The 72,089-nt window shown below is 44.5% G+C and overlaps 1 protein-coding gene across 1 annotated transcript; it reads right to left on the bottom strand.

The window, feature by feature from the left end:
• Positions 1-39,332: 39,332 nt before the first annotated feature.
• On the bottom strand, positions 39,333-70,247 carry LOC120040861 (phospholipid phosphatase 3-like). Its single transcript, XM_038985862.1, has 6 exons — positions 69,442-70,247; positions 44,237-44,394; positions 43,659-43,945; positions 43,142-43,199; positions 41,318-41,494; positions 39,333-39,760 (listed from the first exon to the last, which is right to left on the bottom strand). The coding sequence occupies exons 1-6, from the start codon at positions 69,644-69,646 to the stop codon at positions 39,659-39,661; spliced, it is 987 nt and encodes a 328-aa protein (XP_038841790.1). The 5' UTR covers positions 69,647-70,247; the 3' UTR covers positions 39,333-39,658.
• Positions 70,248-72,089: the final 1,842 nt, after the last annotated feature.

The raw sequence follows: 72,089 nt of genomic DNA, 5'->3' as shown, positions 1-72,089 counted from the left end.
CTAAAGGGGAGATTATTACATTGATGAGGATTTAAGGATCTCGACTGGGAAGGATACAAATGTTCTCCATAGTCTACATTACAGAGGACTGACAGGTGATTAGTCATGTGGTACAGTTTACCTGGCATCTCCATTCAGCAGAGGGTTGTCAGCGCCTGTCTCTTCATTGTCCATGGGCTGCCTGCTCTCCTCTCCTGGCTCACCTCCTTGGTCACTAAAAGTGAGATTATGATGAGCATGACTGAAAGGATAAGCAAGTCAAACTGATCCAGGACAGAGTAGAGTATAAATATGTAATAGAGGTATTGTAACTAACCTGGGAACAACCACAGCTTCAACAGTCTCACCGTCATCAGGCTTTCTGATGTCTCTGTGATAAAACATGTACCAAAGGTTCAGTCAGATACCCACAGGTACAAGTGGAATCATCTACGATACATTACACCAGTCAAAAATACACCAGTTGCCCTTCTGACTTGAATATGTTATGTCTTGCCTGGAAAGGGCTCTAAAAGGCAGGGTCTTTGCTGAAAGACATTACTGGTATTAAGAAATGCCATGCAGATCTATTGAGTAATTCTTCCTTCGCTTTCTATAGCAGGACTTTCCAACCCTGTTCCTGGAGCGCTACCCTCCTGTAGGTTCTCTCTCCAATCCCAGTTGTAACTAACCTGATGCAGCTTTACACTCACACATGCAGTCAGAGCCGGCCCTAAGCAACATTTTGCCATGGGGAGTAGAGAACATTTTGCAGATTTAAAGCAAGTTTGCTGCAAACCTATTGATTTTGCCATGGGGTGGAGAGAAATGTTTGCATGTCAATATGACATCTAAGTGAGAGTGACTTACAAAATCAACGGGGCCCCCCCATTCAGCAATTTGACGATGATTACTACAAGTTTAAGTAGCTGGTTAAATAAATTTACCAATCTAAAAAATGGTTAGCTGACATGGGCTAATTGAGTGATTTTCAGTGACTGACATGACAAGAGGAAAACTGCTGATGCAAAACCAAATGTTGAAATTGCACCTTGTGTATTCTACTATTCTAGCTGTCAACAGTAAAACGGGGGTCCGCGGGCCTCCAGTTGCCCATCCCTGAGATAATTATTAGAATCAGGTGTGCTAGATAAGGGTTGGAGGGAAATCCTACAGGACAGTAGCTCTCCAGGATCAGGGTTGGAGAGCCCTGTTCTATAGAGACAGAAACTAATATGACCCTTAGCAACAGCTGAAGACAGTGAGACTATCATACAGATCATCAAAGTGATGTATAAAGGTTTACCTGGCATCACGTCGCTCATTCTGCATCAGAGGAATGGAGTTTGGTTCTGGAATGCCCTGACCCTCTTCCATGTCTCTGTGGCCTTGGTTGCTAAAGATGAGATTATTACATTAATAAGACATTATGATAATGTTTGATAAACAACAGTAACTTTACAAAATGTCCGACAAGACTGTAGTTTGTAAGTGTCCTGCAAGTTCCAGGCTGTTCTCATCCTGTTTGTGACCTGCAAGGACCCCATTGGTCTGACTTTAAACCCTAGTAGTAAGACAGAGAGAACTAGTCTCATAACTATCATATACCCTCTGCAACAATTCTAATTGACTTAAAGAGCTCCATCCACAAACACAAAAACAGTTATATAGGATACTCACCGCTGTTTGTCTCTCTGAGGTTTATACACACAGAGCAGACCAGCAATGACCAACACGAGAGCAACAACAATACCAACTGAAAAACAAAATGTAGTCATCAGATGTTGACATCATATTCACACAAACATGAAAAGGTTTTAAAATAACCTTCTAACAGTAGTTGTTCTTGGTAGCATTGTTTTGTTTCATTTGCTCATACAGAGGAAGCTGTGGTGAGATTTGCGTAAACACTCACCAATGATTTTCCAGATCAAATCAGTGTCACCACGGTTTGTATCAGGATTGTCTCCATCTATAATGGATGATTAGAGAGAATAAAGTAATTTCCATGACATAATCAATAACAATACTGAACAACACAGAATAATGTGTTATGCAGTCTTTCCCTTAGTTTAATTTCCAGGCAGGCGTCCAGAATATAAAACATAAAAAAACTAATTCTCAAGGCACTTGTCATTGGCATGTCTCCATTCAATACGATTGCATTTAATGTTATCCTTCATGCAAATAAGTACCCCATCTGTCCTCTCCCCTGTATCTCCTGACTATGGGGTATCCAGGGACATTAAAGGCAAAAATAGGAGAACATTTCTTTAGCCATGTCTCAGAGAAAAATATGAAATCAAGATTAGTCAGTCAATAAATGTTCCATCTATTCCCTCTTAGAAATAATTCTAGGAATATTCAGATGACTTAATACTGTCTTTCTGTAGGCTTAGAACGAGGGTGCCAGAGCACTTTAACCTGATGAACGGTTTGAAAACGGTTCACGGTACGATGTTTTCTAATCACTGGATTAAGGGAACTGAGTTTCTGTCTTGAAGGAGGGTTTTGTTTGTGACATGTATCAAGAGTTTGCATTAAGGTGAGATTATCTGCAGATTGCACATTCTCTTGAAAAGCCATGTCAGTGACAGAGGTTATACTCACATTCACAGAATGTCCTTCTCTGAACCCGGTAATATAAGCTACTCACACCTAGATGATTTCATTCATTCATGTTTCACCATTTATCAATGATTATTGAGGCTCATTAGGGGGACTTTTCTCCACCTCTCCCTGAATGACATCCTCCATATCAGCCTTCTTTTCTGCAGGTGTCCTACCTCCAGTCTGATGGGGAGCCTGGTACTCTGGGCCACTTGGGTGTTTGTTGGTTCCGGATTGTTTGATCGAAGGCCAACATTGATGTTTGGCTGTCTGCAATTGCATTCCCCAGAGAGTTGCACTTCCTTCAGGGACCCTTATTATCCTCCGTTTTGTTTTATTTGGTTCCGATTGCTGTCTCTGCATTGCCAGTTCCCCTCTCTCCACTGGGATTCTCTGCATCTGACCCTATTACGGGGGCTGGCTATTGGTCACAAAAACAGCACTTACAGTTCACCCTATTACGGGAGTCACTGGCTTACTAGTACTCTTCCATGCCGTCCCTAGGAGGGACGCACCGTCACTTGAGTGGGTTGAGTCACTGACGTGATCTTCCTGTCCTGGTTGGCGCCCCCTCGGGTTCGTATCGTGGAAGAGATCTTCGTGGGCAATACTCAGCCTTGTCTCAGGGTAGTAAGTTGGTGGTTTGAAGATATCACTCTAGTGGTGTGGGGGCTGTAATATGGCAAAGTGGGTGGGGTTAAAACCTGCCTGGTTGGCCCTGTCTGGGGGTATCGTCGGATGGGGCCACAGTGTTTCCCGACCCCTCCTGTCTCAGCCTCCAGTATTTATGCTGCAATAGTTTGTGTCGGGGGGCTAGAGTCAGTCTATCTGCAGTATTTCTCCTGTCTTATCCAGTGTCCTGTGTGAATTTAAGTATGCTCCTTCTAATTCTCTCTCTCTCCCTCCCCTCCCGGAGGACCTGAGCCTTAGGACCATGCCTCAGGACTACCTGGCCTGATGACTCCTTGCTGTCCCCAGTCCACCTGGTCGTGCTGCTGCTCCAGTTTCAACTGTTCTGCCTGCGGCTATGGAACCCTGACCTGTTCACTGGACGTGCAACCTTGTCCCAGACCTGCTGTTTTCGACTCTCTCTCTACCGCACCTGCTGTCTCTAACTCTGAATGCTCAGCTATGAAAAGCCAACTGACATTTACCCCTGAGGTGCTGACCTGTTGCACCCTCTACAACTACTGTGACTATTATTATTTGACCCTGCTGGTCATCTATGAAAGTTTGAACATCTTGGCCACTGTTATAATCTCCACCTGGCACAGACAGAAGAGGACTGTCCACTCCTCAGAGCCTGGTTCCTCTCTAGGTTTCTTCCTAGGTTCCTGCCTTTCTAGGGAGTTTTTCCTAGCCACAGTGCTTCCACATCTGCATTGCTTGCTGTTTGGGGTTTTAGGCTGGGTTTCTGTATAGCACTTGCTGACATCTGCTGATGTAAAAATTGCTTTATAAAATAAAGTTGACTGATTGATTGACTCGGCTTAGTAGCCACTTTCCTAGCTTCATTTTTATCATTTTTCCTATTCTTATTTTTCTTATACTGAGAGGTCATTGTTGAAGACTCTGGCTCACCAGGTAACAACTCCAATGTTTTATTCACACCAACTTTGTCATTTGGAGCCAAGAGATTATCCTGTTCAACCTCACTCTCATTTTCAGTCATTCCAGATGTGGTATGTCTGCCCTTCTCATGGGGACAGGATTGTTGTCCTGCACATAGTGTGAGAAAGTTTCCTCTATGCACCTTGTGTTTTTCTGTGTAGTAGAACTGTACTCAACCATCTCCTGACCCCCTCTACAGTGGGACTGTACTCAACCATCTCCTGACCCCCTCTACAGTCGGACTGTACTCAACCATCTCCTGACCCCCTCTACAGTGGGACTGTACTCAACCATCTCCTGACCCCCTCTACAGTAGGACTGTCCTCTACCATCTCCTGACCCCCTCTACAGTAGGACTGTCCTCTACCATCTCCTGACCCCCTCTACAGTAGGACTGTCCTCTACCATCTCCTGACCCCCTCTACAGTAGGACTGTCCTCTACCATCTCCTGACCCCCTCTACAGTGGGACTGTACTCAACCATCTCCTGACCCCCTCTACAGTGGGACTGTACTCAACCATCTCCTGACCCCCTCTACAGTGGGTTTGTGTCAGCCAGTTCTGTCTACTAGCAGGGCTTTGTTCATCATAAAATACTTTGATCCAGTGTGGGCCAATCTTTACAGGCCGTGTTATGGGAGTGATGGGTGCTGCTTCAACATTAACAAAACTTGATGTATTGTGTTCATGTGTAAAGTCATTTGTTTATCTTTGAAATGTATCAATAAGAATGTTCAGCATTATACAGTGAAAGTACTTCTTACTCAATAATTGATGGATGGTTGATCAAATAGATACACTACATGACCAGAAGGATGTGGACACTTCTGGGAAGGCTTTCCACTAGATGTTGGAACAATGCTGTGGGGACTTACTTCCATTCAGCCACAAGAGAATTAGTGAGGTCGGGCACTGATGTTGGGTGATTAGGCCTGGCTCGCAGTCGGCGTTCTAATTCAATACAAAGGTGTTCGATGGGGTTGAGGTCAGGGCTCTGTGCAGGTCAGTCAAGTTCTTCCCCACCGATCTCGACAAACCTTTTCTGTATGGACGTCGCTTTGTGCATGGGAGCATTGCCATGTTGAAACAGGAAAGGGCCTTTGCCAAACTGTTTGAAGCACAGAATTGTCTAGAATGTCACTGTATGCTGTAGCGTTAAGATTTCCCTTCACTGGAAGTAAGGGGTCTGGCCCGAACCATGAAAAACAGCCCCAGACCATTATTCCTCCTCCACCAAACTTTACAGTTGGCACTATGCATTGGGGAAGGTAGCGTCCTCCTAGCATCCGCCAAACCCACATTTGTCTGTCAGACTGCCAGATGGTGAAGCATGATTCTTCACTCCAGAGAACGCATTTCCACTGCTTCAGAGTCCAATGGCGGAGAGCTTTACACCACTCCAGCTGATGCTTGATATTGCGCATGGTGATCTTTGGCTTGTGTGGGGCTGCTCGGCCATTGGAAACCAGTTTCATGAAGCTCCCGACAAACAGTTCTTGTGCTGACCTTGCTTCCAGAGGTAGTTTGGAACTCAGTAGCTGTGGTGGAAAAAGTACTCAATTGTCATACTTGAGTAAAAGTAAAGATACCTTAATAGAAAATGACTCAAGTAAAAGTGAAAGTCACCCAGTAAAATACTACTTGAGTAAAAGTCGAAAAGTATTTGGTTTTTAATATACTTAAGCATCAAAAGTAAATGGAATTGCTAAAATGTACTTAAGTATGAAAAGTACAAGTAAAAGTATAAACCATTTCAAATGTCTTATATTAAGCAAACCAGATTGCACAATTATTCTGAATATTTTTTTTCCGGATAGCCAGGGGCACACACCAACACTCAGACATACAGTGGGGCAAAAAAGTATTTAGTCAGCCACCAATTGTGCAAGTTCTCCCACTTAAAAAGATGAGAGAGGCCTGTAATTTTCATCATAGGTACACTTCAACTATGACAGACAAAATGAGAAAAAAAATCCAGAAAATCACATTGTAGGATTTTTAATGAATTTATTTGCAAATTATGGTGGATAAGTATTTGGTCAATAAGAAAAGTTTCTCAATACTTTGTTATATACCCTTTGTTGGCAATGACAGAGGTCAAACGTTTTCTGTAAGTCTTCACAAGGTTTTCACACACTGTTGCTGGTATTTTGGCCCATTCCTCCATGCAGATCTCCTCTAGAGCAGTGATGTTTTGGGGCTGTTGCTGGGCAACACAGACTTTCAACTCCCTCCAAAGATTTTCTATGGGGTTGAGATCTGGAGACTGGCTAGGCCACTCCAGGACCTTGAAATGCTTCTTACGAAGCCACTCCTTCGTTGCCCGGGCGGTGTGTTTGGGATCATTGTCATGCTGAAAGACCCAGCCACATTTCATCTGCAATGCCCTTGCTGATGGAAGGAGGTTTTCACTCAAAATCTCACGATACATGGCCCCATTCATTCTTTCCTTTACACGGATCAGTCGTCCTGGTCCCTTTGCAGAAAAACAGCCCCAAAGCATGATGTTTCCACCCCCATGCTTCACAGTAGGTATGGTGTTCTTTGGATGCAACTCAGCATTCTTTGTCATCCAAACACGACGAGTTGAGTTTTTACCAAAAAGTTATATTTTGGTTTCATCTGACATTCTCCCAATCTTCTTCTGGATCATCCAAATGCTCTCTAGCAAACTTCAGACGGGCCTGGACATGTACTGGCTTAAGCAGGGGGACACGTCTTGCACTGCAGGATTTGAGTCCCTGGCGGCGTAGTGTGTTACTGATGGTAGGCTTTGTTACTTTGGTCCCAGCTCTCTGCAGGTCATTCACTAGGTCCCCCCGTGTGGTTCTGGGATTTTTGCTCACCGTTCTTGTGATCATTTTGACCCCACGGAGTGAGATCTTGCGTGGAGCCCCAGATCGAGGGAGATTATCAGTGGTCTTGTATGTCTTCCATTTCCTAATAATTGCTCCCACAGTTGATTTCTTCAAACCAAGCTGCTTACCTATTGCAGATTCAGTCTTCCCAGCCTGGTGCAGGTCTACAATTTTGTTTCTGGTGTCCTTTGACAGCTCTTTGGTCTTGGCCATAGTGGAGTTTGGAGTGTGACTGTTTGAGGTTGTGGACAGGTGTCTTTTATACTGATAACAAGTTCAAACAGATGCCATTAATACAGGTAACGAGTGGAGGACAGAGGAGCCTCTTAAAGAAGAAGTTACAGGTCTGTGAGAGACAGAAATCTTGCTTGTTTGTAGGTGACCAAATACTTATTTTCCACCATAATTTGCAAATAAATTCATTAAAAATCCTACAATGTGATTTTCTGGATTTTTTTTCTCATTTTGTCTGTCATAGTTGAAGTGGTACCTATGATGAAAATTACAGGCCTCTCTCATCTTTTTAAGTGGGAGAACTTGCACAATTGGTGGCTGACTAAATACTTTTTTGCCCCACTGTAATTCACAAACGAAGCATTTGTGTTTAGTGAGTCCGCCAGATCAGAGGCAGTAGGGATGACCAGGGATGTTCTGTGAATTGGACCATTTTCCTGTCAAAATGTAACAGGCACTTTTGGGTGTCAGGGAAAACGTAAGAAGTAAAAAGTACATTATTTTCTTTAGGAATGCAGTGAAGTAAAAGTTGGCAAAAATATAAATAGTGAAGTACAGATACCCCAAAAAACTACTTAAGTAAAGATACTTCAAAGTACTACTTAAGTACTTTACACCACTGCGCAGTAGCGAGTGTTGCAATCGAGGACAGGTGATTTTTAGGCACTACGCGCTTCAGTACTTTGCCGTCCCATTCTGTGAGCTTGTGTGGCCTACCACTTCGCGGCTGAGCCGTTGTTGCTCCTAGATGTTTCCACTTCACAATAACAGCATTTACAGTTAACCGGGGCAGCTCTAGCAGGGAAGACATTTTATGAACTGACTTGTTGGAAAGGTGGCATCCTATGACTGTGTTACATTGAAATTCACTGAGCTCGTCAGTAAGGCCATTGTACTGACAATGTTTGTCTATGGAGATTGGATGGCTGTGTGCTCAATTTTACACACCTGTCAGAAACGGGTGTGACTGTAATAGCCGAATCCAGTAATTTGAAGGGGTGTCCACATACTTTTATATATATATACTGTATTTGCTGGATTCTGTGTTGTTCAGAAGTTTAATATTTTTAGTTGGGCTGAATACTAGACAAAAAAAGTTGTCAAAACAAAACATACAGGCCTATGGGCGATAGGCTAAATGATGTATGCGATTACGATTTTAAAAAGTCTGAACGCATGCGCTGTTTCTTGCCTTATAGACTGCACACACTGGGCATCATTCACAAGTGATAATATACTCACCTATCAGACTATTCTAAATTTAATCTTGTCTATACACTAAATCTTGTCTTTATACTAAATAAAATATGTGTCAAATTAGTTTTCATTTAGAATGGGCCATTATCATGCCTCTGTCGGAACAGGGGCAGGGGGAAAAAAGACTATGCATGTCACGCCCTGATCTGTTTCACCTGTTCCTGTGATTGTCTCCACCCCCTCCAGGTGTCGCTTATTTTCCCCAGTGTATTTATCCCTGTGTTTCCTGTCTCTCTGTGCCAGTTCGTCTTGTACAGTTGTAAAGTCGGAAGTTTACATACACTTAAGTTGGAGTCATTAAAACTAGTTTTTCAACCACTCCACAAATTTCTTGTTAACAAACTATAGTTTTGGCAAGTCGTTTAGGACATCAACTGTGTTGTGCATGACACAATTTTTCCAACAATTGTTTACAGACAGATTTTTTCACTTAGAATTCACTGCATCACAATTCCAGTGGGTCAGAAGTGTACATACACTAAGGTGACTGTGCCTTTAAACAGCTTGGAAAATTCCAGAAAAGGATGTCATGGCTTTAGAAGTTTCTGATAGGCTAATTGACATCATTTGAGTCAATTGGAGGTTTACCTGTGGATGTATTTCAAGGCCTACCTTCAAATTCAGTGCCACTTTGCTTGACATGGGTAAATCAAAAGAAATCAGCCAAGACCTCAGAAAATAAATTGTAGACCTCCACAAGTCTGATTCATGGGAGCAATTTCCAAATGCTTGAAGGTACCACGTTCATCTGTACAAACAATAGTACGCAAGTATAAACACCATGGGACCACGCAGCCGTCATACCGCTCAGGAAGAAGACGTCTTCTGTCTCCTAGAGATGAACATACTTTGCTGCGAAAAGTGCATATCAATCCCAGAACAACAGCAAAGGACCTTGTGAAGATGCTGAAGGAAACAGGTACAAAAGTATCTATATCCATAGTAAAATGAGACCTATATCGACATAACCTGAAAGGCTGCTCAGCAAGGAAGAAGCCACTGCTCCCAAACCGCCATAAAACAGCCAGACTACAGTTTGCAACTGCACATGGGGACAAAGATCATACTTTTTGGAGAACTGTCCTCTGATCTGATGAAACAAAAATAGAACTGTTTGGCCATAATGACCATTGTTATGTTTGGAGGGAAAAGGGGGAGGCTTGCAAGCCGAAGAACACCATCCCAACCGTGAAGCATAGGGGTGGCAGCATCATGTTGTGGGGGTGCTTTGCTGCAGGAGGGACTGGTGCACTTCACAAAATAGATGGCATCATGAGGTAGGAAAATTATGTGGATATATTGAAGCAACATCTCAAGACATCAGTCAGGAAGTTAAAGCTTGGTCGCAAATGGGTCTTCCAAATGGACAATGACCCCAAGCATACTTCCAAAGTTGTGGCAAAATGGCTTAAGGACAACAAAGTCAAGGTATTGGAGTGGCCATCACAAAGCCCTGACATCAATCCTATAGAATATTTGTGGGCAGAACTGAAAAAGCATGTGCGAGCAAGGAGGCCTACAAAGCTGACTCAGTTACACCAGCTCTGTTAGGAGGAATGTGCCAAAATTGGCCTAAGACAGGGAATTTTTACTAGGATTTATTGTCAGAATTGTGAAAAACTGAGTTTAAATGTATTTGGCTGAGGTGTATGTAAACTTCCAACTTCAACTGTATGTTTAGTCAAGTTAACCAGCATTTTCCCCCCATACTCCTTTTTGCTACTCTCCTTTTTCTAGTCCTCCCAGTTTTGACCCTTTCCTGTTTCTGGACTTTGTACCTGCCTACCTGACCTTTCTGCCTGCCTTGACTACGAGCCTGTCTGCCACTCTGTACCTCCTGGACTCTGATCTGGTTTTGACCTTTCGCCTGTCCATGACCATTCTCTTGCCTACCCCTTTAGATTATTAAACAGTGTAAGACTCCAACCATCTGCCTCCTGTGTCTGCATCTGGGTCTTGCCTTGTGCCTTGATAATGCACTTGAATGGAGGACACCTTTCCAGCGGTTCATTTTCAGCCGAGCCAGGTAGGCTACTTTGGTTGTAAAGCGAAGCAATGTGCTTAATATTAGCAAAGTTGAGAAATAAATATAGTAGGCCTAGCCTATAGAAAGCTGATGGGATCCTCCTCTTTTTAATATAGGTCATCAAAACTGTTTTCCCACGCAAATACATAGCATAGCCTATAGAAAAATGTTGCGCAACATGGGCCTATATAGGAAAACTTATTTTATTCCATGTATCAACCAGTTATGAGTTGATGCTGCATCAACCAGTTATGAGGAGCTGGCTCTCACTGGGCAACAGGTGAATATATTCCACTCAAACTCTGAATGCCAGGGTTCCCATGAAGTGTTAGAGTTGATTTTTGATGCATTTGCATTTATGTCAGAGTGATTAGAGGGAAAATGGAGCGCTGACTACCACACCATTAGCGCCTGGCCGTTAGCAAGTTTGGTAGGCTACTAATGACTTTCAGCGGCATCAGAGTGCAGTTTTGGAGAAGCCTAGTTACCGTGACTCAACAGTCAAGTGGAATTTGACTGCAACAATCACTTGTCAGTGATGCAAAAATATTTGTAATGGTTGAACACAGTTTTACCCATTGATATTGGCTATGATATTATTTCATGTTTTTAAGCTTAATAAGAGAGTGTTACTGTACCACACAATGATCACGTGGACTCACTCACCTGGGATGAGCCATGTGTGAGTGTTGTCATGGTTGGGGTTTTCATTGTCGACATCCTGCTTCACATCATCTTATAAATAAAATGAAAGACATAGTTAATGACATTTATAACTGAGAATCATTTGATGACTACCCAACAGAGAGCCAGTGGAAACAACAGCTCTCCTTCAATATGCTCTGCTCTGTTGTTACAGAGGAACACTCACCTGCAGTTGTATTCTGACTGTCAGGCTCTTTCTCCAAAGGCTTCTTTGGCTCATCTAGAACAACACAATATATATGAATCGGTTATACTCACATACACAGAATGTGCTTCTCTGAACCCGGTAATATAATCTACTCACATCTAAAGTGCATTAATTCATGTTCCACCATTCATCAATGATTTTTGTCTGGATGGCTCATTAGGGGGACTTTTCCTGGGGCAGCAGGTAGCCTAGTGGATAGAGCATTGGGCCAGTAACCGAAAGGTTGCTAGATCAAATCCCCAAGGTACAAATCTGTTGTTCTGCCCCTGAACAAGGCAGTTAACCCACTGTTCCTAGGCTGTCATTGTAAATAAGAATGTGTTCTTAACTAACTTGCCTAGTTAAATGAAGGTTAAATAAAATTATCCACTTCTCCCTGAATTAAATCCTCCATATCAGCCTTCTTTTCTGCAGGTGTCCTACCTCCAGTCTGATGGGGAGCTTCATACTCTGGGCCACTTGGGTGTTCGTTGGTCCCTGGGTGTTTGTTGGTTCCAGCAAGTTTGGTAGGCTACTAATGACCATCATCAGCATCAGAGTGCAGTTTTGGAGAAGCTTAGTTACCATGACTCAACAGTGTCGCGGAAATTCTAACCAGAAAGAAAGAGTGACTGTAGATTCTTCAAACAACAACTTTGTATTATAAGAACTGCAATTCTGGAGCTGGTCAACAATCACTCAAAAGGTGCAGAGATGAGAGCCCAACGAACAAGAGTTGGGTCTCAGCTTTTATAACCTTTGTCTACGTGGCAGTATAGCAGGTGTGTGAGAGCCCGGTGGGAACATAGCATAAACAAGTGATAATGCCAGTTTTGTTACGCCTTTCTGCTGATAGAATTGTCGCTGCTGCTCAAGCTAGCCTCTGTTCTCTTCATATCTCCACACAGCTGTGCCCTTGAAAGATACGAAAAGAACAGGATGGACCCAAAAACTGTGGTCACTCTCAGAGGCTCTTCGTCTTTGGCAGCGTGACCAAGAGTGGGTTTGTAATTTTCCACGATAACAGTCAAGGGGAATTTGCTGCAACAATCACTTAAATGGCTTAACATTGTTTTGCCCATTGATAATGGCTATGATATTGTTTCAATATAGAATACAAGATGGTGCCCGACAGACATGGCAGCTCTGCTTCTAGCTCCTAAGCAACTTTGCAGTATTTCGTTTGTGTGTTATTTCTTACATTATTAGCCCAGAATGTTTTTGGTGTTATTACATACAGCCGGAAATAACTTTTGGATATCAGAGCGGAGGTAACTCACCGGCATTATGACCAGAAACACGACTTTCCCGAATTGGGTCCTTTGTTCGTACCCCCAGGGCTATTGAACTTATCCCAGAGGCTGCTCCAAGACGCCGCCGGAGGAAAAGAGGTATTCGGAGTGGACATCTAGTCCGACTCGGAAGGTGTGCACACCATCCACCGCTTCCGAGTATACTGTCCCCATCCATACAGCCAGCTGGGTTCTCAGTTCATTGCGCAGACAGGAATAAAGAACTCTCCGGGAAGAAGAGAGGCGGTGGTGTATGTTTCATGATTATACAATGGGTGGGTCTAATCCTGAATGCTGATTGGTTAAAACCGCATTCCAGCCAGTGTCTATTCCACAAGTTACCACCGGCTAAATCTGTGACGTTAAAATGCCTATTTACTCTGTTCCACCTGACTGTGCAATCCACTGTCTCATCAGCCTAGCCAGGCACTTTGTAAACTTGATCTCCACTATAAAAAGCATCTAGACATTATCTCACATTTCTTTTAGACTAACATTTCGTTTTCAACAGTGAAAATTTGTATAAACCTTACTGTCTGTCTCTCTGACATTTAACATTGTTTCAATATTCAAATTCGATCTCCAGCTGTCCCATAGTAATGAATGTGTCGGGAGTCGGGACGAGACAGACAGACAGGCAGCATTTCTCAGCCAGTCGAAATCATGAATCAGCTGGCATCATTTTTATGGATAAATACAAAGAAATGTCAATTGGAAAAAGATAAAACGAAACAAAGTGCAGCTAGTTTGCAGTCTTTCCAGCTTCAGTTTTAAGTGATTGTTGTTGGCTAGCTCCTCTGAACAAGTGTTTGTCTATGCCAGGAAAAATCGCGCCACATTAGCTCATTGTTATGGATGTATCCAAATAAATGGCACTAAAAAACAGCTTAAACAAATGCAAATGCAGCTACTTTGCTATAATTCTGGCTTTAAATTAGCCGTAGTTGGCTAGCTAGCAAGCAAGGAATAAGAACGTTGCCAGCCAGTATGGCAATGGAACATTTAGAACGAACGACTGGGTCGTCGCCCATAGATACAGAACATAAAGACTGAATGACTGGGTCGCGTCTCTAGCAACCGAACCGATAGAACGAACCACCAGCCGGCTTGGGTAGCAACCCTAGATTTGTGTCGGGATGAAATAGTATGAATAAATTAATTACAATTAAGTTTCCAAAGAAAATAATGTAAATCATTATTTTAATATGTTGGTAACCCATTGTATAAAAGTGATAACGCCCTCGAAGCCGGTGTTTGGAGGATATATTGGCTTGACTTCGTCTCGGGCCTAACAACACCCATGCCAATATATCCTCCAAACACCGGCTTCTCTGGCATTATCACTTGATTAACTACTCATGGTGTGATTGTGATAATGTACAGGAACTCAATTATTTTTGTTCACCTGACCTAAAACACCTCACAATCAGTGGTGAAAAAAGTACCCAATTGTCATCCTTATGTAAAAGTAAAAATACCTTTTTAGAAAATTACAAGTTAAAGTGAAAGTCACCCAGTAAAATACTACTTGAGTAAAAGACTAAAAGTATTTGGTTTTAAATATACTTAAGTATCAAAAGTACATGTAATTGCTAAAATATACTTAAGTATCAAAAGTAAAACTGTAAATACTTAAAATTCCTTATATTAAGCACCAGACAGCACCATTTTCTTGTGTTTTCAATTTATGGATCGCCAGAGGCACACTCCAACACGAAGCATTTGTGTTTGTGAGTCCGCCAGATCAGAGGCAGTAGGGCTGACCCAGGATATTCTCTTGATAAGTGAGTGAATTTGACAATTTTCTTGTCCTGCTAAGCATTCAAGTAATGAGTACTTTTGGGTGTCAGGGAAAATGTATGGAGTAAAATGTACATTATTTTCTTTAGGAATGTAGTGAAGTAAAAGTAAAAGTGAAAAAGTAAAACATATAAATAGTCAAGTAAAGTACAGATACCCCAAAAAACTACTTAAGTAGTACTTTAAAGTATTTTTACTTAAGTACTTTACACCACTGCTCACAATCAAATGCCGACCGTATTACCTCCCAAGAGAATTATCTTCGGTTATAGTCACAGCCGTGTATATTCCCCCCTTAAGCCGACGCCACGACCGCACTCAAGGAACTACACTGAACTTTGTGCAAACTGGAAACCACATATCCTGAGGCTGCATTTATTGTAGCTGGGGATTTTAACAAAGCAAATTTGAGGAAAATGCTACCGAAGTTCTATCAACACATTGCCGGTAGTACAACACATTGCTTCAATAACTCCACCATTGTTACTCTCCCTTCCGCGATGGCTACAAGGCCCTCCCCTGCCCTCCCTTTGTCAAATCAGATCACGACTCCATTCTGCTTCTCCCTTCCTATAGGCCGAAACTCAAACAGTTTAGCACCCATGCTAAAGTCTAGTCAATGCTGGTCTGACCAATTGGAATCCATGTTTCAAGATTGTTTTGATCACATGGACTGGGATATGTTCCGGGTTGCCTCTGAGAATAACATTGACGTATACACGGACACAGTGACTGAGTTCATCAGGAAGAGTATAGGGGATGTTGTTCCAACTGTGACTATTAAAACCTACCCAAACCAAAAACCGCAGATAGATAGCAGCATTCACACAAAACTGAAAGCGTGAACCAAGCCATTTAACCACGGCAAGGTGTAGTTATTCCCTCCGTAAGACAAACAGGCAATCGCCATTGCAGCACACTGCCCTATCCCATCTGGATAAGAGGAATAACAATGTTCATTGACTATAACTCAGCCTTCAACACAATTGTACCCTCCAAGCTCATCATTGAGCTCGGGGCCCTGGGTCTGAAACCCCGCCATGTGCAACTGGGTCCTGGACTTCCTGACGGGCCGCCTCCAGGTGGTAAAGGTAGGAAACAACACCTCCACTACGTTCATCCTCAACACAGGGGCATGACAAGGGTGCGTGATCAGCCCCCTTCTGTACTCCCTGTTCACCAATGACTGCGTGGCCACGCACGCCTCTAACTCAATCATCAAGTTTGCAGACTACTCAACATTAGTAGGCCTGATTACCAACAATGACGAGAAAGCCTACAGGGAGGAGGTGAAAGCACTGGCGGAGTGGTGCCAGGAAGATAACCTCTCCCTCAACGTCAACAAAACGAAGGAGCTGATCGTGGACTTCAGGAGACAGCACCGGGAGCACGCCCCTATCCACATCGATGGGACCGCAGTGGATAAGGTGGAAAGCTTCAAGTTCCTCAAGGGGTACACATCACACATCACAATCTGAAACGGTCCACCCATACAGACAGAGTGGTGAAGAAGTCGCAACAGCGCCTCTTCAACCTCAGGAGGCTGAAGAAATGTTCCTTGGCCCCTAAGACCCTCACAAACTTTCACAGATGCACAATTGAGAGCATCCTGTCGGGCTGTATCACCGCCTGGTACAGCAATTGCAGTGCCCACAACAGCAGGGATCTCCAGAGGGTGGTGCGGTCTGCCCAACGCATCACCGGGGGCACACTGTCTGCCCTCCAGGACACCTACAGCACCCGTTGTCACGGGAAGGACAAAAAGATCATCAAGGACATCAACCACATGAGCCACGGCCTGTTCACCACGCTATTACTAAGAAGGAGAGGTCAGTATACAGTAGGTGCATCAAAGCTGGAACCAAGAGTCTGAAAAACAGCTTCTATCTCAAGGCCTTTAGACTGTTAAATAGCCATCACTAGCCGGCTACCACCCGCATTGAATCACTGGACACTTTAATAATGGAACACTAGTCACTTTAATAATGTTTACATACTGTTTTACTCAATTCATCTGTATATACTGTATTCTACTGTATTTTATTCAATGCCACTCCGATATAGCACGCCCTAATATTTATATATTTCTTAATTCCATTATTTTACTTTTAGATTTGTGTGTATTATTGTGAATTGTTAGATACTACTGCACTGTTGGAGCTAGGAACACAAGCATAACACCCGCAATAGCATCTGCTTAATATGTGTATGTAACCAATACCATTTGATTTGATTTAAACTATTTCATGTTGTTAAGCTTACTAACTTCTACTTCATCACAATCCCGGATCCGGGAGCACCCCCATCAGTAAAAAAGCTGACTAGCATAGCCTAGCATAGCGTCACAAGTAAATACTAGCATCTAAATATCATTAAATCACAAGTCCAAGACACCAGATGAAAGATACACATCTTGTGAATCCAGCCATCATTTCTGATTTTTAAAATGTTTTACAGGGAAGACACAATATGTATTTATATTAGCTAACCACGATAGCAAAAGACACAACTTTTTTTTCCACCATTTTTTTCCTGCATAGGTAGCTATCACAATTTCGACCAAATAAAGATATAAATAGTCACTAACCAAGAAACAACTTCATCAGATGACAGTCTGATAACATATTTATTGTATAGCATATGTTTTGTTAGAAAAATGTGCATATTTCAGGTATAAATCATAGTTTTACATTGCAGCCACCATCACAACTCTCACCAAAGCAACTAGAATAACTACAGAGACCAACGTGAATTACCTAAATACTCATCATAAAACATTTATGGAAAATACACAGCGTACAGCAAATGAAAGACAAAGATCTTGTGAATCCAGCCAATATTTCAGATTTTTTAAGTGTTTTACAGCGAAAACACAATATAGCATTATATTAGCTTACTACAATAGCCAACCACACAACAGCATTGATTCAAGCCAACAATAGCGATAACGAATAAACCAGCAAAAGATATTAATTTTTTCACTAACCTTCTCAAACTTCTTCAGATGACAGTCCTATAACATCATATTACACAATACATATAGAGTTTGTTCGAAAATGTGCATATTTAGCGGCACAAATCGTGGTTATACAATGAGAATAGTAGCCAAGCTGCCAACAAAATGTCGGGAGAAATCTTGGGAGAGGCACCTAATCTAATCATTAACTAATCATAAACTTGACTAAAAAATACAGGTTGGACAGCAAATGAAAGATACATTAGTTCTTAATGCAACCGCTGTGTTAGATTTTTAAAATTAACGTTACTACGACATACAGCGTGCGTTAAAGCGAGACCGCACCGAAATTAATGGCGGAATAGGAGTTTTACATTTTTCAACAGAACAACGAATTAACATCATAAATAATTCTTACTTTTTGATGAGCTTTCATCAGAATCTTGGGCAAGTTGTCCTTTGTCCAAAAGAATCGTTGCTCGGTTGTAGATTGTCGCCTTCAACTTTGGAATTAGCAGTAAACATTAGCCATGTGGCCCAGACGTGCCCAACTCACTATAACACAGCACAAAGAAATATCCGAAAATCGCAATATACTGATATAAACTGATATAACTCGGTTTAAAATAACAACATTATGATGTCTTTAACACCTATATCGAATAAAATCAGAGCCGGATATATCTAAGGCCTATAACGGGAGCTTTCCAGAACGCCATCCTGAGGTCTGTCTTGCGTCATGGCGAATGTTGAAAAGACTGCACCCCACGTTCCAAGACCCTTTATATGGCCTCAGATCTGCCTAGCAACTCCATTCCAATTCTCACTATTTGCTGACATCTAGGGGAAGGCGTATGCAGTGCATTTCGACCAATAGAAGACATGCAAATTAATAAACTGACCCCAGAACAGCCTGCCTGATTTCAGATTTCTCACTTCCTCACAGGAAGTTTGCTCCAACTTGAGTTCTGTTTTACTCACAGATATAATTCAAACGGTTTTAGAAACTAGAGAGTGTTTTCTATCCAATAGTAATAATAATATGCATATTGTACGAGCAAGAATTGAGTACGAGGCAGTTTAATTTGGGAACGAAATTTTTACAAAGTGAAAACAGCACCCCCTATTGAGATTAAGCTCATTCTGACCACTAGAAGGGGCTCTTGCCATCAAGGCAAAGGTTGGCTACTTTGAACAATCTCAAATATAAAATATATTTTGTTTTGTTTAACACTTTTTTTGTTACTACATGTTTAGATGTCTTCACTATTATTTTACAATGTAGAAAATAGTAAAAATAAACAAAATCCCTTGAATGAGTAGGTGTATCCAAACTTTTGACTAGTACTGTGTAATATATATATTTATATATAGGTATGTACAGTGCCTTAAAGTATTCAGACCCCTTGACTTTTTCCACATTTTGTTACGTTACAGCCTTATTGTCACGATCGTGTGGGAGTGAGACGGACCAAAACGCAGCATGTGGAAAATAAGCCATCTTCCTTTTATTATAGAAGAAGGCAAAACGAAACAAAACACTTACAAACTAACAAAACAATAAACGACCGTGAAGCTAATAAACGTAGTCCACACACACAGGCTACAAACGTTCAGACATAGACAATTCCCCACAACAAACTAAAGCCTATGGCTACCTTAAATATGGCTCCCAATCAGAGACAACAGAAACCAGCTGTCTCTAATTGGGAACCCATTCAGGCAACCATAGACTTTCCTAGACAACTACACACAACATAGACACAGCTAGACAACTATACTAAACATAAACCCAACTACTCTAAATAAACCCCCTAAACCTTACAATCACCCTGGACACTACAAAACCCACATAAATACCCATGTCACACCCTGACCTAACTAAAATAATAAAGAAAACAAAGAATACTAAGGCCAGGGCGTGACACTTATTCTAAAATGGATTACACTTTACCCCATAATGAAAAAGCAAAAACTTTTTTTTTTACATTTCTGCAAAAACAAATTAAAAATAATATTCAGACCCTTTGCTATGAAACTTCAAATTGAGCTCAGTTGCATCCTGTTTCAATTGACCATCCTTGACATGTTTTTACAACTTTAATAAATGGATCACTAGTCACTTTAATAATGCCACTTTAATAATATTTAAATATCTTGCATTACTCATCTAATATGTATATACTGTATTTTAGACCATCTATTGAATCTTGCCTATGCCGCTCTGTCATTGCTCATCCATATATTGATATGTATATATTATTATTCCATTCCTTTACTTAGATTTTTGTGTATTAGGTAGTTGTTGTGGAATTGTTAGATTACATGTTAGATATTGCTGCACTGTCGGAACTAGAAGCACAAGCATTTAGCTACACTCGCAATATTATCTGCTAACCAAGTGTATGTATTTTGGTATTTTATTAGGATCCCCACTAGCTGTTGCAAAAGCAGCAGCTACTCGTCCTGGGGTCCACACAAAACATGAAACATAATACAGAATAAAATAATACAGAACATCAATAGACAACAACAGCTCAAGGACAGAACTACATACCATTTTTTTAAAGGCACACGTAGCCTACATATCAATGCATACACACAAACAATCTAGGTCAAATAGGGGAGAGGCGTTGTGCCGTGAGGTGTTGCTTTTGAAACCAGGTTTGCTGTTTATTTGTGACCAATAAATTTGATTTGAGTCCACCTGTGGTAAATTCAATTGATTGGACATGATTTGGAAATGGCACACACCTGTCTATATACGGTCTCACAGTTGACAGTGCATGTCAGAGCAAAAACCAAGCCATGAGGTTGAAGGAATTGTCAATAGAGCTCTGAGACAGGATTGTGTCGAGGCACAGATCTGGGGAAGGGTACAAAAACATTTCTGCAGCATTGAAGGTCCCCAAGAACACAGTGGCCTCAATCATTCTTAAATGGAAGAAGTTTGGAACCACCAAGACTCTTCCTAGAGCTGGACGCCCAGGTCACGGAGATGACCAAGAACTCGATGGTCACTCTGATAGAGCTCTAGAGTTCCACTGTGGAGATGGGAGAACCTTAAAGAAAGGACAACCATCTCTGCAGCACTCCACCAATCAGGCCTTTATGGTACAGTGGCAAAGTAAAAGGCACATGACAACCCGCTTGGAGTTTGCCAGAAGGCACCTAAAGACTTTCAGACCATGAGAAACAAGATTCTCTGGTCTGATGAAACGAAGATTGAACTCTTTGGCCTGAATGCCAAGCGTCATGTCTGGAGGAAACCTGGCACCATCCCTACGGTGAAGCATGGTGGTGGCAGCATCATGCTGTGGGGATGTTTTTCAGGGGAAGGGACTGGGAGACTAGTCAGGATCGAGGCAAAGATGAACGGAGCAAAGTAGAGAGAGATCCTTGATGAAAACCTGCTCCAGAGCGCTTAGGACCTCAGACTGGGACAAAGGTTCACCTTCCAACAGGACAACGACCCTAAGCACACAGCCAAGACATCGCAGGAGTGGCTTCGGGACAAGTCTCTGAATGTCCTTGAGTGGCCCAGCCAGAGCCCGGACTTGAACCCGATCGAACATCTCTGGAGAGACTGGAAAATAGCTGTGCAGCAACGCTCCCCATCCAACCGGACAGAGCTTGAGAGGTTCTGCAGAGAAGAATGGGAAAAACTCCCCAAATACAGGTGTGCCAAGCTTGTAGCATAAACAGTCAATACTTATGTAAATGTTATTTTTAAGTTTACGAATTTTAATACATTTGCAAAAATGTCCAAACAGTTGTTTTTGCTTTGTCATTATGGGGTATTGTAGACTGATGTGGGGATAAAACTATTTAATACATTTTAGAATAAGGCTGAAACATAACAAAATGTGGAAAAAGTCAATGAGTCTGAATAGTTTCCGAAGGCACTGTATATGTGAAAAAAAATAAAAAATAACAAGAAGACACATGTCCTCAAACTTGAAAAGCAATATACACATCTCACCTGATGCACCAGAGACAATGATATGGGTCCAATGCTCCTGATTCAGAAATAAGATAACATCAATATATTTACTTTTTTATAATCAAATAGTTTACATTTGGAATGTTTTTTTGGCATTGTATTTTACATATAATATAATAGCAATACTCACAGTAAAATTGCTTATGGCAGTGTGGTCTACGTTGACACACTCCAGGAGGGTGATGCAGGAGTAGCTGACATCAATCACATTGGGTGCTTGTGAAGTGTTTTTGTGTCGGCAAAGTTCAGCAAGCCACGTAGACGTCTGTGGAAGAAAAAATACAAAAGCAAAGTTAGACATCTAACACACAAAAACAATATTCTACATGTTTGAATACATTTGTCATTAAACTGTATCTACTGTCTATATTGAAGTTTGAAAGACAGTCGTATTTCTGATTCTACAGTAGATACATTATGGGTGAAGGATATGGAAACCCCCGATTGTATCATCGAGTCGTACATCATCTGTGGTTGAAGTCACCCCATTGGGGATCATGGACATCCACTCCACGCATAAGATCCTTGTAGATTCCTCTTTCACATCTACACAGTATCTGTAAGCATTTCCTGTTCTGAGGTTTGCACAAGCTATATTCTTGGTTTTCTCTCCGCCCCAACAGGCTGTAGAAGGAGGAAGACAATTACCACAGTCATCTACAGTGCAAATCTTTACTGATGTTGAAGAGATTAGAATGTCCGGAAGGGACAGCTTACTGTATAAGCACAATAGCATATCAACAAGATGGATATAGTCTGCATCACTAGATGTAGGAAACAATCTCGGGAGGTATGTCTTTTCTTTCACCAGGAATTTTAAACTTACAACGTCACAAACAATGCTTTGAATGAAAAATAACAGTTCAAGATTTCAGATCTTGATACTGATAAAAAGGAGAGACATTTCACAACAACTAATATTCTGCTGGTACTGTACGCGCCCCACAATGAATGAGTCGCCGCCATTTTGGAGAATTCTGCAAACACGTGGCGCAGTTTTTATTTTGCAATGCTATCTCTTTCCATAGATAATATGTAACTTCCTCAACATAATGGCAAATAGAAAATAGATAAACAAATGCTCATATTATCGAAAAAGCAATACGACTAGACTGAAGGTGTGTCTACAGAAATCTGGCAGAGACGGCTTTAACCCAAAGCATGGCCTCTGGCTATTCAAACATCAGCAACACAGACTAAAATGCTAACACTATCTTCTTACCTTGACTTGACAAGAGGATCAGCAAAAAAGTTAAAAGATATGCAACAGACATTGTAGTATTGCAAACAACTGTGTGCCTGCCGCCGTGAGGTGCAAACGCGGAAGAGATAGGTATAACTCATAGTGAAAGTTATGATACATGGAAGAGGTAGAGTTAACAGTGACGTCTGACTCATTGGGGAAGTCTTGCATCATTATGCAAATCAGTTTCAGCTCTAGCACTGATATTAAACACCTGCAAGTCATTGAAACCCTGTTTTCCTTTCACAATTTCCATGGACCTGATTCCTACTAGTGGGGCAGTCTGAGAATGGTGTCATGATTCAGTGCACTGTAGGTGGTTTCTATAGGACCAGGACAAACTCAGAGAACCAGAGTTCAGAGTTGTACCTAGGTAATTGACATGGCTGGTAAACACTCAGGGCTACATCATTCTGACCACTAGAAGGGGCTCTTGTTGAATAAATGAAACAGAAGCCTTCGTCTGATTCGAGTCATGTTGAACTTTACCTCAAGGTATATAACTGATTGAATGATTCAATAGGTAAAATGATCACAAGTAGGCTGGTGCATAACATGTTTATAAAGATGAACACTCTAGGTTGACTGTGACAATTGATCCTCAGTGAATGGAGAGTGTGTGGCTATTGTGGATATTGAAAATAATATAATTATTGTGATCACTTGTGGTTCATTTCAGAGTGGGAAGACATGGGAAAACATCAATAAACTCATCATCCGTTCCATTCCATTACTGTCTATAGGGTGAACAGCCATCAGACACCACACAAAGACAGACATACAGTGCTTTAGACTCAGTACTGTCTGTGTACATGATCACATCTGTGAGGGTCTACAGTAGCTACTGTAGAAACCAGGAGCATTAACGCGTGGCACATAGGTCACTGTGTGTGTGTACACGTGTGTGTGTGTACACGTGTGTGTGCACACGTGTGTGTGTGTGTGTGTGTGTGTGTGTGTGTGTGTGTGTGTGTGTGTGTGTGTGTGTGTGTGTGTGTGTGTGTGTGTGTGTGTGTGAGATAATGTGTTTGCGTGTGTGTGATAGCACAGGACATCCTCCTGTTGTCTTTGGGAGCTGGTCCTTGGAGACAGCGTGACAACCCTCCAATCAGATTGTGTCCGTGAGAGCAGGAGAGCAGGCGCTCAAAGGGCCCTCTGTCATCTGCCCCTTCACACTCACTCTCTCTTTCTCTCTCACACACACACACACACACACACCCACAGATAAAGCAGGGGCTGCCAGAAGCAGCATGCTTAATTTACAGATTCACTGGTCCAGCGAGAAAACACAGACAGGAGTCTGTCACTCAATCTGGCCCGATCGCTTTCTCCCTCTTTCTGTCTCTTTCCCTTCCTCCCTCTGTCTCTCTCTCTCTCTCTCCAAATTCCCTCTCTCTCTCTTGCCCTCACTCTATTTCAGGCATGTCCATACCAAAGGCCCATCCATAGAGTTGGAGGAAAATAAAAGCTAAGTAATGTTGAATTACACTCCAAGTGAACTTGACATGTTCTCAGTTCCTAAACATACTAGAGACCTACTACCTGATTGAGTTGGCCTGAGTTACCAGAGGGGAAGGGACTGGGGGGGAAGAGAGGGGGGAGAGAGGAAGGGGCTCCATACAATCATATGATCAATTTTCCATAGATATCATGTGACAGTAGGAGGTATTCACATCCTGCCCAGGCTGTGTTCCAGAAAGAGAGAAAGAGACAGAGAAAGAGAGAGAGACAGAGCCCCTCTGCTGGGGGACAGGCAGCATAAACAGAGAGAGTGAGAGAGAGGGACAGAGAGACAGACAGAGAGAGAGACAGACAGAGAGAGAAAGAGACAGAGCCCCTCTGCTGGGGACAGGCAGCATAAACAGAGAGTGAGAGAGAGGGACAGAGAGACAGACAGAGAGAGAGACAGACAGAGAGAGAGAGAGACAGAGCCCCTCTGCTGGGGACAGGCAGCATAAACAGAGAGAGCGCGAGAGAGGGACAGACAGAGAGAGATAGAGACAGAGCCCCTCTGCTGGGGGACAGGCAGCATAAACAGAGAGAGCGAGAGAGAGAGAGGGACAGAGAGAGAGAGATAGAGACAGAGCCCCTCTGCTGGGGGACAGGCAGCATAAACAGAGAGAGCGAGAGAGAGAGGGACAGACAGAGAGAGATAGAGACAGAGCCCCTCTGCTGGGGGACCGACATTATAAACAGAGAGCGGAGAGGAACGTAGAGGAGAGTGAAGCAGGTCTGCCTATAAACACACATCAAGGAGCTGCTAGCTGCATGTCTCTCTCTCCCCAGGCCCAGGCTAACAAACAGCCTAGAACAGCCCTGGCTTTGGCTCTATGGGGCTCCACCCAGCTGAATGCTCCATTGCTCCCTCCACTAATACAGGCCAGGTGAAGGGATGTCAATAAATATCTGTCGACCAACACAACTGTTTGTCTTCCTCTATTTCGTCCTGCCACCTGTCTCCCTCCCTCTTTCCTCCTACCATCAGGGTAGTGATGAGAGATACATCGTTTTCCTCCCCAGAGGGTCACAGGTTTCACTTCTGGAATTCTGAGGAATTTTGAATAATGGGGGATGGTGGAGAGGAGTGGGAGAGGGGGAGGGGTGTATGGGGGGTCTGTGTGGATAGTTCTGCTGCGCCACACCTTTCTGTGTTCATGATTAAGCTACGCTACATTATACTAGGCTAACAGGTTAACCCTGTTCTCTTATCTTCCACAGTCTAACTAATATAAAGCCTTGTACCTCTATTCAGGTATCCCTAGGGAGAGATACTCTGACCACTTCCTGGTTGACTAAAGGTTCAATTAAAATAATACCAATCCCACCTGAGAGTGTGAGTTGACTAGTGCTGAGGCAGTATAGCCTTACCCTGCCTGAATACTTAGTGATAACAATAGCATTACCCTACACTGGGAGTAGGAACCCTGTTTGGCCAGTGTTTACATGGCTTACAGGCACAGTTTTAAAATACACCGTGTGGAAAAACGACCACAATGAAAACACACAGCAGGCCCGGATGGGTTCCATTTCTGAAAACAATATCACGTTAACAGCCCAATAAGGTATTACGGACTTCCAGAGAGGCAGCTGTGAATGGACACAGCTTAAACCCCACTGACTGTCAGCCTCTAGGGCAGAGAGAGAGAGACCGAGGGAGAGAGAGAGACCGAGGGAGACCAAGAGACACAGAGGGAGAGAGAAACAAAGACAAAATCAAATCAAATTGCATTAGTCACATGCCCCGAATACAACAGGTGTTGACCTTAAATGCTTACTTACGAGCACCTAACCAACAATGCAGTTAAAAAATATATATATATACAAATAAGAATAAGAAATAAAAGTAACAAGTAATTAAAGAGCAGCAGTAAAATAACAATAGCGAGACTATATACAGGGGGGTACTGGTACAGAGTCAATGTGCGGGGGCACCGGTTAGTCAAGGTAATTGAGGTAATATGTACATGTAGGTAGAGTTATCGATAACAACAGAGAGTAGCAGCGATGTAAAAGAGGGGGGCAATGCAAATAGTCTGGGTAGCCATTTGAGTAGATGTTCAGGAGTCTTATGGCTTGGGGGTAGAAGCTGTTTAGAAGCCTCTTGGACCTAGACTTGGCGCTCCGGTACCACTTGCCGTGCGATAGCAGAGAGAACAGTCTATGACTAGGGTGGCTGGAGTCTTTGACAATTTTTAGGGCCTTCCTCTGACACCGCCTGGTATAGAGGTCCTGGATGGCAGGAAGTTTGGCCCCAGTGATGTACTGGGCCGTACGCACCACCCTCTGTAGTACCTTACGGTCGGAGGCCGAGCAGTTGCCATACCAACCAGCGATGCAACCAGTCAGGAGGCTCTCAATGGTGCAGCTGTAGAACCTTTTGAGGATCTGAGGACCCATGCCAAATAATTTCAGTCTCCTGATGGGGAATAGGTTTTGTCGTGCCCTCTTTACGACTGTCTGTTAGTTTGTTGGTGATGTAGACACCAAGGAACTTGAAGCTCTCAACCTGCTCCACTGCAGCCCCGTTGATGAGAATGGGGTGTGCTTGGTCCTGTTTTTCCTGTAGTCCACAATTATCTCCTTCGTCTTGATCACGTTGAGGGAGAGGTTGTTGTCCTGTCACCACACGGCCACGTCTCTGACTTCCTCCCTATAGGCTGTGTCGTTGTTGTCGGTGATCAGGCCTACCACTGTTATGTCATCTGCAAACTTAATGATGGTGTTGGAGTCGTGCCTGGCCACGCAGTCATGAGTGAACAGGGAGTACAGGAGGGGCCTAAGCGCGCACCTCTGAGGGTCCTCTGTGTTGAGAATCAGCGTGGCGGATGTGTTGTTACCTACCCTTACCACCTGGGGCGGCCCGTCAGGAAGTCCAGGATCCAGTTGCAGAGGGAGGTGTTTAGTCCCAGGGTCCTTAGCTTAGTGATGATCTTTGAGGGCACTATGGTGTTGAATGCTGAGCTGTAGTCAATGAATAGCATTCTCACATAGGTGTTCCTTTTGTCCAGGTGGGAAAGGGCAGTGTGGAGTGCAATAGAGATTACATCATCTGTGGATCTGTTAGGGCGGTATGCAAATTGGAGTGGGTCTAGGGTTTCTGGGATGATGGTGTTGATGTGAGCCATGACCAGCCTTTCAAAGCACTTCATGGCTACAGACGTGAGTGCTAAGGCTCTGTAGTCATTTAGGCAGGTTACCTTAGTGTTTTTGGGCACAGGGACTATGGTGGTCTGCTTGAAACATGTTGGTATTACAGACTCGGACAGGGAGAAGTTGAAAATGTCAGTGAAGACACTTGCCAGTTGGTCAGCGCATGACAGACAGAGAGACAGAAAGACAGAGAGACTGAAAGACAGAGACAGAGAATGAGGAACATAACATAGGTCTGTAGATGTTACAGTCCCCAAAGTACCACCCTAGATCTGTGTGAAGACTGTGAAATCAGGCTAAGAAAAGCCTAAAAGTCTTATAGAACTCCATTCAACTAAAACAGTCTTCAGCGTAATCCCTATTCTCATGGTGTGGGATCAAAGATGAGCACCATCTCCAGAGGAAGGGCAGGCCGACTGCAGACCCACCACGGCCCTCTGAAGTGCTTTGGTCTCAGGGTCGACCAGGGGTGGAATATGCAGGGGGCTGTAGTGTGTGCGTGCCAGCGTTCGTTTCTCTGTGTGTTTCGGTGTGTGTGACCACGGCCAGGACATCTGAAAGGCCATCTCCACACTATGGAGTTTCTTTGTTGTAGAGCTCTAACCAGGTCTGTGTTGTAAAGCTCTAACCAGGTCTGTGTTGTAGAGCTCTAACCAGGTCTGTGTTGTAGAGCTCTAACCAGGTCTGTGTTGTAAAGCTCTAACCAGGTCTGTGTTGTAGAGCTCTAACCAGGTCAATGCTGTGGAGCTCTAACCAGGTCTGTGTTGTAGAGCTCTAACCAGGTCTGTGTTGTGGAGCTCTAACCAGGTCTGTGTTGTAGAGCTCTAACCAGGTCTGTGTTGTAGAGCTCTAACCAGGTCTGTGTTGTAGAGCTCTAACCAGGTCTGTGTTGTAGAGCTCTAACCAGGTCTGTGTTGTAGAGCTCTAACCAGGTCTGTGTTGTAGAGCTCTAACCAGGTCTGTGTTGTAGAGCTCTAACCAGGTCTGTGTTGTAGAGCTCCAACCAGGTCTGTGTTGTAGAGCTCTAACCAGGTCTGTGTTGTAGAGCTCCAACCAGGTCTGTGTTGTAGAGCTCTAACCAGGTCTGTGTTGTAGAGCTCTAACCAGGTCTGTGTTGTAGAGCTCTAACCAGGTCTGTGTTGTAGAGCTCTAACCAGGTCTGTGTTGTAGAGCTCTAACCAGGTCTGTGTTGTAGAGCTCTAACCAGGTCTGTGTTGTAGAGCTCTAACCAGGTCTGTGTTGTAGAGCTCTAACCAGGTCTGTGTTGTAGAGCTTTAACCAGGTCTGTGTTGTAGAGCTCTAACCAGGTCTGTGCTGTGGAGCTCTAACCAGGTCTGCGTTGTAAAGCTCTAACCAGGTCTGTGTTGTAGAGCTCCAACCAGGTCTGTGTTGTAGAGCTCTAACCAGGTCTGTGTTGTAGAGCTCCAACCAGGTCTGTGTTGTAGAGCTCTAACCAGGTCTGTGTTGTAGAGCTCTAACCAGGTCTGTGTTGTAGAGCTCTAACCAGGTCTGTGTTGTAGAGCTCTAACCAGGTCTGTGTTGTAGAGCTCTAACCAGGTCTGCGTTGTAGAGCTCTAACCGGGTCTGTGTTGTGGAGCTCTAACCAGGTCTGTGTTGTAGACCTCTAACCGGGTCTGTGCGTTGGAGCTCTAACCGGGTCTGTGCTGTGGAGCTCTAACCAGGTCTGTGTTGTAGACCTCTAACCGGGTCTGTGCGTTGGAGCTCTAACCGGGTCTGTGTTGTAGACCTTTAACCAGGTCTGTGCTTTGGAGCTCTAACCAGGTCTGTGTTGTAGACCTCTAACCAGGTCTGTGTTGTAGAGCTCAAACCTTGTCTGTGTTGTGGAGCTCTAACCAGGTCTGTGTTGTGGAGCTCTAACCAGGTCTGTGTTGTGGAGCTCTAACCAGGTCTGTGTTGTAGAGCTCTAACCAGGTCTGTGTTGTAGAGCTCTAACCAGGTCTGTGTTGTAGAGCTCTAACCAGGTCTGTGCTGTGGAGCTCTAACCAGGTCTGTGTTGTAGAGCTCTAACCAGGTCTGTGTTGTAGAGCTCTAACCAGGTCTGTGTTGTAGAGCTCTAACCAGGTCTGTGTTGTAGAGCTCTAACCAGGTCTGTGCTGTGGAGCTCTAACCAGGTCTGTGTTGTAGAGCTCCAACCAGGTCTGTGTTGTAGAGCTCTAACCAGGTCTGTGTTGTAGAGCTCTAACCAGGTCTGTGCTGTGGAGCTCTAACCAGGTCTGTGCTGTGAAGCTCTAACCGGGTCTGTGTTGTGGAGCTCTAACCAGGTCTGTGTTGTAGACCTCTAACCGGGTCTGTGCGTTGGAGCTCTAACCGGGTCTCTAACCACATCTCTCTCTTTCTCTCTATGCAGCGATGAAGCAGAGCAACCTGAGCTCTCTGAGAAAGTCTTATAAAAGGGAGGGAATAAAACAATCACATCAAGCACATTGACCACCTCTCCCTCACACCCTGATCTGAGACATCCAAGACAACCTGTGTGTGTGTGTGTGTGTGTGTGTGTGTGTGTGTGTGTGTGTGTGTGTGGTGTGTGTGTGTGTGTGTGTGTGTGTGTGTGTGTGTGTGTGTGTGTGTGTGTGTGTGTGTGTGTGTGTGTGTGTGTGTGTGTGTGTGTGTGTGTGTTTGTGCATGCTTTGTGTGCCCAGGGGCCTATCCTCACGTGCATAGATTACAGGAACTGAATGTAGTATAGGCTACTCATGTCACAGTCATTTCCTGTACTATGTCACAGTGATGCACTGCTTATTCACGTACAGTTAGGTCACGTATTGCACAACTATAGCAAGTCACTTGGTCAGCCCCTATGAATCTGTTATCCAGAGAAGAATCTCCTGAGAGGGATCTCTGTCAAACAAACAAATCACTCTCTTTCTGAACCGCTGCCTTGTGGTAAACTTGTTCAACTCTCTCTTTTTGTGTTGTTTTCCCCTCTCTCTTCTTCCCTTCTCTTTCTCTCTGTTCTCATCCTTCCTCTCCCATTCTCCTCCTCTATTGTCTCCATTTTACACTCTCTCTCCACCTCTTCTTTCTCTCTCATCTCATCTACACTTCTGTCTCTCCCTTTCTATCATTCTCTTCTCCTCTCTTTTCTCCCTTTTACTTTCTCTCTACCACTCTCTTCTCCCTCTCGCTACCCCTCTTCTTCCTCTCCCTCTTCCCTTGTTGAGCCTTGTTGGTGTGGGCTCTAGTTCTGTTCCTTCGCTCCGTGAACCCAGGGTAAAGAGTGTCTTGTTACACCAGTACTGGCCCTTCTGATAAAGCCCAGTATTGTGGAGGATAATCCTCAGAAACAATCAGGATTTCACACAGACAGCACCGTGTGTATTTCTGCAGTCCCTAAACACAAATATAAACACACCAAGAACATTCACACACACACTCCCATACAGCCAAACATACGTAGCGTACAATCGCTCAAACACACAACACTCCAAGTCAGAGAATGTATTATTACTGTGCACTGCACTCATGTAGTGGAAGTAAATGTCAGGACAAAACTCACATCAGGTTACAAACTCTCTCTACAGGTTGTTTTCCTTCCTTCGTACTGTATAATTGCCTTACCCTGGTGTGCACTGCTTCCTCTTTCACTACTAAAGCCAGCTAGCTACCTCACCACCGATGACTGACGGACACCAGAGATTGGGAAAGGGGAGCAGAAGTAACAGTGGTATAAATGACCTGGAATGGGAATGTCCTTCTTCTCTCTCACTTCCTTGTTTATGTATGGAAGGAACCCAGCTATTAAGCTGTCCACATTTGGGTGAGCCGTGCTGTTAAATAAACACGGGCTTTGTTGGGATAAACCATTGTCTATCCTCTATTGTCCCGTGGGATCAGTGAGGTGCTTAGGTACTCACCTGAATGGAGGGGGGACAGGTCAGCACACGTCACGGATGGAAGTTGGAACACTAGGCCAAGAGAGGGAGCGAGGGTGGCTGGCGGTGCTGTCCAGACAGGCAGGCTCCTCCTGGTGCCTGGAATGCTTCCATATGGCTGTCATCATTCCTCATCATTCCTCATCATTTCCGTTGATTGCGGAGGGTTCCAGAGGATTCCCATCCATCACTGGCCACCAAAGGGAAGAGGAACAGTAACTACAAGGGAGACGTTGTCATAACTCAACACCCTCGGGTCACACTAATAACCATGGTAACAGCAGGCAGACGGATCGCTGTGAAACCGTGTCATTCTGTCAATGGGCCAATTACTACAATAGCTGTTAACACTCACATCCTGTGACCTTTGGCCTACTGTGCCTACACACCTACTTTAGAATAGGATGTTATAAGCAGGTTGTACAGTTTGAGAGAAGTATAGAAACAAAGTGTTTGAGCGACATGTTTGCCACTGTTCTAATAAGGACAGAGATAATATAAGTGGTTCATGCGTGTGGATGTCACCCCATTTTAACACTGATTATTGTCTTTGTCTTGTATCTACGGCCAGAGGATCAGCACTCAGCGTGACAACACCTTGTGTATCCAAGCCATTCCTACATCTTGGCTTAACTCGTTGCCAAGACACACACACACACACACGCCACACACGCACACTCTCTCACATACACACGCACACACATACACACGTTGGTCCCTGTGACCTCAACCCCACTAGGTTGTCCAGTCCTCCTTGTTGTTTCAGCTGTGAACACGGGAGAGGAATTACTGGTACTACCACTGCACTGATACCACCTTCCTCCCCATCACTGACACCACACACATACTGTACACACACACACACTGTACACATACTGTACACACATGCGCACTCTCACACACACACCACACACACATTGTACTACAATTCTTTGTAATAGTTAACATAATGTATGACCCAAAAGAACATCTCACAGCACCACGCAACAACAACAATACCGGTAAGCCATTATGTCAATGTCAACTACATAATTGTTTGCAGACCGCAACATTCTCTAAAATGGACTGGTCTAGTGTCAGCTCATCGCTGGCAGACTGCAGATGAATAAGTGCAGAGAAATGGAGAACTGCAGAGCAGATACATGTGTTACTCTACATGGCTCTTCAGCCTCTATAAACAGACCCTGGATGTGTCTCAAATGCACCCTATTCCCTACCTAGTGCACTACTTTTGGCCTGGGCCTTGGGGAATGGGGTGCCATTTGAGATACAGGCACTGAGTGTCATGTCATGATAACATGTCAGAGTGTGAGGGAGTGTGAGGCTCTGTGGACTGACCCTGACCCTGGGACCCAGATGGTTGGTTTGTCTCTCCTCCCTCGTCCCTGACACCTCACTATTACTTACCATGCTTTCACTCTCCAGCCCTTGTTATCACATTCCAATCTGTCCTTAACGACCCACAATGCCTGGCGTATAGTATATACACACAAGCATGCATGCACTTGAGTATGTAAACACAAACACACACCCACAGGCATGCAGACACATACACACACACCCACCCACCCACCAGGCATGTAGTCTCTCATCCTTCAGACCGTACAGTATAAACACGTTGCTTGATATCTCTATCAACATGGTGTCTTGTCTCTGTCGTACAGATAACATTGTTTTTTAGCTCCATGTTTTGTCATAGTCCAACACATTCCTTAGGAACCTTTAGACATTCTTACCTGTCGGACTAATCTAGCTGTTTATGTTCATGTGTGTACTGAGGGGTCAAAGTGGCCCCGATAACCTTGACATAGATAGTGGTAGCACTTGATAGCATACCACCCTCAGGGTAATGTACCCGGCAATGTTCTGTTTCACACCGTCAGACACTGTAAAATAACATCCACACATTGAGCAGCCATATACATCCGACAGAATGACTTCCAGGTAGGTAAATAGGGGCCTGTGGTGTTATTCACCGTCCTCAGTGTTAGGCTGTGTTTATTAGACATCCCGGGCCCCAAGGGCCACAACTGCTGCCATGCAACAATATTTGAAATAGAGATTATTTACATATCAAATAGTGAAATGCTAGATATAGGTTACAATCCTTCTTAAGTTTAAAGGCTTGGCAGCGAACAGGAAAGGCAATACTATAGTCCGTCTTTCCTGCTGCATACTTTAGTATTGTTTGGGCTGGCACAGCAGCCATGTCCAAAAATTTGTTTTGAGAAGCTGCTAAATTGATTATGTTGAGATTGGATATTTTTTACCAGTCTGTCTCACGCACAAATTAAACATTCAACGGCGGGATCCAAATATGCAAAAAAAATGCAACCTCACTCATCAATATTCAACGATTACAAAAGCTCCCCCTCCACCCCGCCTTGGGTCCATCCTTGCCAAAACGGCTATCCTGGAGGCGGTGTGGCTGTGCCCAAATGCCCACGCTATGATACTATCCCCATCAGATATATCATAGTTATACAGGTGTGGACTCTGAGGCATGTGGTCGTCCAGTGGGTTGAGTATGCAGGTGGGGTGTGTGATGCTACGTGTCTGAGACTACACACACACCATCTGCAGTTTCCACGTCACACTAATTGCCATCGCAGACCTGACGTACGTCCACCTGCAGGGCTCGAAAAGCTATTTCTGGCACCGTTTGGCGTGTTCTCTTCTCTTTCTGCATACCAAATGATCTGGCCTGGTCTAATCCCCTCGGTGCAACATGATGAAGGCAGATATATCTAGCGCTGCGTTGCTGGAGCAGAGAGACGAATGCCTTTCACAGGCCTGTATCAGGAGTCAGGACACAATGTGCTCTGCTCTCCAGTCTCAGGTCTTAATGGCTGCAGCCAAAGCATTCCCAAACTGTCATTACTGGGATAGATGGAGTATATGGAGGAATATTCAGTCTAATGTCGCTGAGCAGCAGCAGGTCTCAACTCAAGCATACTAAAGAGCCCATTAATCCCTTCTAATTCTATCAAGAATTGAGCTGCAGAGGGATAAGAACCCCACTAAATTCCAATCCAGAGGCTATGTCTGTAATGCCATGGAGACCGACCCTGGGAGAAAAGATTATATGCAAAGAAGAAATAGCTCCTCTTTCTCCACTGTTGATTCAATGTACAACATTAAGCTGCTTGAAACTGTGCCTTATTATGAGAAGTATTTGGAGGACTATAGAAGTTTCTTGGTCATTACATTACCAGAAAGAAGCCCTCAAAGGAAGCCTGGTGGGGGAGTTTTAAATGCCTGGGTGATGTTATCCCATCTGATAGTATGATAGGCAGACAGCAGGTATGATACAGGTGTCCTCTCCACCTCCACTAGACAGGTATGTAGGTGAGCTACGTGCCCGTCTGTCTGCCTGCCAGCCTGCCTGCAGTAGCAACCCATCACAGGGTTCCCTCCCTCCACAACATTGATTCTGATCGCCCGCCGTAACATCCGCCCATGGAACTATTCTGTTTTTAGACCTGTACTTTATCTGAAAACAAATGTCTTATCAAACGAATTCCCCAGCCCTAAGTATGGGGAGGAGGGAGAAAGTGTGCTTTATTTTATTCAGAATGGAGCGTGGAGACGGTAATGTGTTTTACAGGCTGAGATTAGGGCTCAATCAGCCTCATCTAAATGACCACAGGCCGGCTGGGGCTACTGTTGTATGTGTATACTAAACTACAGCCACAACTCACACAGTGGAGAGGGCTGGAACGAGTGGGACCTTTCAGATAGACAGGACACACGCCTCAGTTAGTCTGGCCTCTCTGCTCTATGGACTGGAGGGAATATCGGCCTCCTCTTGTTAATCCCATTCATTTGAACAAGCTCAAAGGGTCACCAAGGAAGACATCTACGGAGCAATCAAGATGTCATGTTTGAAAGGCTGTGCTGTAAGCTTAGTAGAGCACCTACTCTTCTCTCCTGTTCACCCAAAAAGAAAACACACACACAATGATGACCTAGACAAAAACAGATAGACAACAACATCTTCACAAGCGCAGGCATTTACAGTGCTAAGGAATTAAATGTGTCTCTTAGTAACAGTATTGACACAAAACAGGCCTGACAACCACCGTCACATTCCTTCCCAGCCCGAAGCCCCACACCCAAATCCCTCCTCCCTCTCTCCCCCGTCCCCACTGCAACTGCTCCATTACTCCTTCCCTTCATTACTGAACCCCATCTTCCCCCGTCACCCCTTCCCCACTGCCAACTGCTCCATTACTCCTTCCCTTCATTACTGAACCCCGGCTTCCCCCGTCACCCCGTCCCCACTGCCAACTGCTCCATTACTCCTTACCTTCATTACTGAACCCCTGCTTCCCCCGTCACCCCGTCCCCACTGCCAACTGCTCCATTACTCCTTCCCTTCATTACTGAACCCCAGCTTCCCCCGTCACCCCGTCCCCACTGCCAACTGCTCCATTACTCCTTCCCTTCATTACTGAACCCCAGCTTCCCCCGTCCCCACTGCCAACTGCTCCATTACTCCTTCCCTTCATTACTGAACCCCAGCTTCCCCTGTCACCCCTTCCCCACTGCCAACTGCTCCATTACTCCTTCCCTTCATTACTGAACCCCGGCTTCCCCGGTCACCCCGTCCCCACTGCCAACTGCTCCATTACTCCTTCCCTTCATTACTGAACCCTAGCTTCCCCCGTCACCCCGTCCCCACTGCCAACTGCTCCATTACTCCATCCCTTCATTACTGAACCCTGGCTTCCCCCGTCCCCCCGTCCCCACTGCCAACTGCTCCATTACTCCTTCCCTTCATTACTGAACCCCAGCTTCCCCCGTCACCCCGTCCCCACTGCCAACTGCTCCATTACTCCTTCCCTTCATTACTGAACCCCAGCTTCCCCCGTCACCCCGTCCCCACTGCCAACTGCTCCATTACTCCTTCCCTTCATTACTGAACCCCGGCTTCCCCCGTCACCCCGTCCCCACTGCCAACTGCTCCATTACTCCTTCCCTTCATTACTGAACCCCAGCTTCCCCCGTCACCCCTTCCCCACTGCCAACTGCTCCATTACTCCTTCCCTTCATTACTGAACCCGATCTTCCCCCGTCACCCCTTCCCCACTGCCAACTGCTCCATTACTCCTTCCCTTCATTACTGAACCCCGGCTTCCCCCGTCACCCCGTCCCCACTGCCAACTGCTCCATTACTCCTTACCTTCATTACTGAACCCCTGCTTCCCCCGTCACCCCGTCCCCACTGCCAACTGCTCCATTACTCCTTCCCTTCATTACTGAACCCCGGCTTCCCCCGTCACCCCTTTCCCACTGCCAACTGCTCCATTACTCCTTCCCTTCATTACTGAACCCCAGCTTTCCCCGTCACCCCTTCCCCACTGCCAACTGCTCCATTACTCCTTCCCTTCATTACTGAACCCCAGCTTCCCCGTCACGCCGTCCCCACTGCCAACTGCTCCATTACTCCTTCCCTTCATTACTGAACCCCAGCTTCCCCCGTCACCCCGTCCCCACTGCCAACTGCTCCATTACTCCTTCCCTTCATTACTGAACCCCAGCTTCCCCCGTCCCCACTGCCAACTGCTCCATTACTCCTTCCCTTCATTACTGAACCCCGGCTTCCCCCGTCACCCCGTCCCCACTGCCAACTGCTCCATTACTCCTTCCCTTCATTACTGAACCCCAGCTTCTCCCTTCATCCCGTTCTTCCGCTGCATGCCAGCCCTCCCCTTTCCTCACCTCCATACACACCCATTACTGCAGCCTTCCTTTCTCACTCTGATCTCAACTGCCTTTTATTCTCCTCACTCAGCCAGGAAGTGGATTGGAAAAGAAAGAGAATAAATAAAAAGGCCTCCACCTCCCCAGCCCACTATCTAGCCAGGCATCGCCATGGCAGCATGATCCCCAAAAAGCCCAGCGCGCTCTGCTGCACTCCAAAAGGATTGAAAGAGAGGGGGAGGTAGAGAAGGGAGGGAGAAAGGAGAGCGGGGTGGTGGAGGGAGAAAGTAGGTGTGTTCTTTCCCAGTCAGAAACTTGAGGTGAAGTCACTTGTGACTTTGGAATTCAATATTTTTTGTTGCTCTCGGTTTCACCTCTAACTTCTCCTGAACTAAGCTTGAACTTACTTACTGGTCATGTGTGTGTGACGAACAACTGATTCTTTACTCTGTTGAGCACATAAACAGTCAGATGACAAACATTGTTTCTGTGTGGAAAGAAAACAAGTGTGTGAGACATTTTAAGGAATATCAGTGGACAATAGGAGGTCAAAAAGATTCAACATTCATTTTATTGGTTTGTTTTTTTGAGTACAGTGGTTATTTTCAGCCATTCTGGCATTCACAGAGAAAACAAAAAACACAAAACTGGAAACAAGAAATAGCTTTCTGATAATAGCTCTGGCTCAGTCTAGTCGTTATGACAATAACAACAACTCTGCGTACCTGATCAACAACACAGACACATAACACATAAACGTGAAAAAACTGTCCAAAAATGGCACTAATAATACTTTTGAAATTCTGTGTGGTTTATAAAAAGGACATATCTATTTACATTCAATTTGATTAATTATCATTTGGGAAAAAACTAAAACATATACCGTATGAGAGTGACATATTAAGAGAAATAAAACACTGATTATTCAAACTTGAGATAAAATATATATAATAGCAATTAGAGTAGGTTCCATTATGTAGTTCAAGTGCTATTAATAGGAATATACAGGGGACCTCTGCCATAGGCAACACGAGGCAGCCATTTTGGCTCCCCTGTGAGAGTGGCATAACTCAAGGTGCAGCTCAGAGGTCAGGGTAATAGGTCAAAGGTTACAGGGTTCAGTCATAGCTCCGCCTCTGAGACACAGTAATAAGTGGTTAGTACAGAGTACAGACATGGAAAAGCGTGGGAGTGAAGGGGAGGGGACGTAACCTGGGCAAAGCAGATTTCCACCCTATCACTCCTGGGTAACTAAAGTTAAGATAAGATACTTGGTTTAATACAAAGTGTTCTATTTTGTCTTTGTCCATGACATCCTCTACTAGTTGCTGTGTAGTTAGAGGGTGAAGGATGGAGAGGGTACTGGTAAAGAGGGCACACGAGGCCAGTGCTTGTTCCTTATTTGGTTGCCAGGGTTTGTCACTCCATGCAGCGCTGTTGTTCCGTGTAGAGGTCTGAAATAACAGTTCAGTTCTGACTGTCTCGTTTCACACAATGAGACATCCACAGAATTAGAGTCAGGTGACGTCAATGAGACATCCACAGAATTAGAGTCAGGGGACGTCAATGAGACATCCACAGAATTAGAGTCAGGTGACATCAATGAGACATCCACAGAATTAGAGTCAGGGAACGTCAATGAGACATCCACAGAATTAGAGTCAGGGGACGTCAATGAGACATCCACAGAATTAGAGTCGGGGAACGTCAATGAGACATCCACAGAATTAGAGTCAGGGGACGTCAAGCTGAAGAAGTGGAGTCCAGCTGATGATATCATCATCCAGGCTGGTCAGAGGATGACCAACGAAGTGACGACCAATGAAGATAATTTAGAGACACTGACCGACCGTGTGTTTGTGAGAGCTAACCTAATGCACTGCCCACTAACCACCATCACATATAAAACATATTCTACTTAGAACAGGAACAAATCATTATCATTAGCAGCTTCATCTACGACTCTCATTTGAAAAATAGAAACATTTGTCGTTTTTCGAATACAAAAATATCTGTAAAATTACTATGCATATCTCCATGTGGACGGGCTGTACTCTACAGTGATTTGGTGTGTGTGTGTGTGTGTGTGTGTGTGTGTGTGTGTGTGTGTGTGTGTGTGTGTGTGTGTGTGTGTGTGTGTGTGTGTGTGTGTGTGTGTGTGTGTGCGTGTTAGATGGTAGTGTGTGTTAGTGAGAGAGAGGTGGCACTGCGTGTGTGTGTGTGTGTGTGTGTGTGTGTGTGTGTGTGTGTGTGTGTGTGTGTGTGTGTGTGTGTGTTAGATGGTAGTGTGTGTTAGTGAGAGAGAGGTGGCACTGCGTGTGTGTGTGTGTGTGTGTGTGTGTGTGTGTGTGTGTGTGTGTGTGTGTTAGATGGTAGTGTGTGTTAGTGAGAGAGAGGTGGCACTGCGTGTGTGTGCGTGTCTTGGCGTATTCATCAGAGCATGTGTGTACTTGCTAGAACGCTCTTTACCTGCTCTACCTCTTATCTCATCCCCCTTCCTTTTCACACACCTTCTCTCCCTCCCTGTCCCTCCATGTGCTGCTCACCTCTGCTATCTGACTGTCTCTCCCTCTCTCTCTCTTTCTGTCTTTTCTCCCATCCCCCATCCGTCCAGGTAGGTGAGGAGGGGTGTGTTGGGGCAGGTGTTGCTAGCAGACGGTCTGTTGGCTGGACAGGGGGCTCTCCAGAGACATGCTGGTGGGAGACAGGTCTGGACGGTTGTTCTTAAACATGGAGGAAATATAGAAGGCCTGGAGAGACACAGATAAAACACTGTCCGTCAAACACGGATACATAGAGAAGGAACACTGTCCGTCAAACACGGATACATAGAGATGGAACACTGTCCGTCAAACACGGATACATAGAGAAGGAACACTGTCCGTCAAACACGGATACATAGAGAAGGAACACTGTCCGTCAAACACGGATACATAGAGAAGGAACACTGTCCGTCAAACACGGATACATAGAGATGGAACACTGTCCGTCAAACACAGATACATAGAGATGGAACACTGTCCGTCAAACACAGATACATAGAGATGGAACACTGTCCGTCAAACACGGATACATAGAGATGGAACACTGTCCGTCAAACACGGATACATAGAGATGGAACACTGTCCGTCAAACACAGATACATAGAGATGGAACACTGTCCGTCAAACACAGATACATAGAGATGGAACACTGTCCGTCAAACACAGATACATAGAGATGGAACACTGTCCGTCAAACACGGATACATAGAGATGGAACACTGTCCGTCAAACACAGATACATAGAGATGGAACACTGTCTGTCAAACACAGATACATAGAGATGGAATATTATCCGTCAAACACACAAAGGCAACCAAGAGAATCCATCAAACATAAGACATATATCCCAACCGCCAGAGAGACTGGTTATACTGCTCAGCCTGACCCAGATGAGATCCCACCATATAGGGACAGAATGAGACAAATATAGATTATATAGTCAGATAGATAAATACAGATTATACAGACAGATAGATAAATACAGATTGTATAGTCAGATAGATAAATACAGATTATACAGGCAGATAGATAAATACAGATTATACAGGCAGATAGATAAATACAGATTATACAGGCAGATAGATAAATACAGATTGTATAGTCAGATAGATAAATACAGATTATACAGGCAGATAGATAAATACAGATTATATAGTCAGATAGATAAATACAGATTGTATAGTCAGATAGATAAATACAGATTGTATAGTCAGATAGATAAATACAGATTATACAGGCAGATAGATAAATTCAGATTGTATAGTCAGATAGATAAATACAGATTGTAAAGTCAGATAGATAAATACAGATTGTATAGTCAGATAGATAAATACAGATTATACAGGCAGATAGATGAATACAGATTATATAGTCAGATAGATAAATACAGATTATATAGTCAGATAGATAAATACAGATCATACAGGCAGATAGATAAATACAGATTATATAGTCAGATAAATACAGATTGTATAGTCAGATAGATAAATACAGATTATACAGGCAGATAGATAAATACAGATTATACAGGCAGATAGATAAATACAGATTATATAGTCAGATAGATAAATACAGATTATATAGGCATATAGATAAATACAGATTGTACAGGCAGATGGATAGGACATGTCATTGTTTAGGCAGGCATGGTTGACATTATTTCATCCTGTAAACCTGACTGACATAGGAGATCATACATCAACACATTTGTTCCCAATCCCACAGCTCCATAGAGCCAGAGGGAGGGGAGGGACAGACACTTACCACCCAGTAGGCGGTGAGGCCTCCCTGGATGAAGCCGGTGATCACGTCGGTGGGGTGGTGGCGGTAGTCGGAGATGCGGCTCAGCCCGGTGTACACGGCTATCATCACCAGCAGGAACTGCAGCAGCGGGCGCAGCAGACGAGCCCCTCGCCATGACAACCGTGCCTGCAGGTAGAACTGGAGAAGGAGAGCAGCGTCACATGATCAGAACCTTCAAATATGAGAAGTGTGTGTGTGTGTGTGCAGGCACTCTCATGCATTTTTGCATGCGTCTGTGTGTGTGTGCATAAACTGCAACGTAGTTCGTTCTTTCCACAGTGATCTGGTCACATGGTACATTAACCACAGTTAACACACACACGTCTAGAGGGTGAGGAAGAGGACCTGGCATTAGTCAATCCACACTGGGCTCAGCACCCTAATAAACCTCTCCTCCATCTCATCTTGCCCTCCAGGCCCCATCATTACTACAGTAGAGGAGGAGTGTCAGTCAGGGACCAGACAGAGACTGACTGGGGGGTCAGGGGTTAACTGTAGAGATGCATGGTGCTGTTTCTGAGGTGACTGCTGCCTGGGCCTGTCACTGGGACATGTGGAACGTATTCCTCCGGAGGGGAGCTGGTTAGGGGGGTTGGCTCACTCTGACTGGAAGCAGGTGTCAGTCTTCTTGCCCTCCAACCCCAGCAGCTGGCCCAGGGCCCTGGCTGCATGTCGCTGCAGGTCCCATGGATTCTAAAGGATACAGTCAGTCTGCAGTAGTAGTACTAGCTATTCGCCAGGAAGCCACAGACGGGATGGAGGGAAAATAGAGGGAGAAGAGAGAGGGAGAAGAGGAGACAGAATGAAGAATGAGGCCCCCTGTTTTTCTCAGGACACTCAACTGCTCTCAATGCCTCACTCTCTTTCTCTCCCTCTTTCTCTCTGTCCCTTTCTGATAAGTGGGGGTGAGGAGGGGAGGGGTGAGGAGGGGAGGACCCGAGAAATCTATTAACAATGTTTTTGATTGGTGAATCCTCTCCTTTTATCAGATTGAAATTGAATGAGTTTCATATATATTTCCCGTAAATAGTTTTGCGATTATTCCAGTCATATTCCGGACCATTGGAGACTTAATGAAGTGGAGGAATTCCATTTAGAATGTGAATGAATACATTATGGGAACAAATGCTTGAGCCATGATGGGCTTTTGTCTTCCTCTGTCATTTCTCACCCTACAATGTGTTCCTCACCAATGGTCCAGTAGAGAGAGAGAGAGAGAGAGAGGGGAGGAGGGGAGTGGGGTTCTCTTGTTGAAAGAAGCCTGTCGATCTCTCAGCAGCCCCCCCCCCCCCCCCAAACCCCAAACAAGGAGTGCTCTGTCTGCTCTCCATCTCTCCCTCTATTCATGTTCCCTGTGGAAAACTTCCTCCCTCTCCCTTTTCATTTCAGGCAGGACGGTTTTTGAAAAGTTGCCTTTCTCAGAGTTTGCATGTACAATGTGTGTATGTGAGTGTGTTTGAATGACTGAGTGTTTGTGAGTATGTGTGTGAGTGAGTGTGCACTCCATCTCTACAGGGACAAAGTGTCCAATATTTTCTTTCATAATTACAGTGAAAGTTAAAACTGTCAAAGATCATTCTTTCCTTCATTCAACTAATCTGTAGTAATCCCAGCTAAAGCAGGTGACTTCAAGTGTATAAACGTTACTTGGCAGGTGTGCTGTTCTTTGTCGCCACAGGCACGTGCAAGTGTGTGTGTGTGTGTGTGTGTGTGTGTGTGTGTGTGTGTGTGTGTGTGTGTGTGTGTGTGTGTGTGTGTGTGTCTCCAATTGCCAGTGACACTTACCGCCAGGTAGAGCATGGTGTACATGGCAAAAGAGGAATGGCCAGAGAAAAAGGACTTCCTGAAAGATAAAGGGATAACAGGGATGTCATTCATTAACCCAGTTATCTAGTGTCAATATTGCTGCATCTCAATCTATGCTAATAAACATTCATACCAATAGTTTCTCACAAAGACAGACTTTCACTTTGACTAGACTAGCGGCGTTTGGGTCTATTGCATCTCAATTCCAGTCAGTGCATGACTTTCCAGGATTGCATAACAATGGAAAAATCTCATATCCAATCCAACTGATAGGAATTGAGCTCGAATTGAGCCCAACTCTGATACACTGAAGCTTGATTCACATTACAGGACCAACCACAACTGCACTGTGCTAGTTCTGATATTTATTTTCACATTGTCCTTTCCTGCACGGTTCCAGCAACTATGGTGGATGTGTAACCAGGCCAGCTCAGTTTGGCCAGGCCTGGTTTGGCCCTATAGTGTGAATAGGGAAGGCGTCCCTCTCGGTACTGACCTGGCCTCTTCCACCATCTTGTGTTTGGGCTGCCTGCAGGTGACCTGGGCCACGTAGGAGCCGGGGACGCAGTTGAGCGAGGCGTATGTCACGTTGCACACCGACAGGAAGTTAGGTCGCAGACGCCCCACGCTCAGCTTGGCCATGTTGGTCAGTGATTGGCCCACGCAGCAGCCAAACAGGAAGCTGCCCAGCTCCTTGTAGAGGCAGGACACGTAGCGGTTGCGCACGAAGGCCTGCGATTGCACCTCACAGAAACGAACCCGGTAACACTCGCCCAGCGCAATCTGGCCGGGGAAGAAGAGGAGGAGCAAGAGTTAGAATCAGTCCTCTTCGTAAAAAACCTGAGCTAGATACCGGTAGAGAAACGACGCTTTCACAGCGTAATGTAAAAAATAAGGTTTTCTCAATGACCTGACTAAATAAAGGCTAAATATGGAATGGCTCATAATACATCTACTTCCAGGTGAACCTCTTGTCTGCTTACAGTGAGTGTGTAAGAGGTGATAGTATGTCATGTGTATATACTCAGTAAGATCCTACAGTGTGTAAGTGGTGTGTTGTGTTGTGTGTCTCACCGTGAGGCCAGTGATGACGATGCCCCCAGCGATGAGCAGTGCGTCAGGGATGGCCTCTCTCTCCAGGTAGGGGTAGGTGATGCTCTGGTCCCCACAGAAGAAACCCCTCCGGTACGGAGTCACCGCCTTCAACTCACACGCAAAGAACGGGATGGAGGCTGGAGAGACAGAGAGAGAGAGGGGGGTTTTGACACAGTTATGAGGGAGATGAAGAGACAGAATAGGAAGAGGTAAAGAGAGGAAAAGATATGAGGAGTGTGTGTGTATGTATGTATGTATGTATGTGTGTGTGTGTGTGTGTGTGTGTGTGTGTGTGTGTGTGTGTGTGTGTGTGTGTGTGTGTGTGTGTGTGTGTGTGTGTGTGTGTGTGTGTGTGTGTGTGTGTGTGTGTGTGTGAGAAAAAAGTAAGAGTGACGCATCGCACAGTGAGCCAAGACAAAGAGTTGTCAATGATCCTTGATCCTGTTTTATATGAGAAGGGTTTAGGAGACAGGATATAGGCCTGGGTGCAATCTGAGGAGGGGGTGGGCCTTAGGCCTGTCAGTCATCCACTGACTGGACTCAAGATCTCCCAAAGTATCTGGCATTCCTTACATACTGGAGCTCCACCAGAGAGGCTGGAGGAGGGGGAGACGAGAGAGAGACAGAGATGACAGTGCAGAATGAAGGATTATTCAGGATGAAAGGAGAACAGAGGATACTGAGAGAGTCTATTACACAGAAAATGACAAAGTGGTGAAAGCCAAAGGGTTTTACAGTAAACTAATAGCCAGGCTACAGTATAGACTACACCGTGACTGCAGAGACCTCCAATAGAAAGGGAATAGAGTAGTCTTTTGTTTCCAATTATAAGGGAATAGAAATAGTGTAGTGTGGCACAGAGACGCACAAGGAGCGTACAACATTAAACATTAACTACCACTGTATTGGCAGAATATTTATTAAATCAATGTAGTAACACATTACCTTCCTATTTTAAGGATTGTTAATACTGTATCAAGTTAATTTCCTGGTTGGCTAACCAATTAAAAGTTTGTGTGTAAGGAAGGCGTAAAGGAGGGTGGTCAAGGTCTGGCTTTCTTAAGCAAACACACCTCGCTGCAGCCTGCCCTGCTGCTGGTGAAAGTTCATTGGGTAAAGATTGTGCAACCTCGTTATGATACTGGCACCAGTCACACAGCAGGGAGGATGAAATCAAATCCAAGGCTAGATCTGAAATTAAATCTACACCACTATACTCACTCTGAACTTCCAAACTACCCTTCTAGTTCCGCTCTCTGCTCCCCACAGCCCCTCTAGCCCATCATGTAGTCCCCTATCCCATGCCCCCATAGCCCTATCCCCCATGGAACAGGGAGAGCATGGGACTAATGATTAACCTCTCCCTCATCATAGAGCCTGGAACTGGAACGGGCCCAGGCAAACACAGCTGCTGCCAGGAAATCTCAGAGACTACGTGAAAGGAGGAGAGGACAACACACAGGCCATTAGAGACTGTAGATCAACAGTAGCAGACGGGAGTAGGACATGGCTCACTGACCTTCAGTGTGACTTTCTGTGACTCTACCAGAGTTCAACAGGTTTCAGTCTACCTGCACTATATAACCATGAATACTCTGCAGATATATCTCACTCACAGTACCAGTCAGTCAATCATAAATACTACCAAAACAGATCCATACAGCCACCCTTTCAGCCCAAGACAGTTAAGAACCTACACACATATCAATGTACCTAAGGGCCAATACAATTTAGGAATGAAAACGAGGAAGTAGTGTAGCGTCATTGGCTTATAAGCAGGGTAAAGTTACTGTAGTATACAGCAAATGTCTGCTTGTGACCTTTGCTAATACTGGAAGTATGTGTTTGTCAGAGAGAAAGACCAAACACAGATAACGACATATCCTCTGGTTAAGAGAAGGCACGGGAGGGCCAGAAAGACAGAAGGAGGGAGGGAGAGGAGAGGGAAACACGTTGCAGGCAGATAGCGGAGGCTCTGACGACAGCAGAGAGAGAGAAGAGATAGACGAGGGGAGAGAGCGAGAGAAAAGAGAGACGAGGGGAGAGCGAGAGAAGAGAGAGACGAGGGGAGAGCGAGAGAAGAGAGAGACGAGGGGAGAGCGAGAGAAGAGAGAGATAGTGAAAACATCTCACCTGACCCTGATCTCTGCCTGATCTACTTCTCCTGCCAGAATCACATGCTCCTCATTTCAGACGCATTTAGACCACACACACACACACACACACACACACACACACACACACACACACACACACACACACACACACACACACACACACACACACACACACACACACACACACACACACACACACACACATTGTACAAACACGTGCATGAGATACACACACGGCACACACATAAACACACCATGGCGTGCGACTTCAAGCTGCAGCCCTCTACAGAGCCTCTGACGTCACGCAAGGGCCTAACTCCAGACCACCGTAGAAAAGCCAGATCTCTCCCAGAGAAGAGAGAGAGAGTGGTTGTCTGGAGTTGGTAAGGACCCAATACCATGACTCAGGACAAAGACAGAGATGAAGGTAAATGTGTTGTATATGCATCAGGAGGCCTTACTTAGGTACTTAAAGGGGTAGATGAGGATTTTGGCAATGAGGCCCTTTATCTACTTTCCCAGAGACAGATGAACTTGTGGATATAGTTTGTGTGTATCTGCATGCAGTTTGAAGGAAGTTGTTAACTAGCGTTAGCAGCTTGTGAAACTACCTCTAAGTTCCTTCATACTGGACGCAGATACATACAAATTAGATCCACGAGTTCCTTCCACTCTGGGGAAGTAGATAACGGGCCTCATTGCCAAATTACCACTATCCCTTTAAATTTCTTTGAAGGCCTTCCAGCTTCCTTTGATGAACTGACATGAATGAGACATGAATGTCTCCTGGTAGTGTGGGGTATGAAAAATGGGTCAACTTTGAGAACCTCCATCTCCTGAATGTTTTGGCATTCAGGTCGAAAAGGGTCCCTTTCTGACCACTTCCTACATGGGCAAACATGTATGAAAGGTTTTGTTCAAATCAAAAGGGGTGCAGTCAGAAAGGGATTGAAATCATATGGAACGGCCCAGAAGAGAGATGTGGTTCTCTTGACTCAAGCACACACTGACAAAGTCAGGGGCTGAAACCCTGTATAGGTTTTATAGCTTTACTCTGAAAACACATGTCATGGTGGTGTCTACGCTTGGGCCATCCACCACAATAGGCTACTTCTTTACCACAATTCTCTCTCTCTCTCTCTGTATCTGCGCCAGAGTTACGGTTATAATCAATGTTATTCTGGTTTGTCAGTCTGCTAATGGACAGTGTCTCCATTCCTGCCATAATAAAAGTGTGGGGCTGGTTGAGCCGTTAGCGTTGGGTCCTCTAGTGTGTTTCTCACAGTAATGGGAGCCATCAACCACTCAGTAGGCAAACTATGACCGACCCTGTCAATGATGTATTGACCGCTCTGTAAATATGTGTGTGTTGTCATGTCCACATTTGTGTGTTAAAGTCCATAAACAGCACATTAGAGCTGCTGCCTATATACATAGACTTGAAATCACCGGCCACTTTAATAAATTGAACACTAGTCACTTTAATAATGTTTATATATGTTGCATTACTCATCTCATTGATATATACTGTATTCTATTGTACTGTATCTTAGTCTATGCCGCTCTGACATTGCTCATCCATATATTTATATATTCTTAATTCCCTTTCTTTACATAGATTTGTGTGTATTGAAATCGTTAGATGTTACTTGTTAGATATTACTGCACTGTTAGAGCTAGAAACACAAGCATTTCGCTACACCCGCAATAACATCTGCTAAATACGTGTATGTGACCAATAAAATTTGATTTGACAGCCTGGGCTCACGTGGCCGGGACCCAACAACGCTCGCTTACAGAGCTCCTCAAAATGCTACTCTAAAACAGTCCACAAAAAAAAGAGGCCGCCAGTTTGCCACATACCACAAAACACATCTTATACAAACTTCCCAAACACACACCACTGTGAAACCATGGAGAACACACAAAACACATCTTATACAAACTTCCCAAACACGCACCACTGTGAAACCATAGAGAACACACAAAACACATCTTATACAAACTTCCCAAACACACACCACTGTGAAACCATGGAGAACACACAAAACACATCTTATACAAACTTCCCAAACACACACCACTGTGAAACCATGGAGAACACACAAAACACATCTTATACAAACTTCCCAAACACACACCACTGTGAAACCATGGAGAACACACAAAACACATCTTATACAAACTTCCCAAACACACACCACTGTGAAACCATAGAGAACACACAAAACACATCTTATACAAACTTCCCAAACACACACCACTGTGAAACCATGGAGAACACACAAAACACATCTTATACAAACTTCCCAAACACACACCACTGTGAAACCATGGAGAACACACAAAACACATCTTATACAAACTTCCCAAACACGCACCACTGTGAAACCATGGAGAACACACAAAACACATCTTATACAAACTTCCCAAACACACACCACTGTGAAACCATGGAGAACACACAAAACACATCTTATACAAACTTCCCAAACACACACCACTGTGAAACCATGGAGAACACACAAAACACATCTTATACAAACTTCCCAAACACACACCACTGTGAAACCATGGAGAACACACAAAACACATCTTATACAAACGTCCCAAACACACACCACTGTGAAACCATGGAGAACACACAGAACACATCTTATACAAACTTCCCAAACACACACCACTGTGAAACCATGGAGAACACACAAAACACATCTTATACAAACTTCCCAAACACACACCACTGTGAAACCATGGAGAACACACAAAACACATCTTATACAAACTTCCCAAACACACACCACTGTGAAACCATGGAGAACACACAAAACACATCTTATACAAACTTCCCAAACACGCACCACTGTGAAACCATGGAGAACACACAAAACACATCTTATACAAACTTCCCAAACACACACCACTGTGAAACCATGGAGAACACACAAAACACATCTTATACAAACTTCCCAAACACACACCACTGTGAAACCATGGAGAACACACAAAACACATCTTATACAAACTTCCCAAACACACAGCACTGTGAAACCATGGAGAACACACAAAACACATCTTATACAAACTTCCCAAACACACACCACTGTGAAACCATGGAGAACACACAAAACACATCTTATACAAACTTCCCAAACACACACCACTGTGAAACCATGGAGAACACACAAAACACATCTTATACAAACTTCCCAAACACACACCACTGTGAAACCATAGAGAACACACAGAACACATATGTGATGTGTTCTGCAGCAGAACACACACTGTCAACCGAGCCTGCACCTAGCCTATACAACCTCAGAGGTCTGAGAGGTCTCAGCCAGGCCCAGTAAAGTTCCAGTCTTTACACTGGGGTTTACACCGGCTCTAAACGCTTTCACAAGAAGACGCAAAAGACACTCCAGAGCCCCTCACCTCATCTGTCAGGCAGCTGTGAGCAAACCGCTGCACCTGGCCAAGAGCAGCCTCAGAGGACACAGCAGCAGAGCAGAGTGGAGCAGAGAGAGAGGGAGGGAGAGAAACAGAGAGGAGAGAGAAAAACACAAACACAGACCCACACACACACACGGGCCAAATGTGCTGCTGGACGGAGTTCTCAAAGTGGGAATGCTTTCAAATAGTCAAAGGGAGAGACCGAGAGAGGGAGGAGAAACAGGAAGAGAGAGAGGGTGATGGAATGAGAGGAGAGGGGATATGTGCCTCACTCATAAGAAACTCTTCTGGTTCTAATTTACACTTCTATGACCACAGCCCAGAATGAGCTCACTGTGAGAAGAGAACAACAACACAGAGAAAAAACAGAACAGCCATGGAGAAAGAGAATAAAGACTGAAAGAGAGAGAGCAGGAGGGAGGAGGAGGAGGGGGGCAGATGTTACTTGTTAGTTATTATGTGTGTTATTTATGCGGATGCTTTGAGGGCATATTGCTCATAATGTGTACCAGTCAATAAAACAGTGTCAAACTCAAAAGACTGGAAAACATGGTTAGAGGGGGTACGGCAAATTGACAAACAGAGAAAGGGAGAGAGAGGGGGATGGATAAGGGGTTGGGGGGCTCTACAGAGGGAGAGAGAGATTGAGAATTGAGAGATGTGGTGAAGTGTTTCACAGGCGGAGACGATTAGCAGTGGTTCTGGAATGTGAGGGTCAGAGAACTGGGCTCTGTTGGGACCTGCTCTGTAAACAGGACCTCGCCTCGTCCAGCAGAATGCCCCCAGAACACACAAACCCCACTTGCACACACAAACAACCCACAAAACACCACATGGACTAACACGCAACCAAACAAGCCACATCAAAACCCAAACTACCCACAAAAACCTCAACCAACCATAGCTAACCAAATAAACCACCCTGGAGCCAAAGAAACCACAGAAAACTAAACAACCCGTAGACAGGCACTGAACAAACACACAGACAGACCCAAACTAACAGCTTCACTAAACAGTACTAGTATATTATTAACACATGAATATCAATACTAGACTGTAACATAGCCTACTACTCAACAAGGCATCAACCAACATTTTAGGTGACAGTCACTATATAGTATACCATGGGTGCTGAGTGACCAGTGACCACTGGATCTCTTGAGGGGTGACCCCAACCAACCACCCACTTGGCCTGCTGTCCTGGGCAGGGGAGGGGACAGTCACTGGGGCAGAGAGGAGAACGCTCCCCTACTACCCTCCAGGGGTGGTCCGTCTCTCTTCAGCCAGGCAGGCCTCTAGGGCCAGTGCCAGGGCCTCTGGTCCTCAACCTCAGGTCTAAGTTGCTTGTTTATCCAGAAGTCAATCTACTGCTACTGGTGTAGTGAATCATTACATAGAGAGGTGCTGTTACTCTAACTTTAGTAAACCCTGCTGTAATCCCTAATAATAGCACGGTAACTGGTGTAGTGAATCTATTTTATACACCTATGAAGTGCTGTTACTCTAACTTTAGTAAACCCTGCTGTAATCCCTAATAATAGCACAGTAACTGGTGTAGTGAATCTATTTTATACACCTATGAAGTGCTGTTACTCTAACTTTAGTAAACCCTGCTGTAATCCCTAATAATAGCACAGTAACTGGTGTAGTGAATCTATTTTATACACCTATGAAGTGCTGTTACTCTAACCTTAGTAAACCCTGCTGTAATCCCTAATAATAGCACTGTAACTGGTAGATGTGTCTACTATACAGAGCTGGACTTCTATTCCCTGAAGACTGTTCTTAGACAATGTGTCCTGGCCACAACATAGTGTGTATGTAATCTCTATCTGGGTTGAGTCAGTGAGAGTCAGAGCAGGACCAGACGTCTTTTGTGTTTCACCTGACATTTAAGGACAAAGAGTCTTTGAATAAAATAGTAGTTGGGTGTGCAACACACACACACACGGACACACACACGGACACACAGGGGTGAGCCAGGTAAGCCTCAGACAGGAGATTAAGTCATTGGCACCTGGGCTGTGATTATGACTAGTAAACCACCATCCTCCTGATTAGAGCGACTGTGTGTGTGTGTGTGTGTGTGTGTGTGTGTGTGTGTGTGTGTGTGTGTGTGTGTGTGTGTGTGTGTGTGTGTGTGTGTGTGTGTGTGTGTGTGTGTGTGTGTGTGTGTGTGTGTGTGTGTGTGTGTGTGTGCGTGTGTGGATGAGCACTACAGTGTCCATTCTCCCAGCTTTTACTTGTTGGGCTGATCCAGGTGGTACAGGATAGGGGGGGGACGTTGCTGTCCCCTCTCCTAAATTGTCTGGATTGTTCTAACTGGGTGCACTGCTCACTGTTTTGTCTGCCATGATGCCTACACAAAAAGACTGATCATCAAAGGACAAAGCCTGGGAAACAAAAACAGCCCAACGGCATCTCACTGACTATCTGATATCAGCAGCATCTGCTGCAGTTGGACTCACGTACACACACAACCAGAATGTTATTTACTGTACACATAATCACTAACATAATCACTCGATACACGGTCTATCTGTCCATAGGCAGCAACACTATCTGTCCATAGTTCCCACGAAACAACAGAGCTAACTCAAAAAACAAGTCAGGAGGAAGAGATGAAAGACTGCAGCTATAGCCTACTTCCAATTAACAAGCCTCTGAACCCCCCTCCCTCCCACCCACTATCGGTAGTGCTGTCTCTAGTTTCCAGGCTGTGTAACTGTTACTGTAGCTGTCGTCAGGTCCAGACACGCTTCCCCCTAGCCTCTCTGTTCTAACGACACTCCACTGACTTCTTCCTGCAGCACTGCAGCCGTGCTCTGGAGCTAAGGGTATGTGTGGCGAGGGATGGCTGACAGAGAGTAGGGGAACATAAAGGGGCCTGCCTGCCTGCCTGCCTGGCGGTCTCGGTGGTATGTATGTAAAGGGGTTTGGTGGTCTGTGGCGTAGCGTGAAGGTAAGGGTGTGTGTGGTTCAGGCTGGGTGGCTGGAGAGGCGGCTGTCTGTCTGCAGTGTGACAGTAAGGGTGGGGGGAGTGCTCTGTCTGCTTGTCTGTGGTATATGACATGTGCAGTGAGGACTGGGCTGTCAGACTGTTTGGTTTAGTGGTTTGTCTGTGGTTGGAAGAGCTTCAGACAGCCAGACAGAAGAGGGTTGGGGCTGAGGTGGATAAAGGGGGATCCGGCAGGTAAGATGTGTCAGGAGGATAGGATGATGGGGTAGATAGGGGGCCATGCTGGGAGGGCACCAGGAGGGGGGCTGTCTGAAAGCCAACATGGAGGAGCAGGGGGTAGAAGGAGGACTCATTTGTTTTGACAGACAGGGAATGGGGGGTTGGGGGGGAACCAGAGACTGCAGACCGACACACAATGGGACTAGGCTTTACCCTTCACTCTTAACACCGATTATATGGAAAAACTCACTTCACCAAAGGGAGAATAGGGAGAATTTGTAGCAATTTGGGTGTGGGAGATACCCCAAGCTGACCTCTGACCCCTACAGTGGATCCCTACCTACAGAGGAGAAAGCCACTGCTCCCACTCCCCACCCTGCCTCACTCAGCCGGGGGCTGTTTCAGGCCAATGGGCGTGACCAACCCAGCGTGAGGCTGAATTTCAACATTTTATTTAGAGGCTCCTATCTAGGCGGTGTAGAGAATTGTTTGTAGTTTTAAATGTAATTCCCTGCAATTCTATGCATTTTGCCTGTCACGGCCGTCAACAGAAGTAGACCAAAGGGCAGCGTGGTGAGCGTAAATATTCCTTTACTATATGACACCGACAAAAACAATAAACAATCCAAAACAACCGTGAAGCTAAAGGGCTATGTGCCACAAACAAAGTTAACTTCCCACAAAGAAAGGAGGGAAAAGGGCTACCTAAGTATGGTTCCCAATCAGAGACAACGATTTGGGGGGGTACTGTCAGGGCGTGACAGTACCCCCCCAAAGGTGCGGACTCCGGCCGCAAAACCTGAACCTATAGGGGAGGGTCTGGGTGGGCATCTATCCGCAGTGGCGGCGCAGGTGCGGGACGCAGACCCCGCTCCACCACTGGCTCACCCCACTTTGGTGGCACCGCTGGTGCGGGGACCCTCGTTGCGGGCCCCGGACTGGGCACCCTCGTCGCGGGCCCCGGACTGGGCACCCTCGCCGCGGGCCCCGGACTGGGCACCCTCGTCGCGGGCCCCGGACTGGAGACCGTCGCCGGAGGCCCCGGACTGGAGACCGTCGCCGGAGGCCCCGGACTGGAGACCGTCGCCTTAGGCTCCGGACTGGACAACGTCGCCGGAGGCTGCGGACTGGAGAACGTCGCCAGAGGCTCCGGACTGGAGAACGTCGCCAGAGGCTCCGGAGAGGAGACCGTCGTTGGAGGCTTCGTGCCATGACTCCTCGCTGGAGGCTTCGTGCCATGGATCATCACTGGAGGCTTCGTGCCATGGATCATCACTGGAGGCTTCTTGCCATGGATCATCACTGGAGGCTTATTGCCATGGATCATCACTGGAGGCTTCTTGCCATGGATCATCACTGGAGGCTTCTTGCCATGGATCATCACTGGAGGCTTCGTGCCATGGATCATCACTGGAGGCTTCGTGCCATGGATCATCACTGGAGGCTTCTTGCCATGGATCATCACTGGAGGCTTCGTGCCATGGATCATCACTGGAGGCTTCTTGCCATGGATCATCACTGGAGGCTTCTTGCCATGGATCATCACTTGAGGCTTCTTGCCATGGATCATCACTGGAGGCTTCTTGCCATGGATCATCACTGGAGGCTTCTTGCCATGCATCATCACTGGAGGCTTCTTGCCATGGATCATCATTGGAGGCTTCGTGCCATGGATCATCACTCGAGGCTTCTGACTGGAGAACGTATGGGCAGTCTGGTACGTGGAACTGCCACAGGGCTCACCAGGCTGGGGAGACATACAGGAGGCTTAGTTCTGGGCGCAGGCACAGGACTCACCAGGCTGGAGAGACATACCTTGTCCAAGGCCTTGTCCTTGGCAGAGGCACCGGATACACTGGGCTGTGGAGGCGCACTGGAGGTCTAGAGCTTAGAGCCTGCACAACCCGTCCTGGCTGGGTGCTTATCTTTACCCTGCAAATGCGGGGCGCTGGCACAGGACGCACTGGGCTGTGTAGACGTACCGGAGACACAGTGCGCAGACCCGGCGCAGTATATACTGGGCCGAGGAGGCGCACTGGAGGTCTGGAGAGCAGGGCTGGCACAACCCGTCCTGGCTGGATGCTCACCCTAGCCCGGCAGATGCGGGGAGCTGGGATGTATTGCACCGGGCTGTGAACGCGCACTGGAGACACTGTGCGCTCCACCGCATAACACGGTGCCTGACCAGTACGACACTTGCCACTGTAAGCACGAGGAGTTGGCTCAGGTCTCCAACCTGACTCAGCCAATCTCCTCGTGTCCCCCCCCCCCCCCCCCCCCCCCCCAAAAAAAAAACAGGGGGCTGCCTCTCGGGCTTCCTTTCTATTCTCCATGACTGTCTACCTTTCATTTTGGTGATTGTTAGTTTTCAAAGATTACAGTACCGTAAAACTTCAATTAAAAGCAGTCTCAAATAGCCACCCGTACCTTTTAATAGCCGGGCAGCGGCACACATTTCAGCAAATAAACGGCAGTTTCAAAGAAACGGTGGGTCTAAATGAATTGTTTACGGAGGTTACCATGAATTACCATGAATTTTTTAAAGCAGTTTAATGTTTGATTTGATACATTAAATAATTCAGTAACGACTCGAAAAAATTATGGCAACTATCTTTTTTTAATCGCCATTAAGAATCTTCTAGCCATTTGCTGCTAACAGCTGAGAACTGCTAGCTAACTGGCAAGCACAAAAACAGTCAACAACTTCGACAGTACAGAACCCTCCCCCCAAAAAAGAAGAATTAAAAAAATATATTAATAAATTTAAAAACTGGTGAAAATGCAGTCAAAGGAGAATAATTATTGTCAAGGAAAAGGTTTTTTTGAGAGAGAGAGAGAGAGAGAGAGAGAGAGAGAGAGAGAGAGAGAGAGAGAGAGAGAGAGAGAGAGAGAGAGAGAGAGAGAGAGAGAGAGAGAGAGAGAGGCATACTATGATAAAAGAAATGTGACTGTGTGTGAATGATAACATATTTGTGAAGGAAATTAAGAAAATGATTACAATTCTGGAAGTAAATACTGGAATTAAACTATTAACTATGCAAAATAGCAAAAGCTGTGTGCAATTACAGAAATAGACACGTGACTCAAATAGAAGCCTTTCTCTAATACGTTTTACGGTATTTTAAAATATATAGGTCCATTGTCTTTTCTACTTACTTTATATGTGGCTTTAGTCATTTAAGTTTACACTGAAAGGGTTTTTCCAACCAGATAATTATTCTTTTTTATTTACACTATTTGGACCGAAAAAGCACTTATGCGGCCCCCCCAGACGACAGAAAGAGGAAAAAAACAGTTATGAGCTGAACATAACAGTATGACAGTTGAAGGGAGGACAGTAGCAGGTGACCCATCTGTGGTTTGTGACTACTATGATTTCCCATTGTAGTCAATTCAATTGCAGTAATTCCGTTACCGATTCTCCAGTAATTCAATTACCAATTTGGTAACAGAATTATGAGTTTTAATCACTTAATAATTAATAAACTTGATATCAGTTAAAAAACTATAACTAACTGGTAGGTCTACCTTTACCTATTACTTCTGTGAACTTTCATTATCCTCACTCCTCATTAGGGAGAGAAATGTGAAAATATCTGTAAGATAATGTGTGTTTTTTATAACGGAATTACAAGGCACAAGGCAATGTTTCTTAAACTTACTGGAGGCAAATAATTTCGACCAAACCTAAATATAAGTGCTGATATTAGTTGGCAGGGGTCTTTACTTCAATATGAATGCATTTCTAATACCTTGTCAGACTTTTCCTGCTAGATGTTGTCTAAGACCATTTTTCCATCTGTTTGACCACAAATCAAAGTCTTTGCTTATTCCTAATTTTTCGGATGGAAAATAATTGGAAAATGTATATATGCCTTAATTTCTCAAAAATATAGGCTCTTAGTTTTGATTTGACATGCTCCTATGAACTTAACATGTTGGTGCTCATGGCTCCTATTAGATGGAAATGCCCTACAGCAACTGGGTAAAGAGCAACATCACTTTTTCCTTCAGCTAATCGTTTGATTGGGTTTATTTTATTGGAAGCTGCATCTGTCAACGTCAGAATACTGCCATGTTCCCATGTAATGACTTCATCATGTATTCCATTAGGGCTAAAAACATTGAGTGAAAATGCATCAGTGAATTTGTAAACAGAGGCACATGCACACAAACGCATACTGTTCAACATGACCATGCAAGAGGACTAAAAACACAGAGACAAACTCACACGCACGGTTACACACACAGGCCCAGAGCGAGTGGACTGCTTAAAATATTCCTGACGCAGTGGCATGCTGTAGCATGCTGGCCCTCTCACTGTCTCACTCGACAGCTTTCCCTGCCAGCTGAACAGAAACACAAGCCCACTTACACAAACATACTGTATGCCCAAGAAAACACACACGCACGCACACGCGCACTTCACCACGCGTCCTCCCCTCTTCTGGGACACCTTCCATCCCAAAATGGTTGAAGCAAGGAGAAGAAAGAGCGGGAAAGCGAGTGGAGATAAGCAGGAAAGAAGTGGACCTTTGAACTCGCTCTGAGGTTAATGCTATCCCTACCCTAAACCCTATCCTTAATCTAACCCTAACCATAACCCTTACCTAACCCTAACCCTTTTACATGTAAACTTCAATGGGGTAGGGACGTCCCAAGGATCCCAGATAGCAAGGACTTTCTCTGATCACTCCGGGAGAAATAGGCCTTCCTCTCAGGCGAGCTACCTCACGTCTTCTTACCCTCCTACAAACAGACACACACACACTCAGTCCCACACACACACACACACACACACACACACACACACACACACACACACACACACACACACACACACACACACACACACACACACACACACACTCAGTCCAACACACAACCAGTAATCGTCTCTGTGGTGTCTACCGGTCACTGTCTCTCAGGGAGAGCTTAAAAACTTCTTCGGGCTAGGGGGCAGTATTCGGAAGTTTGGATGAATGAGGTGCCCAAAGTAAACTGCCTGTTACTCAGGCCCAGAAGTTAGGATATGCATATTTGTAGTATTGGATAGAAAACACTCTAAAGTTTCCAAAACTGTTAAAATAATGTCTGTGGGTATAACAGAACTGAAATGGCAGTCGAAAACCCAAGGACAATCCATCCAGAATTGTCTTTTTTTCAGCTCACCCCTGATTACTTTGGCTCTCAATGGGAATATAAAAGGAATACCTCCCAGATTGCAGTTCCTAGGGCTTCCACTAGATGTCACCTGTCTTTATAAAGAGTTTCAGGCTTGTTTTTTGAAAAATGAGCTAGAATTTGTAGTTTTAGTAAGTGGCTCCCACTTTGGCTGTAGTGTTTGTTGCGCGTACTTCGTTATTTATTTCCGGTAATGGTCTCCGGTATTCCCCGTCTTAAATTGTATCGCTTATTTACATATTAGGGTACCTGAGGATTGATTAGGAATGTTGTTTGATATGTTTGGAAGATGTTTATTGGTAATTTACGGGATTCATTTGTATCCATTTTGAACGAGGGAAACCGGTGGATTACGGAGTCAAGCGCGCCAATGAAACAGACTTTTTTGGGATATAAAGAAGAACTTTATTGAACAAAAGGACCATTTGTTATGTAGCTGGGACCCTTGTGATTGCAACCAGATGAAGATCTTCAAAGGTAAGTGATTTATTTTATCGCCTTTTCTGACTTTCGTGACGCCTCTGCTTGGTTGGAAATGTATGTAATGCTTTTGTGTTTCCTGGGCGCTGTCCTCAGATAATCGCATGGTGTGCTTTCGCCGTAAAGCCTTTTTGAAATCTGATGAAGCGGCTGGATTAATAAGATGATGTATGACACTTGTATTTTCATGAATTTGAATTTGAATTTCGCGCTCTGCAATTTCACCGGATGTTGTCGAGGTGATGATCCGTAAGAAGTTTTAAGTGCTATTTAAAAGTGCTAAACATTTGACCCAGCTTAGTCGAGGCAGCTAAATCCATGCTCTAATTTTGCTATTGATTTGGGTCTAATTTCATCTATGAATCTTTATCCTGAGCAAATATGAATGACTGTGTGGTCACTGTAATTGATGGTTTTCACAAACCACTCAAGACTTCAGATCACCTTCCAATGACTTTTAAGGGCCCAAATAACTGTGCTGACAGAGTGAGGACCACCTGTGCTGGAGAGAGAGACAGGCAGCCGTACAGGAGGCAGGCAAGCTTGTCTCAGCCTGCCCACAGGTACATCAATGACTGACCCCTCACCTCTGACCCTGCCTGCTGGACGCCGTGTCTCTAGCATAGCATGGCCTCAGAACATGGATTCTGTTCAGACCTGAGCTCCTCTTTTGAAAGCTCAATAATGTGTGCAGGAGGAATGCACACACACAGATTGAGACATCCGTATGCTTGAGAGACATACTGACACAGTAGAAAAATGCTCTCTCTGTGAAACATCAATCATCCCACTTAGACGTATTTTTGATCTGGGGTACAGTATTACCTGGTCACACACACACACGGTCACACAGATAGGTATTTAAGTCAAAGCCAAAGTGAAAGCCTTCATTATGAAGTGATCCTGGTTTTAGGCTCTGATTAACAGTCATTCATAATGACATACCACCGTGTTAATAACAGTCATTCATAATGACATACCACCGTGTTAATAACAGTCATTCATAATGCCATACCACCGTGTTAATAACAGTCATTCATAATTACATACCACCGTGTTAATAACAGTCATTCATAATGCCATACCACCGTGTTAATAACAGTCATTCATAATGCCATACCACCGTGTTAATAACAGTCATTCATAATTACATACCACCGTGTTAATAACAGTCATTCATAATGCCATACCGCCGTGTTAATAACAGTCATTCATAACGCCATACCACCGTGTTAATAACAGTCATTCATAATGCCATACCACCGTGTTAATAACAGTCATTCATAATGCCATACCATCGTGTTAATAACAGTCATTCATAATGCCATACCGCCGTGTTAATAACAGTCATTCATAATGCCATACCACCGTGTTAATAACAGTCATTCATAATGCCATACCGCCGTGTTAATAACAGTCATTCATAACGCCATACCACCGTGTTAATAACAGTCATTCATAATTACATACCACCGTGTTAATAACAGTCATTCATAATGCCATACCGCCGTGTTAATAACAGTCATTCATAACGCCATACCACCGTGTTAATAACAGTCATTCATAATGCCATACCACCGTGTTAATAACAGTCATTCATAATGCCATACCATCGTGTTAATAACAGTCATTCATAATGCCATACCGCCGTGTTAATAACAGTCATTCATAACGCCATACCACCGTGTTAATAACAGTCATTCATAATGCCATACCACCGTGTTAATAACAGTCATTCATAATGCCATACCACCGTGTTAATAACAGTCATTCATAATGCCATACCACCGTGTTAATAACAGTCATTCATAATGCCATACCACCGTGTTAACGTGTTTACTTCACTGCAGTAAACACTTAGAAGGAAAGTACTGTCTGAGACAGAAGGGACCACACTGAGCAAAGAAGTGGATTCACTCCTAACATAAGGCCATTAGAATGGATGCCTTGGGGGAATTCCAGAGTGACGGTAATAAATGAGTCCCTTGACGGGGCAGATAACGAGGGGTCAACAGCCTGAGGAATCTGCTATTGACATTTAGGGAAATTAGGTTGGAACTCCCTGAGACAAGGCATACTGTTGGAGAGGAGACAACTAGAGACACGACATACTGTTGGAGGGGAGACAGAGACAACTAGAGACATGACATACTGTTGGAGAGGAGACAGAGACAACTAGAGACACGACATACTGTTGGAGTTGAGACAGAGACAACTAGAGACACGACATACTGTTGGAGTTGAGACAGAGACAACTAGAGACAAAGCATACTGTTGGAGAGGAGACAGAGACAACTAGAGACAAAGCATACTGTTGGAGAGGAGACAGAGACAACTAGAGACACGACATACTGTTGGAGAGGAGACAGAGACAACTAGAGACACAACATACTGTTGGAGTTGAGACAGAGACAACTAGAGACACGACATACTGTTGGAGAGGAGACAGAGACAGCTAGAGACACGACATACTGTTGGAGAGGAGACAGAGACAACTAGAGACACGACATACTGTTGGAGAGGAGACAGAGACAACTAGAGACACGACATACTGTTGGAGTTGAGACAGAGACAACTAGAGACAAAGCATACTGTTGGAGAGGAGACAGAGACAACTAGAGACACGACATACTGTTGGAGAGGAGACAGAGACAACTAGAGACACGACATACTGTTGGAGTTGAGACAGAGACAACTAGAGACACGACATACTGTTGGAGAGGAGACAGAGACAACTAGAGACAAAGCATACTGTTGGAGAGGAGACAGAGACAACTAGAGACACGACATACTGTTGGAGAGGAGACAGAGACAACTAGAGACACGACATACTGTTGGAGAGGAGACAGAGACAACTAGAGACACGACATACTGTTGGAGAGGAGACAGAGACAACTAGAGACACGACATACTGTTGGAGAGGAGACAGAGACAACTAGAGACACGACATACTGTTGGAGAGGAGACAGAGACAACTAGAGACACGACATACTGTTGGAGTTGAGACAGAGACAACTAGAGACACGACATACTGTTGGAGAGGAGACAACTAGAGACACGACATACTGTTGGAGAGGAGACAGAGACAACTAGAGACACGACATACTGTTGGAGAGGAGACAACTAGAGACACGACATACTGTTGGAGAGGAGACAGAGACAACTAGAGACACGACATACTGTTGGAGTTGAGACAGAGAATACTAGAGACATGACATACTGTTGGAGTTGAGACAGAGACAACTAGAGACACGACATACTGTTGGAGAGGAGACAACTAGAGACACGACATACTGTTGGAGGGGAGACAGAGACAACTAGAGACACGACATACTGTTGGAGAGGAGACAGAGACAACTAGAGACAAAGCATACTGTTGGAGTTGAGACAGAGACAACTAGAGACACGACATACTGTTGGAGAGGAGACAGAGACAACTAGAGACAAAGCATACTGTTGGAGTTGAGACAGAGACAACTACAGACACGACATACTGTTGGAGAGGAGACAGAGACAACTAGAGACATGACATACTGTTGGAGAGGAGACAGAGACAACTAGAGACACGACATACTGTTGGAGAGGAGACAACTAGAGACACGACATACTGTTGGAGAGGAGACAGAGACAACTAGAGACACGACATACTGTTGGAGAGGAGACAGAGACAACTAGATACAAAGCATACTGTTGGAGAGGAGACAGAGACAAATAGAGACACAACATACTGTTGGAGAGGAGACAACTAAAGACACGACATACTGTTGGAGAGGAGACAGAGACAACTAGAGACACGACATACTGTTGGAGAGGAGACAGAGACAACTAGAGACACGACATACTGTTGGAGAAGAGACAGAGACAACTAGAGACATGACATACTGTTGGAGAGGAGACAGAGACAACTAGAGACACGACATACTGTTGGAGAGGAGACAGAGACAACTAGAGACATGACATACTGTTGGAGTTGAGACAGAGACAACTAGAGACACGACATACTGTTGGAGAGGAGACAGAGACAACTAGAGACACGACATACTGTTGGAGAGGAGACAGAGACAACTAGAGACAAAGCATACTGTTGGAGTTGAGACAGAGACAACTAGAGACACGACATACTGTTGGAGTTGAGACAGAGACAACTAGAGACACGACATACTGTTGGAGAGGAGACAGAGACAACTAGAGACACAACATACTGTTGGAGAGGAGACAACTAGAGACAAGACATACTGTTGGAGGGGAGACAGAGACAACTAGAGACACGACATACTGTTGGAGAGGAGACAGAGACAACTAGAGACAAAGCATACTGTTGGAGTTGAGACAGAGACAACTAGAGACACGACATACTGTTGGAGAGGAGACAGAGACAACTAGAGACAAAGCATACTGTTGGAGTTGAGAAAGAGACAACTAGAGACACGACATACTGTTGGAGAGGAGACAGAGACAACTAGAGACATGACATACTGTTGGAGAGGAGACAGAGACAACTAGAGACAAAGCATACTGTTGGAGAGGAGACAACTAGAGACACGACATACTGTTGGAGAGGAGACAGAGACAACTAGAGACACGACATACTGTTGGAGAGGAGACAGAGACAACTAGAGACAAAGCATACTGTTGGAGTTGAGACAGAGACAACTAGAGACACGACATACTGTTGGAGAGGAGACAGAGACAACTAGAGACATGACATACTGTTGGAGTTGAGACAGAGACAACTAGAGACACGACATACTGTTGGAGAGGAGACAGAGACAACTAGAGACAAAGCATACTGTTGGAGTTGAGACAGAGACAACTAGAGACACGACATACTGTTGGAGTTGAGACAGAGACAACTAGAGACACGACATACTGTTGGAGAGGAGACAGAGACAACTAGAGACACAACATACTGTTGGAGAGGAGACAGAGACAACTAGAGACAAAGCATACTGTTGGAGTTGAGACAGAGACAACTAGAGACACAACATACTGTTGGAGAGGAGACAGAGACAACTAGAGACACAAAATACTGTTGGAGAGGAGACAGAGACAACTAGAGACACGACATACTGTTGGAGAGGAGACAGAGACAACTAGAGACACGACATACTGTTGGAGAGGAGACAGAGACAACTAGAGACACGACATACTGTTGGAGAGGAGACAACTAGAGACACGACATACTGTTGGAGAAGAGACAGAGACAACTAGAGACATGACATACTGTTGGAGAGGAGACAGAGACAACTAGAGACACGACATACTGTTGGAGAGGAGACAGAGACAACTAGAGACATGACATACTGTTGGAGTTGAGACAGAGACAACTAGAGACACGACATACTGTTGGAGAGGAGACAGAGACAACTAGAGACATGACATACTGTTGGAGTTGAGACAGAGACAACTAGAGACAAAGCATACTGTTGGAGAGGAGACAGAGACAACTAGAGACACGACATACTGTTGGAGAGGAGACAGAGACAACTAGAGACAAAGCATACTGTTGGAGTTGAGACAGAGACAACTAGAGACACGACATACTGTTGGAGTTGAGACAGAGACAACTAGAGACACGACATACTGTTGGAGAGGAGACAGAGACAACTAGAGACACAACATACTGTTGGAGAGGAGACAACTAGAGACACGACATACTGTTGGAGGGGAGACAGAGACAACTAGAGACACGACATAGTGTTGGAGAGGAGACAGAGACAACTAGAGACAAAGCATACTGTTGGAGTTGAGACAGAGACAACTAGAGACACGACATACTGTTGGAGAGGAGACAGAGACAACTAGAGACAAAGCATACTGTTGGAGTTGAGACAGAGACAACTAGAGACACGACATACTGTTGGAGAGGAGACAGAGACAACTAGAGACATGACATACTGTTGGAGAGGAGACAGAGACAACTAGAGACACGACATACTGTTGGAGAGGAGACAACTAGAGACACGACATACTGTTGGAGAGGAGACAGAGACAACTAGAGACAAAGCATACTGTTGGAGTTGAGACAGAGACAACTAGAGACACGACATACTGTTGGAGAGGAGACAGAGACAACTAGAGACATGACATACTGTTGGAGTTGAGACAGAGACAACTAGAGACACGACATACTGTTGGAGAGGAGACAGAGACAACTAGAGACAAAGCATACTGTTGGAGTTGAGACAGAGACAACTAGAGACACGACATACTGTTGGAGTTGAGACAGAGACAACTAGAGACACGACATACTGTTGGAGAGGAGACAGAGACAACTAGAGACACAACATACTGTTGGAGAGGAGACAGAGACAACTAGAGACAAAGCATACTGTTGGAGTTGAGACAGAGACAACTAGAGACACAACATACTGTTGGAGAGGAGACAGAGACAACTAGAGACAAAGCATACTGTTGGAGTTGAGACAGAGACAACTAGAGACACGACATACTGTTGGAGTTGAGACAGAGACAACTAGAGACACGACATACTGTTGGAGAGGAGACAGAGACAACTAGAGACACGACATACTGTTGGAGTTGAGACAGAGACAACTAGAGACACGACATACTGTTGGAGAGGAGACAGAGACAACTAGAGACACGACATACTGTTGGAGTTGAGACAGAGACAACTAGAGACACGACATACTGTTGGAGTTGAGACAGAGACAACTAGAGACACGACATACTGTTGGAGTTGAGACAGAGACAACTAGAGACAAAGCATACTGTTAATTCACAATATATCTGATGATAGTGACGCCAATCATATCTATCAAGAAAGAACCAAAAGTAAATTTTTATTTTTATTTATTTAATTTAACCTTTATTTAACTAGGCAAGTCATTTAAGAACAAATTCTTATTTACAATGAAGGCCTACTAAAAGTCAAAATACCTCCTGCAGGGACGGGGGCTGGGATTTTTAAAATAAATAAATAAAAATAAATAACATATGAATATAGGACAAATATTACGACAAGAGAGACAACACAACACTACATAAAGAGAGACCTAAGACAACAACATAGCAAGGCAGCAACACAACATGACAACAACATGGTTGCAACACAACATGGTAGCAGCACAAAACATGGTAGAACCATTATTGGGCACAGACAACAGCACAAAGGGCAAGAAGGTAGAGACAACAATACATCACACAAAGCAGCCACAACTGTCAGTAAGAGTGTCCATGATTGAGTCTTTGAATGAAGAGATTGAGATAAAACTGTCCAGTTTGAGTGTTTGTTGCAGCTCGTTCCAGCCGCTAGCTGCAGCGAACTGAAAAGAGGAGCGACCCAGAGATGTGTGTGCTTTGGAGACCTTTAACACAATGTGACTGGCAGAACGGGTGCTGTATGTGGAGGATAAGGGCTGCAGTAGATATCTGAGATAGGGGGGAGTGAGACCTAAGAGGGTTTTATAAATAAGCATCAACCAGTGGGTCTTGCAACGGGTATACAGAGATGAACAGTTTACAGAGGAGTATAGAGTGCAGTGATGTGTCCTATAAGGAGCATTGGTGGCAAATCTGATGGCCGAATGGTAAAGGACATCTAGCTGCTCGAGAGCACCCTTACCTGCCTCCGTAATCTAGTATGGGTAGGATGGTCATCTGAATCAGGGTTAGTTTGGCAGCTGGGGTGAAAGAGGAGCAATTACGATAGAGGAAACCAAGATTTAACTTTAGCCTAGATTTAACTTTAGCCTGCAGATTAGATATGTGCTGAGAGAAGGACAGTGCACCGTCTAGCCATACTCCCAAATACTTGTATGAGGTGACTACCTCAAGCTCTAAACCCTCAGAGGTAGTAATCACACCTGTGGGAAGAGTGGCATTCTTCTTACCAAACCACATGACCTTTGTTTTGGAGGTGTTCAGAACAAGGTAAGGGTAGAGAAAGCTTGTTGGGACACTAAGAAAGCTTTGTTGTGGAGCATTTAACACAAAATCCGGGGAGGGGCCAGCTGAGTATAAGACTGTATCATCTGCATATAAATGAATGAGAGAACTTCCTACTGCCTACTTCCTACTAAATTAACAAGGCTGATGCCAGAAGAGGATGATGCCAGAGGTGATGGTGGTGAATGGGGGAAGATGATGATGCCAGAGGTGATGGTGGTGAATGGGGGAAGACGATGATACCAGAGGTGATGGTGGTGAATGGGGGAAGATGATGATACCAGAGGTGATGGTGGTGAATTGTGGAAGATGATGATACCAGAGGTGATGGTGGTGAATGGGGGAAGATGATGATACCAGAGGTGATGGTGGTGAATGGGGGAAGATGATGATACCAGAGGTGATGGTGGTGAATGGGGGAAGATGATGATACCAGAGATGATGGTAGTGAATGGGGGAAGATGATGATACCAGAGGTGATGGTGGTGACTGGGGGAAGATGATGATACCAGAGGTGATGGTGGTGAATGGGGGAAGATGATGATACCAGAGGTGATGGTGGTGAACGGGGGAAGATGATGATACCAGAGGTGATGGTGGTGACTGGGGGAAGATGATGATACCAGAGGTGATGGTGGTGAATGGGGGAAGATGATGATACCAGAGGTGATGGTGGTGAATGGGGGAAGATGATGATACCAGAGGTGATGGTGGTGAATGGGGGAAGATGATGATACCAGAGGTGATGGTGGTGAATGGGGGAAGACGATGATACCAGAGATGATGGTGGTGACTGGGGGAAGATGATGATACCAGAGGTGATGGTGGTGAATGGGGGAAGATGATGATACCAGAGGTGATGGTGGTGAATGGGGGAAAATGATGATACCAGAGGTGATGGTGGTGAATGGGGGAAGATGATGATACCATTGATGATGGTAGTGAATTGTGGAAGATAATGGCAAGCATGCCATGCTGCGCTTTGTCTTGAGAGACTTTAAAAAGACACTTTCTAAATCTCTCACTTCCTCTCACTCATGTTCTTTCAAGCATGCAACCCGGTGATTGAGTCAATCCTAGTGTTGCAATGCAACCAGCAGCCAGGGATAAGGAAAGTCAACACCAGCCCACGTGTTCTCATTAGGCTGAGCTAAGAACTGAAAAAGTATATTTCCTTCCCATCTTCTGACTCTGGGCCAGTCAGTCTCTGTCTGGCACTTACCAGCCACTTCCTAAACACTTAGGTGAGTGTCAAGCATGCTACCTAGCAGAGGAGGAGGCAATAGCATACCTGCAGGCAAGGAGGAATAACAGGCTGTACAATGAGAGTGAACCTGTCTGTCAGTGTCTGTCTGGGAAGCAGCAGGCATCTCGTAACCGCCAACGGTACGCTGGCAGACCTGTCTGTCTGCCTGGACGGGTTCCACCTTATAGTCCTGTTTGTGTCATGTTAACGACTTCAAAACAAACCACTCTTCCCTGCTTTCACATAGTGCCAGCACCAGAGAGGCTGATCGACACCCCCCCCCCCCCCCCCCCCCCCCATTTCATTTCAGGGGTGTAGTTAGGCACACAATTGTGTTTCACTCATGTTAGTTGAGGAGTAACCAATGATAACTACCACAAAGTAGCAACCCAATAGTCCCTCTGTGTTGGTGCGTTGTGATTGTCATATTGCCTCATGTTCCACATTATGGCTTAACACTGCTAACCCTATCAGCATTCATACTGTTAGGCCATTATCCAATGCTTTATTGAATTATATAATAGCCTCCTAATTTGGCAGAATATCTTTGTTGCACACATTAGATATTGTTGCCAAGTGCCTCAACCCGTCCATGGAGTTGAGTGCAGACTAGAGTTCCTTAAATTAACCTCTGACTCGCGATATGTCGATACTTAAAAAATAATAAAAAATCTTAAACCCTTATCGTGTACCTATGTTTGTCCTCTGTTGTTGCGTGCCTTTCTTTGTTTGCTGAAATCCATAATATTTTTTATTTAACGTTAATCAAATACAACCACTGACTGTTTCCTCGTTGCTTGGTTCTCTAAGATGGAAACTCAGTCGCGAATGCCAATTGAATCTCAACAAGGAAAACATCGGTGGTTGTATTTGATTAACGTTTTATTTTTTTTTAAAAATATGGATTTCAGCAAAGAAATGCACGCAACAAAGGACAAGCATAGGTAGGCCTACAAGGTAAGTATCGAGGAGGTTCAATTCAAAAGCTCTAGAATGTGCTCAACTCAGTGGAGTTTAGATACTTGGCAAGGGATAATGCTGTAGTGAAGCAAGGCAAACAATGAACAAATGTAATTTTGGCATTAGAACACAAGCAGGAAAGTGGTAGCAACATGTTTTATTCTAATGTTCTTTTCTTGAGAACCCCATGGATGGTTGTCATGGGAACTCAAGAATTCCCGGGACAACTCTCCTGCCAGCTTTTCTTCAGTGCTTAAGTGCTGAATTGGCTTTTGAAAGGACTTATTCTTGTATTGTGACCTGTTGAACTGCTAGACCTGTTGCACTTTGTCGTTGGTTATTCTCATTAATTACTTGTGCTAATAAATGTAATGCGTTTAATTAAATGGTCGTCTATCATCACTTGGACAAAATGTGAGAGTGAGCCTCCTAGATTTATGTGCAATAATTGCCCATCCTGTGGCATGCATACTATTAATTATATTCATGTTTATGATATTGACCTCTGCATATTTCCTCGGAAATAAGACGGAAATACTGAGACAGGCTAAGAATTTAATTAATGCAAAGCAGACAATCATGTCATGCTGCTACGTTGTGATTCAGTCAAATAAAAAGGGTGAAATAATATGCAACGGGGGTTCACCATAATTCTTACCTACAAACAGACAGAAAACATCCAAGGCGACCAGCATCTTTCTCTTGGTACAGAGTGAACTGTCTGCAGGTTCTGCAAGGATGTGATTCTTCCCAGCGCCGTTTTCCTTCATCGCCTCCCCGGCTCCCCCGTTGTCGGCTAAACGCTGCTGAAGCTCAGCGTCCCGAGGAAGAGTACTAGTGTGTGTCGAGTTGAACTTTTGCATATTGTCTCGTTTAAAATACAACGTTGATGTTGTCTTGTTGCTGTTTACTGACAGTAACGTTAAGTATCCCAAAGGTGAACATTCAGTCCGTCCAACGTTGAAAAATACAAATTAATGATGGCTGACTAACTTTAGCTAGCTAGCTGTTATTGAAAACCATGTCCAACAACCACAAAAGTTAAACTTGACACCTATCAAACCGTTAGCAACAAGCTTATCTGTGAAATGTAAGACAAGTTCGACGGCAGCGTAAAGAAGAGTAAAGATAAACTGAAAGAGAAGTGTTCTTGCTAGTCTAGCAAAGCTGGCAGTTCACTGAGGTGTTGCGAGCTAAAGCGCTCACTGTCCCACTGTATCGTGTTCTGTTCAAAGTCTTCAACTACTGTAGCTGGCTAGCCACGTTACATCACGATACGTTACCCTAAAACCAACAAAATCAATATTTTAAAAGAATAACTTGCAAAACACGCATTGCTCAATTAGTCTGTCAACTTTCAAACTTGCCCATATGTCATTCATTCAACTATTCCAAATGCCCTCTCCATGTGTTGGACTATTTTCTGATCAGTCCTCCTGTTCCCTCGCATTTTGTCCCTCCCCAAAACTAGGCAGACCCCCAGCAGTTTGTTTTGCAAAATGTTTATATCTCCTTTGCTCCAGTCGCACCCTCTGACAACCCACCCTCACTTGTTAGTTAAATACAGTAGTTAACCAAATAGCTACCCGGACTATCTGCATTGACAATTTTTTCACTAACTGACTCAACTCATACACTGCTGCAACTGTTTACTATCTGTCACTTTATGTACAGTACATATCTACCTCAATTACCTTGCACAAGTACCCTGCTCATCGACTCGGTACTGGTATCCCTTGTATATTGCCAAATTATCGTTACTCATTGCATATCTATTATTATGTGTTTTACTTTTCTATTATTTCTCTATTTTCTTTCTCTCTGCATTGTAGGGAAGGGCCTGTAAGTAATAATTTCACTGTTAGTGCACACCTGTTGTTTACGAAGCATGTGACGAATACAATTTGATTATCTTACTTTTTTGTTTTACACTAATATCTTTGTTTGTTTTATTTGTTAACATCTATGTTATGCTAGAATCAATACTATATTTGAGAGAGAATTAAGAGTATAGAGAAATATATAAATGTTTATTTAATTGCATTCATTTTTATTTCAGTGTGATTTGATGAACTGTGGTATGTGTATTAAATTAGGTTAGTAATTAAATCTAATTGTATTTGGCACATGCTTCTTAGACAGCAGGTATAGACTAACAGTGAAATGCTTACTTAAGGGTCCTTTTCCAACAATGCGGAGTTAAAGATAAAATAGAAAAAGTGACACGAGGAATAAATACACAGCGAATAACAAATAAAAATAACATGGCTATATATAGGGAGTAGAACATAACATGGCTATATACAGGGAGTAGAACATAACATGGCTATATACAGGGAGTAGAACATAACGTGGCTATATACAGGGAGTAGAACATAACACGGCTATATACAGGGAGTAGAACATAACACGGCTATATACAGGGAGTAGAACATAACGTGGCTATATACAGGGAGTAGAACATAACGTGGCTATATACAGGGAGTAGAACATAACGTGGCTATATACAGGGAGTAGAACATAACGTGGCTATATACAGGGAGTAGAACATAATGTGGCTATATACAGGGAGTAGAACATAACGTGGCTATATACAGGGAGTAGAACATAACGTGGCTATATACAGGGAGTAGAACATAACGTGGCTATATACAGGGAGTAGAACATAACGTGGCTATATACAGGGAGTAGAACATAACGTGGCTATATACAGGGAGTAGAACATAACATGGCTATATACAGGGAGTAGAACATAACGTGGCTATATACAGGGAGTAGAACATAACACGGCTATATACAGGGAGTAGAACATAATGTGGCTATATACAGGGAGTAGAACATAACATGGCTATATACAGGGAGTAGAACATAACGTGGCTATATACAGGGAGTAGAAAATAACGTGGCTATATACAGGGAGTAGAACATAACACGGCTATATACAGGGAGTAGAACATAACATGGCTATATACAGGGAGTAGAACATAACGTGGCTATATACAGGGAGTAGAACATAACGTGGCTATATACAGGGAGTAGAACATAACGTGGCTATATACAGGGAGTAGAACATAACGTGGCTATATACAGGGAGTAGAACATAACACGGCTATATACAGGGAGTAGAATATAACACGGCTATATACAGGGAGTAGAACATAACACGGCTAAATACAGGGAGTAGAACATAACACGGCTATATACAGGGAGTAGAACATAACGTGGCTATATACAGGGAGTAGAACATAATGTGGCTATATACAGGGAGTAGAACATAACGTGGCTATATACAGGGAGTAGAACATA

The sequence above is a fragment of the Salvelinus namaycush genome, chromosome 3 (assembly GCF_016432855.1).
Source record: "Salvelinus namaycush isolate Seneca chromosome 3, SaNama_1.0, whole genome shotgun sequence".
Classification (NCBI taxonomy): domain Eukaryota; kingdom Metazoa; phylum Chordata; class Actinopteri; order Salmoniformes; family Salmonidae; genus Salvelinus; species Salvelinus namaycush.
This window is presented reverse-complemented; position numbering and strand designations above follow the sequence as displayed.

What these genes read in the sequence shown, in the direction of transcription:
- LOC120040861 (XM_038985862.1), bottom strand. Translation starts at nt 69,646, where the DNA reads ATGCAAAAGTTCAACTCGACACACACTAGTACTCTTCCTCGGGACGCT. An exon ending in TCGTCATCACTGGCCTCACG is followed by an intron (nt 43,946 to 44,236) that starts GTGAGACACACA and finishes TTCCCCGGCCAG; the next exon opens with ATTGCGCTGGGCGAGTGTTA. An exon ending in AAGATGGTGGAAGAGGCCAG is followed by an intron (nt 43,200 to 43,658) that starts GTCAGTACCGAG and finishes TTTATCTTTCAG; the next exon opens with GAAGTCCTTTTTCTCTGGCC.